A 72,089-nucleotide genomic window follows, 5' to 3' on the forward strand; every position below is an offset into this window, starting at 1 on the left:
CTGCTACTGAGCATGCATTCTGCGGGGGGCAGAGGCTGCGGGCTAGCACTGAGCTTGCACGCCACTGGGAGGGGTAGAAGAGGCTGCGGACTACCACTGAGCGTGCACACCGCTAGGGGAGGGGGGCAGAGGACTGTGGGCAGGACTGAGCGTGCACACCACTGGGGTAGAGGGGGCAGAGGGCTGCGGGCTGTCACGGCATTGCACGTGCACACCACTGGGGAAGGAGGGCTGCAGGCTGGCACTCAATGTGCAGTTTGCTGGGGGCAGAGGGTTGCGGTTAGCACTGAAAGTGCACTCCGCTGGGAGCAGTGGGCTGCAGGCTGGCACTGAACGTGCACACTGCTGGGTGTGGAGGGCGGAGAGGGTTGCAGGCTGCCAATGAGCTTCCAAGCTACTGTGGACCAGAGAACGTGCACACCACTGGGGAAGGAGGGCTGCAGGCTGGCACTGAACATGTACGCCAGTGGGGGCAGGGCGTTGTGGACTGGCACTGAACATGCACACTGCTGGGGGAGCGGGGAGGGTGGAGGGGCAGTGGGTTGCAGGCAGGATTCTACCTTTGAGAGCATACCACACTGGATTCCGAGGTGAAGAGGGGGATGGTAGTCGGAGGGAGTTGGGGGGTGTAAACGGTATAACATCAGAGGTGGCCGGGTCGACAAGTTCATAGAGGGAGCCAGAGCCGAGCATTGAAAAGCCGGGCTTGCCTCAGAGTCTGGGCACCAAATGAACATTGAAAATATTTGTTATGTAAATCACGCAAACGATGTCATGTAAATAAAAGCCAAAGTCTGTTCAGAATTCAAAAACAGTCTGTTTATTAACACGAGCAATTGTTTCACCTTAGTACTGCAGATTATACCAAGGCATTGAGAAGCACTTATAAAAACGTACGTTTTTTTTAATATCAATTTAGAAACACAGATGCCCTCCATCCACCATGACGACCTCACCAGTGATTTGAGTCAGTTATCATGGTACCCTATCTATGGCTTAGCTTTGTATTCTGTATAATGCAGCATTATAGTCTTTAACCAAATGCAAGAGGTGTTTGTACAACGGACACCTGAATTTGTGAATTTGACGGTGTCTTAAGAGATAATGAAGACAAGCTCCGTCCCAAAAGCGAAAGAGGATTGTGCCGAAATATGGGGATCTCTTGTCTTTATGGGGCCATGTGTTTAAACACATGGCCCCATAAAGATAAGAAAGTGCTTCACGACAGCTGTGAAGCAGTCGAGCCAGTCCGGCTTGCTGGGGAAAGGGCGGCAACCACAAACCCTCATTTCCAATGGCAGGCCACCGTTTAGCATAAACGGTGACGCCTGCCAATGGAAATAAGGGACGGGGCTTAAAACCCTCTTCTGAAAGTCCTTCTAAGCAATAAATCTCGCCGAGCGAGCTACACATGTGCGCAGCAAAGCTAGGGGAGACCTAAAAATGAGGATCATTTTGGATACATCAACATTTTGGACACTTGTGTGTATGTACTCAGAGCAAAGGTTTCGGTCACCGCAAAGTTGTCATTGGCTGGTTACTGACAGAGTCACACTGTAATTTGGCTGACCTGTGGCAGAGCCCGGCTGGGATTGGGTGTTGCTTGCTAGTTTATTCTGTGTGATTTTCAGATTGTTTTGAGAAAAAATATTGAGTGCTATATTGAAAAAGCCTGTTGCTCCTGGTGTACCTTCTACTGAAGGTTAAAATTTAACTGCCAAGGGAACGCCTACCTATGACATGATGGACATGGAGTTCTATATGTGTACCTGGATTTCTCAATAGCATGACTATACCACTTCTAACAAAAACGTGTAGTTTAATTTGAGTACTCTTAACATTAGAAAGTTAGATTTCCTGAGACAAACCATGAATGATAGAACGCTGTTAGATAGACCTTCAGAGTTTAAGGCATTGAACAAATGGGTTCGGACAGCTACAGAAAAAGGAGAGAAAGAAAATGGTAAAGCAGATGAAGGGTCCTTTTAAGCAATGGCTTGAAAGCAAGTGGGATCGACAGGAAAGGTGCCAGGTGGAGGATATGAAGGAGGGAATAAGAGTTCCTTCAGCAACAGACAAAGAAAACAGGAAAAAAATGATTAGTAAGAGTAACAGTCAGAAGATTCAGATGAGGAGGATACCATTTATATGATCTTTTGAATTTCAGTCCTCCTCCTTATACAGATAGAGCACAGACATAGATCTGGTCTTACTGTAGTATCAGATATTGGTGCAGTGGGAGATAGACTAGGTGTGCAAGCACAGGGACCAAATGCGCCTGTGAGTACGATAGCTAGTGCCCCATCTGAAATAGCAATGACAGCATTGCTGAGTGCTAGAAGTAATACAGCTGTTGCTCTACTTCAATTTGATCAACATGTGACTACCGCTGTTAGTGAAAAACTGGCTAAGGAGAGAGTTAACAACATTGGGCTTTTAAAGATTGAATTTGGGGAAATTTTACAAGCAACAATTGAACTGAATAGATTACTCAAATATAATATTGATAAATTGAGGCACATAATCAAATAAGGAGCAAGACGTGCAACTGAGACACAAATATAACTCGAAGAATTGGCTGATTAATGTGAGGTAGACATCAGTCAAATTAATCAGGTCAGGAGAAATTACAAGTTGATGACAAATACAATGATGTGATGACACATTTGAAAAAGAAGGTGTCAGAGAAAGACACTTATTGAGCAAAGATTTAGAGATCCTCACAAGAACTGAATGGGTCAGTTTGGGCCTACTATAAGAGACGTATGAAAGTTTCCAAGAAGCACAGTGGAGTCGAATATCCCAATAAATATTGTGCTAGTGGTTTGGTTTCGTCTATTGTTATGGGTTAACGTTCTGAGCTTAGTTCTCATATTCAGCGAAGTGTAATGTGCTGGCTGACAGAGTACAGATGACATTTCCCAAATACTGCATTGATTGGTTCGATGCAAAGCAGAAAAGAAAAAAGAAAGCAGATGGTTGCCCAGACAAAGTCATTTGAATGAAATGGCAGAATCAATTAATGGATTCTGATTTGCAATATGTGCAATCTGACGATGCTGAAATGAATGGAATATCCTCAATGCAACGTGTGAAAATGGAAAAATGGGTTGCTGCAAATGTATGATCATAGATTTGGTGATTGCGAACAATTCTGGAATAAATGCAAATGTTGACATGCTGAAGAGCACTGCTTGTCATTTCTTTAGAAAATTTAAGCACTGGAACGTCAACAAAATCCAGATCAAAGAATGTTTTTTTCTCCAGAAGCAGAGAAATCTAAATTAGACACAGATACAGTCATTAGTCCCAGCCCAAACAGCTCATGTACAGAACATGCATGATCAGAGACAGTTTCACAGGAATATGCCAACAGCTTCAGTGTTGCACCAATATATAAAAAACGAAACAACATATTTCAGGGTATCAACAGAATTCACTGATTTTGAGTAATAATTTTCATCAGTTTTTTCCAGAGTATAATTCACAAAACCGATGATTTTGGGGAGATGGGAGGGGCAAGCAGGTGGGGGCGATTGCTTACTTGGAGAAGTCTTGGAGCAAGTAAGGAATGGCCCATATGTTGATGGTGAAGTCAAAGGCCACCCTGTTTCTTTCTTGATCGATAAATAGCTACCTGCTTTAAAGTTTGTTCTGTGGAGGTTCCACCTACCTATCGTGGGAAAAGAAGTTCAAGTTATATTAATAAGTAATAAACAGGTTATTAATCAAGGCACAGCTGATCTCCGTGTTAAACTAGGGTCAATGAAGAATAATCATCAGTTCATTCTGTGTGATTCAAGGCTTGTAAACTTGTTGGGTAGAGACTTGCTTTGCAAAATGAACGGTGTGATTTATTGCACACCAGAAGGTGTTGCAATTGAAACCCAAGATGAAGATTCTGCATTTAAGATTATATCACGACTCAAGAGTCCAGTTATTCCCAGTCCTAACCAAAGATGTTTTACCGCACATTCAGGACATGCTGTTAAATAAGAGATCTGGGATTTCTGTAGTACAGTGTAATCAAGAGGGAGGGGCTGAGGGCTTGGAAGGTCCAGCATACGTGCCCAATTTAAAGTACAAAACAAAGAGAGTATGAAGTTCCTGAGGAGGAGAGAGAAGAGCAAGATAAAAAATGAGGAGTGTGTGATCCTTAAGTGCCAAACGAGAGGGAGGACGGGGAATCCCCCCTTTCGGAATGAGGGCCATCACACACGGAGCACTCTGGGTGTCATGCTTCATCATAGGGCATGCTCCTCATCGGGTCGGCGCTGTAATACCCGACTGGCACCCTATGCAGGGGCTCTTTGGCGGAGATCTTTTATTCCTTGCAGTTTGGTGCAGTGGGGGTATGGGGCCTGGAGAGTGTAGAAGTGCAGAAGTGTAGGTCAAGAAGACCTTGTGAGTTAAAACAGGGAATTGGAAGAGTCAGGAGGAGTAATTTTAATGACCCTGCCTTCCACCCCGATTAAAAGAGGTGAAGTGGCGACTTTCTGCAATAATGTTACAGATTGTTGCGCTCAATTATATACGGTCAACATGTTTCTTGCCTGTTAGTTGGTGGATCTGGCGGCAATTCTTCAGGACCTAGTGATTGTATGGGTCTACACTAAAAAGAAGGTGGTACTGTGGTGTATTAGCCTAGTTTTACCATCAAGATGCACCCGAGTGGTGTAGTATCAGTTGATGCAGTGGCCAATCTAGAAGACCAACAAGAGAATTATTGCATTTGTGCAAGTATCTAGGATCTCAACCTCATGCTCTCCTAAAAAACCATTGTGCATACACTCATCGCTGTGTGTAGGAACTGTGCAGCTATGGTGTTTGGTGCAGCCTTTATTTCTAGGTGCAGTGGGTAACTGACATTTTCAATCAATTAAAAATGTGGTAGCAGGGTGGTAAGAAACGACTCACATAAAATATTGATCGGCCCCATTGATTCACGGCATGAAATGGACAAGTGAAAGTAACTAGTTTCCTAGGGAGGGGGCCAAAGATCATAAAGACAGTCAAGATGGAAAATTAAAAGTGAAATCCAGAGTTTACAATGGAGAGGTAGAGCGAACGACCCAGTGCCTGGCTAAGCAATGGAGACCGAAGTGGCCTCTGTTCAGAACTCGACCGCATGGTCTGAGAGACACGGTCTGGGTGGCGTCAGGCCCACATCCCCCCAGGTACAGGTCCCATGGTGGCCCCATGAGGTCAAGAACAATGTCCCGTCTGCCAGAGGACATGCTGGCTTGACGCTAACCCAAGAGACAACTTATGGTAAACGTGCCCTGGGGTAGAGCGCTGCTGATACAGAGAGGTGGTATCAGGGCCAGGGACTTCGAAATGCTCAAAGTGGATAGTCAAGGCACCAGGGTCATCCTAGGAGTAAAGACAGTAGGCACTTATGGTTGTGTTGCGCTTAGCAAGCGGAAGGCCTGCCCCACCAAGCCTGATCCGGGAGGTGACTACTAGCCCGTTTCTGGTAGCAGGAATACTCCCGGAAATCGCGCGAAGCTTGATGCAATTCCGTGTGCGGCTCACAGCTAGAAAGTAACCTGTCTAGATGCGGGAGGGAAAAGACGGCGGCCATCTTGGAGGTGAAAACTAGAACGGGCAACCGGAGGAGGTGCCATTGTAGAGTGGTTTCAGTGGAAGAGGAAACCCAGATCAATCCCACAGATAAGCGCAGCGACACCACAATGGTCCAAAGATATTGGCCCCAATAAAGCACACATGGCCGCAGGGGTGCACGCATATACAAAAACTCCAGCAAAAAAAAAATCAGATGCCACATAAAGTTAGGAATGCACAGCTAATCAGGACCCCGCACACAGAGTACACGCAGTGATAATGTGCCCCTCATGTCGGACGTCTGGACACGCTACCCACTGGCCCCCAAAGTGGCTACGCAAGGTGGAGGTCCACCTGCATTTGTGATCAAGGGCCTTATGTCAAGGCCCGCTTTTTTTACCATAAAAGGATCGACGGAAACACTTTATGATATCCAAAAAAAATTATAAAACCGTACTCAGATTTATTGTACTTTGAGACAGTCCTCAGATCCACTTATGTAACTGTACTCCCAGCCAAAGTATTTAATTAAACTAACTGTTCCTGTTTTGCCAAACGCCTCTTGTCTTTTGTTTTTTCACAGTAAATTCATATTTGAACAACAAGACGAAAAAAGATTGTAAACTTGGCAAAATTATGCAATATTAGAACAAGGAGGTGGTTTATCAACCACCAAATATATTGCTGTAGGTAAGTGTGCGCCCCATGATGCTGGAAAAGATATGGTCACTCTTAGAAATAAATATGAAGACCTGCTGGCTAGATTTTATGCATTTCAGAATGAAACAGTACCTCAAGGATCTGAACAAGACGAAGCAACAGTGAATGAAAAATTTCCTAGCTATCGTTAAGGAAAGCTTCGAATCTCGGACTCAGAGGCGAGGGTTGTTCTTCCTTTCTTCATTTTTATTGCTCAGCAACCATTTCAGTGTAACATTAACACCAGAACAAACTCCATTTCCTATAACCCTTTGGGAAACAATGAAGTCACAACAGATAAACAGTCCACATCCAATCAGGTGTCAGCACGAAGTATAATCCTCCAAGTCTCCTGTCAGTTGTCCTTGTTCTTCCTGCGATCAAGCGGCCTATGGAAGTTGTTCACTCCTGTTTCGAAGAGTTTGATCCTACAATGTAAAAGAGAAGGTGCTGATCAATCAGGGAAACCATTTCCTATCATGACGGATGGAAATGACATGCAACATAAGTAGTGGTCATGCATGGATAGGACCTTTAATACAAACAAAAGAGGAAAGCGCTTTACTTACTCTCATGCAGCAGTTCCACAACCCGCTTGGGTTATCAGTCATGAGAGGGTGAGTTAATCTTGGCCTACGAGTCATTAATAGAATTCAAACTTTCCTTTACGATAGCTGGAAATTTTTTATTTTATGTCCGGACCCGGAGGCGAGGATTATGCTACTTCAAAGCTTGTCCACCACTAGGGCTGCAATGGAGCAGATTGCTTTGAAGTAACTTTTTAAAGGTCGAATCTTAAGACCAGTCTGCAGCATTTTGAATATCCTCCAAGCGGGCACCCAATGTAAAAGCTTTGGAGGCCATTGCTCACCGCATGGAGTGTGGGCCAAAGACTTTGGTGCCAATGCCTGCCTCCTGCATGATCCACCGCACCTATTTTGCGATTGTCGGCGAGGAGACTGCCCGGAATGGTTTCCTTAATGCAAAAAAAAAAATTGCCTCTCATTGTGAAGATGTAACTCCGCCGTCATCGCCTCATAGGCTTTGATGCACAGCTTGGGGACCCTCTGGGAAGGCCGGATAGATAATCACCCACGACTGAGTCTTAGTCCGTTTGGAAACATGGAAGGTAACCCTTTCCGGAGTAAACGGCTTCCCGGTAATATCCAGAGCTCTAACATCCGAGACCCTTCTGCATGAGATCAAGCACAACAGAGTGGCTAGTTTGTCTGCTAACTGTTTCCAGGAAAGGTATTGATTGCCTGGCCACGAAGATAAGAGGCTGAGAACTTTGTTTACGTCCCAGAGGGCTGAGTACCTGGATTCCGGGGGCAAGGATAACCTGACAGCCTGGAGCAATTTCCTGACCAGTGGAAGTTCCCCCAACGGGAAGTCCCAATCGCTCAACAGCCCGCAGAGATTTCAGATCTAAAAGTATTGATCTGTAGGCCATTCCCTCAGCCACTAAGGAGGCTAAGAAGTTCAGGATGTGCACACCGTCGATCCCCAAGGGATCTAGACTCCGTTGCAGACACCAACCCACCCATTGAGACCAGGCCGAGCGATAGCTCTTAACGGTGTTATCAGCCCAGGCTCCAGAGAGGAGGTTTGCAGCAGGTCTCGGTAGGCCAGGCACCTGCCATTGTGTCCTGTAATCCTCCAAGCCATTAACTGGAGGTTGCAGTTCGTCACCAGGTGATGAGGGTTCCCAGTCGTAACGCTCAGAAGATGAGGACACTGGGATAGGTGGGTTGGAGAAGCCCAAGAAAGTTCTGGCAGAACTGGAAACCATGCTTGCGACTTGCATATCAAGGTGATTACCACCACATCCACCTTCTGCTTGCGCACCCGAGCCATCAAATGCATGATCATCGCAAATGGGGAAAAGGCATATCCCTGCTCCAGGGACCAATCCTATAAAAACGCGTTGGTCGCAACTGCCCCCGGTTCCGGCCTCCAATTGTAATACCGGGAAAGCTGATGGTGCAGGCTAGATGCGAAATAGGTCGATTGTGAAGTTCCCAAGAGAGAGGATATTGACCAAAAGACCGTGAAGAATAACTTCCAGAGACTTGCATCTCAGGGGTGATGGAAGTGCCAATAAGCCACTTGATTGGCCGATCCGGGGAGGGGCTCCACCATCACCAAAACATGGTGTTCGAGTCAATACTCCCCAAAGTTCTTGGCCAGATCTGAGAGGGCTTTGGAACGTGTGCCCCCCAAGTGATTGATATAGCGGACCGACGCCACATTGTCCATATTCAGCAGCATGCCAGACTGAACATGGTACCTGGTCCAGCACTTGACCGCAAAGGAACCTGCCATCAATTCCAAGCCGCTGAAGTGTAGGGATGGCTCGCTGCAGACCACACGCAGCCTTTGGCGAATTGACCACAAAGAGCTCCACAGCCCGAGCCGCTGGCATCGGATTAGATTACCAAAACCAGAAAGGACACAAAGGTGGCACACCCTTTCCACGCTTCCATGTGAGAGAGCCACCGCTGGATTTCATCCCTGGCCTCATCCAGGAGGTGGACGCATTGGGAATATGTAAGGCCACAACTAAGGTGCTATGCCTAAAGACTAGGTTGAGCTCGGAAGTCGAGAGGACCAGGAAAGATGGCCTGAACTGAAGAGGACAGCAGACCCACTACTCTCGCATTCTAACAGAGAGATGTCCTTTCCATCGCCAATGTTTTCCGCACCTCGTGTCGGATCTGGGCTAGCTTTCTCGGTGTAAGGCTCAGTGTGGCTATCCTCGAGTCGATCACAAACCCCAGGAAGGTTTTTATGCGCGAAGCGCTTAAACTCTACTTTGCTTGGCTGATTACGAAGCCAAGGGACTGCAAGAGATGGACCGCCAGCTGAAGGTGGAGTGAATCGCCCCTGGGCACTAATCCATTAAGATCACGCCGTCTAGGTAGACCATCATCACTATACCCAACGCTCTCAGGTGCTCAATCACCGGCTTCAGAACCTTGGTGAAGCACCAAGGAGCCAACAACATGCCAAAGGGTAGAGAGGTGAACTTTAAAGACTGGCCACGCCATTGGAATTAGAGGAAACAGCGATGTGGGGAATAAATAGGTACTGCGAGAGAAGCTTCTTTGAGGTCCAGTCGTTACCATCTAATCATCGGGTCGGATAAGATCATGGAGGAGGTGTATGCCCTTCATCATGAAATGGCAGTAAACAAACCACTCGTTGAACTCCTGTAGATTGATCACTGGGTGCTGACCAACATCCTGTTTCTGGACCAGGAACAGATGGCTTAGACAACCTGTGGGGTGGTGGCTGGTAGGACAAATTGCCCCCTTTGCCAGAAGCTCCTGAATCTCCCGCTGAACGCCTCCTGCCCGAAGAAGGGGATGGTTTGGGGAGAATGGCGGTTGGGAGGAGGAGCCACAGAACTCTAAGTGGAACGCCTGAATGGTTTGGAGCCCCCTGGCGTCTGACGTGAGCGTGCGCAAATTGTCTACGAATAGTGCCAGGTGACCCCTCAATTGAGCACAAGAAGTGAAGGAAAGACTCACCATGAGAATTGGAGGCAGCCCCTCCACCTCGGTGTCCATTACGATGGCCTCTGGGGCGCGATCGCTTTTTGGTAGGGTAAAACCCACCCAAGCAGGAAGAGTCTTGCCACTGTCCACACTGTGAAGGCTATCCTCTTCTGGAGGAGAACTGGGAACGGGCAGCCGAGAGCCCTCTACCCCGGCCGGCCCCACAGAAAACATGTGCTTTGAAAATGCACTTAACCGTTGATTGTGCTTTATCCTACTAGTTAAGGCAGAGATAAATTCACTAAGTTGACCAAAGAGACCTCCTTGCACTACCTGGCCCGCTTCTGAGGTGGCTAACTCCCACATGCTTGGGATCTATCTTAATTAGCAGGGACCTGCGCCTTTCGGTCAAAATGGCCCAGTCAGCGTTACCAAGAAATAGGATGGTCCGCTGGGCCAAGCTAGAATGCACATCAGGAGGAATTAACGCTCCGGAGGCCTTGGTGTATTCCGGCTTATCAAAAATGTTTACCAACGGGCCAGTGACATCCAGGAGTTTATCCTGGCATGACCAACAAGAGTAGTCAATACCCTTTTTAGGGTCCTTATTATATTTTGCCAGGTATGTGGCCATCAGTGCATAATATCTGGCGTGAAGGCCACCTTCCCGTCTGTCTTGGCAGGGTTTTTGGCACTATTTAGCAGTGATATAGACTTTAATCTTGCTCAGATCTAGGATAGGTATTCTTAGCTTGTGTTGGCCCTTTTAAGCCCTTTCTTCCAGACCTAGAAGAGGCCATTTATTGCCTATTGGCTTTGGCCTGTTACTTTTGCTTATAGTAGAGGTTGGATCCTGTGGTCCTGACTTTATATTACACATTGGTATGGTTTATGTAGGTATTCTGACAGAGCTCAGGGGTATTTCATCCTTTTCAGGCCTACAGGCCTAGAACTAAAGGGACTCCATCTTGATGGAGCTGAGAGGCTTCAAGGGTAAAGGTAAAGTTTATAGTTAAAGCTGTTGTTCACTTGGAGAGAACCGGTCTGGGCCAGCCCTTATCGGTAGGCTGTATTATTCTCTGTGTGGAAGACACAACAAAAGGCCGGCCGGCTGGTTGTGTGTCCTTGACGCGGAGTGGTGCAGGGATCTGATGGGCGGCAGGCTGATGGCTGAAACTTTCCATGAGGAAACAGCATTCTATATCAGTGAAGTGCAGAGGCGGAGTCAGTGAGTCGAGTGGAGTTGGAGGAGCGGTGAGGAGTCAAGCTGGAGTGGTAGAAGAGTGAGGAGCTGTTGGAGTAGGAGAGAGAGAGAGGGTTCAAGCTAGAGAGAGCTGAGTTGAATTGGAGGAGCAGAGAGTGTTGGTAGAGTTGGAGGAGTGGAATTGCAAGAGGAGAAGAGACAGGACATGCTTGGAACAGAGAGAAGACAAACAGACAGTCAGTGAGCTGGAACTGAAGGAAGCAGTCAGAAGCAGTTACTTATCAGGAGGAGGTGTGAATAGCTGGAGTCTGAAGTAATGCCTTTTAGAAGAGACTGAGGAGAGATCGTGGATTAACCTGTGGGAGCAGCTGGAGTTAATTGGACATTGGCACAGAGACATTTAAAACAGAGTGAACAAGCTAGTGGAATGAAGAGTATCAGAGCGGCAGAAACCATTAGACTGAAGCTGGAAGGTGGAGACAGTTCGTGGGGGAGAGGAGTCCAGTGCAAAGTGATCAGCGCAGAGGTGTATCCAAGAGTGCAGGAGAGAGAGAGAGAGTCTGAGATGAGCCAAGGCACAGACGAGAGAGGAACCCAGATGACAGCTAGAACAAGACTTCACACTAATCAGGTGATATCGGTCCTGTCATATTAGTTTACTTTACACTTACATCTTAATCTTGTCTTTATTCCCTAGGCTATTGTATTGCTAATCCTTTTCTTTGCAGCGGTGTGTTCTATCTATAGTCTTTGTCAGTTACACGTGGATGTGTCCATTATAATACAGATCTGTGTGTGTTTATATTGTTAAAATAAAACAGCCCTAGTTCTTAGTGAACTGACATGTGCCTTGTATTCTTGTTCAATCATAGTAACCTGTGTTTCTAGTTGAGCATTGTTTGCATGAACGGATGTGAAATCCCGATCAGGTAAGTAGTGATCAAACAAATAGGGAGCGAGTGGACCTTTGATGCCAAGAACAGAAGGTACATCATACCATTTGGAAACCGTACTAAATTTTCATTATCATAGTTTTATCCCAAGTAGACAAATGAGAAATTGTTCCCATAGGTGTTCATAGGAAAGTGGTCGTCGTTGATATACGGCGTTAATGAGAACGCTGGGGAGGATACCAGCGTGGAGGTCTGCCAGATTGCGGGCCGTGTGTAAGTGAGAGCGCTGGGGGGGATTACCAGCGTGGAGGTCTGCCGGATTGTAGACCGTTTGGAAAATGAGAGCACTGGGGCTGCAGACCCACGTGTGTAGACACGCCAGATTGTGTGTCATATCTGCCCCAGGGTAGATTAGTCTGGGTCTGAGTGGCCGCGAGACTATAAGGTATGAGTGTGGTGTAGGGCATGGATATCCTTAGTAATCAGTGAGTATTCTTAGTATCCCTATAGATTTAGTGGTGTTTCTGATAATATGAGCTTGTATATTGCGAGTTCCCCATCCTCAGGTAGGTACCCAGGTGCCTGGATAGATGGTCCTGAGGAGGGATGTGGTTACGTTCTGGCTGGGTTAGAGGGGCCCCTAGGGGCTGATCCCATCTAAGCAGAAAATCCGGCCATTACACCGTCCAAAGCCAGGCGGGGGCATTCCACCCGAAGGCAGTTCCGTACCTCCTGGGTCAAGAGGTTTCCTCAGTCTACTGGCTACATACTTGGCCACCTTGTTACAGGGTGTCCACTCAGAGGATTGGGGTGCATTAGGCATTCAGGGTTCAAGAGGTCCGATGGAGGGTCTGATGTTACCCCAGTAGGAGACAACAGGTAAGGAGTGGGGTTAGAAGGTCTCAAGGATGGGCCATGGTCTGAATCGCCCTCTTAAGTTGTGGGGGACTCATCCAGATAACCTGGGCCCAACCCAATGTGTTACAAAGGTTTGAAGGGATTGGGCAACTCAAGGGGAGCAGGGGTGTTTGCGCCCAGAAAAGCTTTCTTCAATCTGGCAAAAGCATCAATGTCCAACCCTGCATCGTGGGGATGCTTGCGGGTAGTCTCATTGGAGAAGGGGTCATCTCTAGAGGTTCTGGTGGTGAAGGCCCGGGGCGGTCCTCCGTAGGAGTGAGGGGTTGAAGGCATCTCTGTGCCAGTTCCATAATTCTCTTCTCTTGAGGTGCCAATGCATCTGAGAGTGCTTTAATAATGGAGGTGTCAACCGCGTCACATAACTCATCTGTGACCGGGAAGTACTAGACACCTTCCTCCTCCTCGTATTATTCCCCATATTCCTCAATGGGGTAACAATCATAGAGGTAGGAAATGGGCTTTGTAGAAGTATCGGGGATAGCCAACGGTGGACACCCACCAGGTAAGAGGGAGGTCATTGTAATGGGGTGCACCAACTAATTCACACAAAGTCTGTAGCCACCAGGGCTACTCAGAAGGGGAGAAATCACTTAACATGTTGATGGGAAGCAGGCTTCCACATGTAAACATCTGCCTCACAGCGCATATGAATGGAGCTGAAAACAATTTCCCTAGGTCCTCCTCAGTGGGAGGGACATACCGGCAGACAAAATAAATAAATAAAATTGCCCTGGACCTAATAGTAAGGCTTCTGGAGTGCAGCTTGGGCGGTCTGCCAATTAACAGGAGGCTCCGCTCCCGAAGACCTCTTACCCCGAGGGGTGTTATGCTTCCAGGCTGGCAGAGCCAGAATTAGACTAACGCTGCGGGCAGAGGCACTCAGCAGGCCGCATTCCCACATCCATCGACGCGCGCTCTGCTCCTTGAGCATTGAGGCAGATAGAGCGTCTGTCTAGAGATGCGTAGAGAGCACGCACCCTCTCGTGGCTGGAGGACCGTCACACGATCAGGCCCCATAACCCTACGAAAAGGGGAAACAAACACTTGCACACAGAAGCGGTAGTGAAAGGAGCATCAGGGCGTTCCCGCGGCCGCTAAGGAAGAAGAGGTGTGCGCACCTCGCTACAAAGGAAAAACTAATTAGCACAATCGCATACGGTCACACACAATCAGGTAACGGGAAAAGGACTGAAGCCCCATACTTCAATTGCACGGCTGCGAGCAGGGAAGAACGAGGGCAACTGACCGGAGACTAGGAGGATTATACTCCGCGCTGACACCTGATTGGAAGTGGACTGTTTATCTGTTGTGACTTCATTGTTTTCCAAAGGGTTATGGGAAATGAAGTATGTTCTGGTGTTAATGTTAAACTGACATGGCTGTTGAGCAATAAAAATGAAGAAAGAAAGCATAATCCTCGCCTCCAGGTCCAGACATAGAATTCCGTAAAATGCACAAAAGATGTGAGTTGTTTCTTGTTAAACCCAGTTTAGACTTCTTTAAGTGAACTGAGAGAGCTCCAGAAAACGATAAAAGAAAATGGGAATTGCTGGGTTATAAGAAAAATTAGCAAGACCAATATGTCACTCCTGACAATAAATATGTTTTGCCTGACACAATGTTACCTCCTATGGTAAAGTATTTGCATAACCAATGACATTCAGAAATAGATTCCATTTTAAAAATTAGATTTTACAATTGATGTGTACAGCTCACTAAATTGATCATTTGCACTGTTGTAATTATAGTCCTCAATCTTCTGGAGTAGTTGAGAGAATAAATAGAACCATAAAGCTCTAACTGGCCAAAGTATGTGCTTCCACTCAATTGAAATGGCCGAACGCTCTTTCTCATGTTTTAATGAGTATCAAAGTACTCCTGACAAAGAGATTGGTCTCTGCCCACATAAAGGACTAATGGGCAGAGCAATTAAATTGACTTATACTCCTTCATCAACGCCTATTTCCCTCTAGATCACTGAAAAGGTCTAGCCTAGCTGATATGGCAAATATTGTTCCTCATTAGGTAAACTTGGCCACAGAACTGGCAAAAGAAATTCAATGTCACTTGTTAATCCCAGGCGATTGGGTAGATGTCAAAAGACATGTTCAGGAAAACTGCCTTGATGAACGGTGGAGTGTCCCTTATCAAGTTATATTCGTGACTAACACTGCTGTGAAAAGTGTTGGAATTCCGCAGTGGATTCATCCAGCTCGCACAAAAAGTGTGAGGGCAATGGATGAAGAAGTAGAGAAAACAACCACTGATTCAATAGTCAAGCTCAAGTTCACTGCGTGACCCTGGTTGGGGGGTATAAACTTTTAAAGTGAAACTTGTAAAGTGAATGAAGTTCTTGTTGATTTGAGTGAAGATCTTGGTGAAGGTACCAGTGGTGGTTTCCAGTTAATAAGTGATAGGTCAAGAGCTGTTACAAGGTCAAAAAGGCATGAGTGGCAGCAAGACGATGCAGTCTTAGATTCAAACAGTGAAAGACTCCAGTAAAAAAATATGAGCCACAAGAACCCCTAGAGGAAGAGAACAGTTCAAAATTTCAAAGTGAATTGTGCTACTAATGCTGATTAGAGTTCAAGTCTATCAGTAAGTGGAGAATAATCAGCAGTAGTTACAAGTCAAGATACAAGGGCTGAAGCAACTGAAAAGAACCTGTAAAATAAAGCAGTGGCAGAATGAGGGATTAAAGTCAATCAATAACGAATCCTAAATAACTGAAGTTGACTAAGAGAATTACGAATGTGAATCACAGCTGCTAAAAGAGCAGACAGAATAAGAACTCGAAACAGAAAGTATGTCTCATCTGAATGGGCATTGACATCTGAACAAAAAGAAGAATCGGAACCAGAGATATAAACTCCAATAAACAGATGCCAATACACTTTTGAATGTAAACCTGAATGTGAACTTGAAGTAGAACCACTGTGACAAATCTTGAGAATGTCAAAGACTAAATCAAACTGAAGGAGGATTAAAAACAAAATCTAGAAAAGAAGAATAATCTTTTGAGAGCATGAATTCAATGTACTAAACTTGAAAAACATTTTTTTGTTTTTATTTGAAAATGTTCAAAATATTTTTCTTAGTTTCAATTGAAAAGGCATGTAGCAAATGCTGCAAAATGATTAGCTTAATAATGATACTAGTGATCTGAGTTGGCCTGTTGTTGTGCCTACCGTCTCCGGGAGGGATACGAGGATAAATTAATTACAATACATAATGAGGTTAAACAAACTACACTGACAGGCAGGGATAGCTTTGTTAGTGGATTTAAGGATAATTTTTATAGCAAAATGTTGAATGAGTATGTTGAAATTATGGAATGTTAAAAACTGCTAAGTGTTTACCTTTTTTCCCTCTTCTGTAAGATAAGGCACTACCTACTTACAACTATCAATAGCAGATGGTGTATCCTGTAAGGAATTGGTTAGTATATTTAACAAAACTGAATGTTTGTCTCCTTATTTGTCGGATCTCAAAGTTTTACTGGATGGTCTACCAATCTCTGAAGATGCTAATAAGTATTTTAAATATGGTACACTTATAAAATACAATTGCACAAATTAAGCTTAAAACTAAAAGTACTAACTGGGAGTATGAATGTAGTATCTGTATTAGAAGTGTGAGTTTGTTAAAGAATATAATGAATATATAGTTTAAATTGTGAGAGATTGGAGAGATGAAAGGAAAATAAGAGAGCACATTAAAGCTGAAGAAGAACTTAGTTTTAGAGTTTTTATCCAAGTTTGGGAATGGATCATGATAGAAAGGATGAGATGTGTATGGTTCGTCGTGGTCCGTAAAAAATTAGGACAATTAAATAAGTGGGAGAAAGTGAGTGTGAAAAGAGTTAAGGTGATTGTCTGATTGCTGAAGAGACAATTCTAAAAGGAATTTATTATGTGTGTTTGTGTGTGTGTAAGACTACTTATTTCAATATGCCGAATAATTGGGTTGGCTGATGTTATCTTGCTTTAGTGTTTCCTAGAGTTGATCACAAGAGTGGACTGAATGATGCAGTTGGTTTGAAGAGAGTGAAACATGGATTCTGAAAAATAGAATTAGATATTGAGAGCCCTTATTCCATCTATAGTTGCGGCTATGAATGGAATGGATGCTTTATGCTTTTCTACGCTTTCGGGATTGCTTGCTTCTAATACAACGGGACCCTTAACCCAAATTAATTCAGAGTTGATGCGAGCAATGATTAGGCAAAACCAATTAGCGCTAGATATCCATCCCACAAAGGAAGGAAGTGTTGAAGGTACTAAAGGTCAGAGAGTACCTTTATACCAGATATTAACATGGTTATTAACGCATATGTCCAAACCTTATTAACATTTCTCATAAAGTCAAAGCTTTAGAAGAGTAAGCTGTATAGAAGAGAATAGGTTCCACCAACCTAATATGTTAGGTGAGATACGAAAGGGATATAGCAAGCTTGGTGAATGGTTTGATAGTTTGGTAAAGGGAACATTAAGACAAATACTAACGTTTGCTAGAACTAATGATTTGTGCAACTGTCCTGTTTCTCTTGTTTACTTTTTCTGGGTGTCTGATTCTAAATCGTGGGTGTAAGAATAAAAAATTTTTTAAAAAGAGCTAAAGCGAGAGAGACAACAAGAGCTTGGGATGAAAAATGTCAAACAGTGTTGACTACCAGCTAACGCTGATGGGGAAGTCTACCAGAATGAAGCAGAAAGTGATGAAGACTGTGTTCGAATTGCCTATTAAATTAACCACATTAATTGAGTGTTTTAGTGATTATATAATATTGGGGGGGGGGGGGGTTGTGAAAGATTTTTTATGTATTTATATTTTTGGGCAGAATTAACAATGTGAAGAATGCATTTTCACACTATTTTACATGTATTCACTGATATATTGCTACTGCTTTTAAAACACGCTTCCTATGATGTGCGGAAGGAATTTTTTTAAGTATTTGAGCTAGGCCACAAATTAAACATACATGCCATCTTGTCCAGGGTGGAAGCCTCCCCTTTCACTCTTGTTTTTTCTCCCCTGGCTACCTTTTCTCCTTGCAAAACTCAGCAGCACACAGTCAAGCTGAAATATACTAGTTTATTTCTACTGTTATTATTCTGCTCTTGATGACCTTTCAGTCACAACTTGGAACATTTACCATGGCCCTTCTGCTGGTTCAATGTGCCTATTCATTCACAGAACACATTGTTGTTCTTGTATATAGATTTGTTCCAGCATCTCTGGACGACATCAGCTTAGAGGGTGCTGAATAATTATTCATGTAGTCTGATATTGCTTAGGTGTTAAGGCAATATGAAATTAATTTTTCATGCGCTATGATTTGCTGAATGAAATGCTACAGAGTGTCTGCAGATTCTCTAATTTCATATGTGAAAATGTATAAAAACACTGGTTTGGGGGTGAGCCTTAGAAGACTTTCCAATCCCACCAGGGATGCTGTCCGTTACTCTCATGATTTTGATTCCCACTTGGGACTTAGAATCTTTTCTGATCTTTGCACTCTCTGCATAACCCTACATTGAAAGCCTTCATTGCATTGACTTTGTCCCACTTTATTTTTTAATTCTGTAATTAAACCTTTTAACTTTTTTTATTGATCTAGAACTCAATTACCGAGTGGGCCTATGTACTTAATGAATTATATTTTCTGATGTTTGATGCTTTGGAAGGTGTCTTAATGCAAGGACACATTGCCTCCTGAAATTGAGGTTTAACACCATCACCGATCCCTTAAATGTGAGAACTCTGAGGTTAATTTTGGGGTATCTAAAATTTTGGGGTACCCTTTCTTACAACCACAACATAGACAGACATGTGAAGTCTTGCAAGAGCCTTGGTTCTCTGGTTGGCAACGGTCTATAGCCAAGTATTCGAATCTCATAAAGACTATATGATATTTATTATGGTAAATTTCCAGTGTTTAAGTGAAAAAGTCACCCAGCAAACCAATTTAGAAACAGATTATTTCATTTATTTATTGTTGAAGTTATTTTCAAAAATATATATCTCTTTTTATAATGTTCTTGTTATTTATAAAATTCTTTTTTTCTTATTATTATATAACAGTTTTTATCATATCTTTGATAAATCACATACATTCATTCATAAAACAGTTATAGACAGACAGTGGATGAAAAGAGAACAAAAGGTGTTAGCAATACGGCAAGGTGGGTCACGACGCGCGTTTCGGCCAATATAGCCTCCCTCAGGTGGCCGTGTATTGCTTTGGAGGCTATTTTAGTGGTCTTCAAATAGCCACACTTTGCTAATAGTCGCGTTTTCTAAGTTTCTGTCATAAATTGAATACCTATGATATCATGAATCCGCCGGATTATATGAAAATAGCCGTCCCGAAAATTAGTGTCCAGATGAGGCTCTGTTTTATGTTGTATAAGCTTCCTAGGGTATCTTTTATTGTTGATAGCTTCTCTTTGTTGATAGTTTGTTCGTTGAAATAACTTTCTTTAACGACGGTACTCTAGGCGATCTATTATTCGGTCGGCCAAGAGGCTCGGTTCTGTCATTTAGGGTCCGTTTCTTAGGCATTTCGCAGTGTTGGTTATGGACGAGAGCCTCTCGGTTTAAGTGCCACATCTCGGCGGATCCGGCGTGGTGTGTGGCTGCTAGCTGGATGCATCCAACATAAAACAGAGCCTCATCTGGACACTAATTTTCGGGACGGCTATTTTCATATAATCCGGCGGATTCATGATATCATAGGTATTCAATTTATGACAGAAACTTAGAAAACGCGACTATTAGCAAAGTGTGGCTATTTGAAGACCACTAAAATAGCCTCCAAAGCAATACACGGCCACCTGAGGAAGGCTATATTGGCCGAAACGCGCGTCGTGACCCACCTTGCCGTATTGCTAACACCTTTTGTTCTCTTTTCATCCACTGTCTGTCTATAACTGTTTTATGAATGAATGTATGTGATTTATCAAAGATATGATAAAAACTGTTATATAATAATAAGAAAAAAAGAATTTTATAAATAACAAGAACATTATAAAAAGAGATATATATTTTTGAAAATAACTTCAACAATAAATAAATGAAATAATCTGTTTCTAAATTGGTTTGCTGGGTGACTTTTTCACTTAAACACTGGAAATTTACCATAATAAATATCATATAGTCTTTATGAGATTCGAATACTTGGCTATAGACCGTTGCCAACCAGAGTTACTTCCCTATGTATAGCAAGTACATTTTTATTAATATATAGGGGTCCCCTACTTTCAAAAATAAGAGCCTTGGTTCTCACCAGCATTCAAAGTCTACCTGCAAACCACCAAGGATCAGTATACAATGAGCTTCGGACTATGAGCCCAAAACCCTGTTAGCTATTGTTTTAGGCTCCCAAGTTGCAGTTTTGTGGGAAGAAGCTATACACTAGTACCTGACAAGGCACCTCTTGGCAGCTAAAACTTGATCTCACAGGCTACACAAGTGGTGCAAGGGGCAAGTCCAGTGGCTACTGGTCAGCTGGGAACTTTGCAGGTGCAGGCTTCTTTAGCTTTTGTATCACTGAAGCTTAACAAGACACTAGCCAAGTAGCTCAGAGTCCACTCACAGGTCCTTGGCACACGTGGGAGCAGGTCAAGTCCTTGGGATCGCGCGCCACAAAGTCGACTGTAGGAGCAGCCATTTTCTTTCATAAGTCTTGTCTTGGTTCAGCAAGTGCAGTCTTCCTTGCTGCATCTTTCCTTTCAGAGGTCTACAGGTTCAGCAGGAGCAGTCCCTTTTCTGTCCTTTCTGACTCCAGCAGTGTTCTGAGGCTGGAAGCCAGAGGTGTGCCACGTATGACGATTTGGAGTTCAGGGGTGGGGAGTATTCTCGCGATATAGCCAATGGGAGTACATTTCCCATGGGACAACCCTATCTCTTCTTACATCATTTCCTTGAGAGGTGTCACTAAAAAAACTCCACAGTGCATTTCTCTGCTCAAATCAAAAATGTTGGGATCTTCTTTCCTGGGTCAGAGCTGTGGGCACACACCTCAGGTGTGTCCAGTATAATTATTCCCTCCTCATGGAAAACCGGTTCTACGATGGGTTTTGCCCCTCTGAAGGAGATGCCAACCTACCAACACAAAGGAAGAAGCAAGCAGTGTGACCTACGTTTGCTTCTCAGAGGTGGTAGCTGCTTTGAGCCTGTGCCATCTTTGGCCGCGGTCGTCTGTCCATCCTGCAGGAGGTCACATCTCCTCCCACCAATAGTCCTTTTTGTTCCTTCCTGCGATTCCTTCACACATCTTTGCAGGATGGAAGCAGGCTGCCTCAGGTGAGGATATAGGATGTTCTTAACAGGCCAGTATATAGACCAATTTCACGCCTACCTTTCCCCACAATGATGGTGGAGAAAGCCATTAACACTGAGCTAACACTCTTTATTCAAAAAAACATGCTCTTAGATCCAACCCAATTTGGCTTCAGAAGCTATCACAGTACAAAACTAGCTCTGGTAACCGCCTCAGAAGAGATCAGCAAATCCTGGATGCCGGAGAAAATGCTGCCATTCTTTAAATAGATATTTCTACAGCATTTGATATGGTGAATCATAGTCTTCACAATGATCCTCTTCGCTCTTTGGGAATGGAGGGTCTGGCCCTCAAGCCCCTTCAGTCTTTTCTTGCTGACAGTGAACAGTTTGTAAAACTGAGCAGGAATAAATCTTTATTTCGCCTTCCCCTGCAGGGTTCCTCCGGGCTCTGCCCTGAGTCCTACCCTTTTTAGGTTTTGACTGGCGATGCGTACTTCAGTACGCATGCGCCAAAAAACCTTATGTGTAGTATGTGGCGTCGGGTCTCCGCCCCCTCTTCCCATTGGCTAGCTCCATAAATGGAGGCTAGCCATTGGGAGAGGTAACTGTCCGTCAATGCCGGACCAGATTCGGGGGCGTTCCCGAGATTTTTTGGCTTTTGGGGGCGTTCTCGGCTTTTGGCTGACGTAGCGTGACGTCGCCAAAAGCCAAAAAATCTCGGGAACGCCCCCGAATATGGTCCGCCATTGACAGCACTCTAAATGTTGCCATGAATTAATGACGATGTATTTATAAAGCTGCCATGAAATAATGACGATGTATCTATAAAGCTACCCTACGCAATGCAAACGTTCAGACGTGGGCTCTTCGGTCTCCTCCTAACCTCATGATAAACTGCTGTGACGACGCTATCGGAGAGGAAAAAGACTTCTGAGCATGCGCGCAGGTAAATGTATCGCAAATGAAGTAGACTCGGGGTTAAACGTGTCTCTCGTCCCAGTAACATCCTTGCGCCGCTTACCTTCAGGTAGATGGTAATATGTGCGCTTGTTCGGGGGCATTTAGCGAACTCCGCCACCGTTTTGTATAGGGAAGCAGCCGTGTGCCTCCAGCCAGGGCCGCGCTATGATTGGCCCAGCCGGCCGAGCCTCCGCCACGTCATCCGGAGGAGCTCCCGAGCGAAGGAGGAGCCCCGGGGAAAGCCCCAGTCCCGCCGCGGCCCCAGTTGAACACCATCCTTTTTTTCGGACAGTAAGTGTTGTTTTGCTCATTGCGGTGATGTATTGGTCAAATGCTTGTTTATTACTGTCACCGAGCGGGCCGGATTCGCCCGCGTTCAGAGAGTTATGTCAGCAATTGTGAGGCAGCTGAAAGGAGGCCGGGAGGCCCGTGGTGGGGAAGCATTACAGAAAAGCAGGTCACTAGAAACCGAGTGAAAGATTGTGAGGGGGCAAACTCCAGCCCTTGGCGGAGCTGTAACAAACCAGACATTGATATATTGTCCCCTCCCAGCATCCTGCGGGGCTATTATCCTCCCCCTAATGAGCTTGTCATGCATTTCTCTTTATGTAGCCATTAAAATCTTGTCTACATCTGCTGATATGTTTCTGCAAAGGGGGTGCTGGATATTGTTTCTGTCCTGCAATCTGCCCCTGTTTTCGAGCGAATGCCACTTCTGACCTTGTAACAGACAACTATTATTAGACGTGATTCTATGAGCCAATTCGCCACAGTCCAGAAGGCACGGGAAATATGTTTTCCACGACGACAAGTTCAGACTGATACTCCAGTAAATGAATGTGGAGGACAATGATGGTCGAACGGGGATGCCTCTCTTTTCAGAGTGCACTTATGCCCGTGCAACTCGTTGCACCTGGTTTGCTATGGCGATGCAGTGCTTCTCAGCCAGAGTCGTCACACCAAAAAGTGTATTATGTGTTCATCCAGTCCAAAGGCAACGAAAGAAGACAGAAACTGAAAAGGAACAATAAAGGATTAGACTTTTAATAAAACAAAATAACGCGAAAGATGCTGCAAAACCAAACTAAAGGGCAAAATATTGTGATATAAATCTTGAAAGTGCTGAATTGGTAGCATTGCACACAGTCTGCTCTCACTCGGCAGGTGAATGGTCTTAGATGCTTGAAGTCTCATGATGTCTGAATCCTGCCAGGGTGACCCCCTGACTTTAGGTCATTACAGCCGCTGTTTGTGGGGCTGACATTTTCATCTACAGATGTCTGATTTAAGGTGTTAGTCTAATTTGTTCAATGTAAGCAAAATAAGACTACAACACCCAGAATGCATTATGCTCCCACACAAAAGCTCAGGGCTGGAAGCAGTGTTCATAATGAGCTGGAGTCAGGTGGCCACCTTAAGCTTGCAGAGTGAGTGAGGGAGTCTAAAGTCTCTTAGCTGCAAGCTGCAATCTTCATAATCAGGGCCAGCTGTAAATCAGAGGCAGCGACAGGCCTCTAGATGCACCAGCACCATTGGAGCAACTGCTGTGGCTCTGCTTTCATATCAACAACAAGAGGTGGTGAGGGACAGAGTCTCTGAATTAAGCAGAAAGCTCTCACCCAGTCAAGAGATCAGGGCTGGATCCAACACCGTTTTTTAGCTCACTGCACCATCCCAGTTTCAGAACCTGGCTGTATGCAAATTAGTCTGTTCCTGTCCCAGTGCATGATGGGAACAGGGCAAACCAAACTACAAAAGCCAATTCTTACACTGGGAAGGAAACAAGCTCCCGGGGACCGGTTTCTGGCATTACAGCCGTCTTCGGCCCGGTTTGCTTGAATCCTGATGGTGCAATGAGCAAGGGTCTCACATCTGAGAATACCCTTCCACGCTTAGGGTGGACAAAAATATTTACAACAAGGGGTGGTGAGGGACAGAGTCTCTGAATTAAGCAGAAAGCTCTCACCCAGTCAAGAGATCAGGGCTAGATCCAACACCGTTTTTTAGCTCACTGCACCATCCCAGTTTCAGAACCTGGCTGTATGCAAATTAGTCTGTTCCTGTCCCAGTGCATGATGGGAACAGGGCAAACCAAACTACAAAAGCCAATTCTTACACTGGGAAGGAAACAAGCTCCCGGGGACCGGTTTCTGGCATTACAGCCGTCTTCGGCCCGGTTTGCTCGAATCCTGATGGTGCAATGAGCAAGGGTCTCACATCTGAGAATACCCTTCCACGCTTAGGGTGGTCCCCGGTAGCTTGTCTCCTTTCTGGTGAAGAATTGGCTTGGTAGTTTAGTCTGCCCTGTTCCCATGATGCACTGGGCCAGGGACAGACTGATTTGCATATAGCAAGGTTCTGAGCTGGGATGGGGCAGTGAGATAAATAACGGTGATGGATCAAGCCCTGATCTTTGGACTGGGTAAGAGTGGTCTGCTTAACTCAGACACTCTGTTCATCACCACCCCCTTTTCTAAATCGTTTTTGGCCACTATAGGTGTGGCAGGGTATACTCAGACATGAGTCCCTTTCTCACTGCTCCATCAGGATTCAAGCAAGCCGGGCCGAAGAAGGCTGAAATGCCAGAAACCGGTCCCCGGTAGCTTGTCTCCTTTCTGGTGAAGAATTGGCATGGTAGTTTAGTCTGCCCTGTTCCCATGATGCACTGGGCCAGGGACAGACTGATTTGCATATAGCCAGGTTCTGAGCTGGGATGGGGCAGTGAGATAAATAACGGTGATGGATCAAGCCCTGATCTTTGGACTGGGTAAGAGTGGTCTGCTTAACTCAGACACTCTGTTCATCACCACCCCCTTTTCTAAATCGTTTTTGGCCACTATAGGTGTGGCAGGGTATACTCAGACATGAGTCCCTTTCTCACTGCTCCATCAGGATTCAAGCAAGCCGGGCCGAAGAAGGCTGAAATGCCAGAAACCGGTCCCCGGTAGCTTGTCTCCTTTCTGGTGAAGAATTGGCTTGGTAGTTTAGTCTGCCCTGTTCCCATGATGCACTGGGCCAGGGACAGACTGATTTGCATATAGCCAGGTTCTGAGCTGGGATGGGGCAGTGAGATAAATAACGGTGATGGATCAAGCCCTGATCTTTGGACTGGGTAAGAGTGATCTGCTTAACTCAGACACTCTGTTCATTACCACCCCCTTTTGTAAACTGCTTTCATATCAGGCATAACCAAAGGGCCTTCCTTTATACAGCACAAATGCCGAGGATCAGGCACACATAAGTTGGCCAGCTCGTAATACTGTGGTTGTAGACTTTACTTCAATAGGAAATTGTATATATTATTCTGGTTCACAGACCTTGGGTACCACAGTTGGAGGGGTCACATGTTAGGCTCCAGGGCACTAGGCCACATATTGATGTCATTGCTGGGAGCAAGTTTCTCTAAGATCTGGTTATCTGCCTCCGTGCTACCCAAAGTTGCAATATATTTTGTTTACTGTAGAGGACTTTGGCATCCACTCGTTGGTGAACATGGGTGCTGTAGTTTCAACACCTTGCCGACCCCCCTCCACCACATCACCCTTTTGGAACAAAAACAAAGGATGTTATTTAGGGGTTAAAGGTAAAACTACGATTCAGCACTGCAATGTCATTTGCGGGTCAAAGGGCATGTAAGGTCACCTGTTATGACTTGAACTTGGTCAGTCAAAATAAATGCTAATCACTGGGTCTGTGCTTTCAAGGGGTGTTTAACACAGGTCCAGGAAGGCTAGGTCCTGCATATTTTTTTCCTGATAACCGCTGCCTTTGTAAATAGTTTTCATTTAGATTATTTCTATTTAATTACGTAAATATATCTAATGTGGACATCCTGAGAATCCTGCAGGAGTCTGGCTGCCTTGCACCTAGGTCGACCCTCACAGGTTTACTTCCAATAAACTACATACTGAATACGCGCTGCTGAAGGCTCAATGTCATTGCGCCCAACAACACTCCAATCATTCACATCACTGTAGGCACACTGATATACTGGGAGGAAGAGTGTCAGAACCGTACCGAAAACGTCATTCCAAACAGCACTACAAGGCCATAGGAAATTGTGGATGTGCACTACACAGATGGAGCTTACTCCAGCGCTTTAAACCGGTGTCTACTCACAGATACCGAGTACATGTATTTTTTTAATTTTAAGGGAAAAGTGCCTGTACTTCTCTGTGCAGGGGTGCACATACAGGTACTTAAGGATAGTGACTAGCGAGTACCTGCACTTTTGTATTCCAAGCACCTCATAATTCTTAACGATCGTCCACATACCAGGAAAAACATAATTGTATTCAGTTTCCAGTTGAGATCTGAAAAGTGCTGGTGAGAGATGTCGGTCACGGTGATCAGATGTGCCACCTTTTTCCCTTTTCAACCCCTCCCCAACCCTTCTCAATCCAAACAAGCATTTGCAATTCAATAGGTCTCACATTTAGGCGACTTTCAGCTATTGACATTGCAAATAACAATGCCTTTTATTTTTGTTTTCGTTTTTAAAACATAAATAAAAGGCATTGTCATTTACACTGCCAATAGCTTAAACTCGCGTAAATGTGAGACCTATTGCATTGCAAATGCTTGTTTTTTTTAGGTCACTGTGTTAGTCAGAGTGCATTTCACCCAATCATAGTCTTACAATACACACTGCTCTGGGTAATGTGAGCCACAGGAAAACCAATCGTGAGGCGAGGGACCGCGTGTGATCTTCGGCAGCCCGTCACTCACTCTTCCCTTTCACCACACTCTCCTTCTCTCACTGCCTCTCTCTTCTGCTCATACTCTCATCCCGTCACTCACTCTTCCCTTTCACCACACTCTCCTTCTCTCACTTCCTCTCTCTCTTCTGCTCATACTCTCATCTCGTCACTCCCTCTTCCCTTTCACCACACTCTCCTTCTCTCACTGCCTCTCTTTCTTCTGCTCATACTCTCATCCCGTCACTCACTTTCCCTTCAACACACTGTTAACTCTCTCCAATGCACCACTTTCTCTCACCCTAATTTGTTTTTCCTTCTTGGCTCTATCTCTATTCATTATCCCTCCCAGACTCCTCCTGATTCTATAGAGCACTTTTCAAAATTTTTTGTAACCATCGTCCATTTGCGTGAGATTACGCTATTGGCATTGTAAATGACAAGGCCATTAATTTATCTGTTTTTAAAACCAACACATAAATAAAACATTTGTCATTGACAATGCCAATAGCTCTAACTTTGTCAAAGACAAAACCATTGCATTGTAAATGCTTGTTAGCTTGTATGTCACCCCCCAAGCTAAATTGATCAAATCCTTTGGCTTCGCAGTGGTGTCATACGCGGCCGACAATGTGGGTGTCGATTGCAAGGAACTGCGACAGAGTTGCCTCCCACTTTCATGATTGCATGCTGGAAGTCGCACGATGGATGGCAAGTAATTGTCTAAAACTAAACTCAGACAAAACTGAGGTCTTGCTATTCAGGAATATTACCTCTTTTTGGACCCCTAAATGGTGGCCTCAGGAACTAGGGCTGCTTCCAACACCAGTTACCAAAGTCAAAAATGTAGGAATCTACTTTGATAAACTATCCTTTGAAAAGTAGGTGAAACTAAATCTCCTCCTTCTGTTTTTTTAAGTTAAAAATGCTTAGAATGTTTTTTCAGTTTATCCCCTTGGATCTAAGGTAATAGATTATCAAGGCTCTCATTTTATCCAAATTAGACTACTGCAGTGCACTATTTGTTAGCCTTCAGAAAAATCTTTACACAAACTGCAGAATATACAAAATGCGGCTGCCCGGCTTCTTCTAGGAATTCCTAAGTATCAACCGGTCTCCATTGTCCTTCCGTACTCCATTGGCTCAGGTAAAAAAAAAAAGAAAACGGATAGGGTTTAACTTCTTATGCATTGCTTTTAAAGGCAGTGCATAGTGACTGACTTGATTCTATGAAGCAGTACTTTCAATGGTACATCTCAAAAAGATCTACCTCCTCAGCTAACCTTGTAATCCCTAAGGTCAGAAAAGCCATATGGGGTGGCAGAAGTTTGTTTGCTAGTACAGCTATGCTTTGAAATAGTTTGCTATTAGCGTTACAGAAGGAACCAAATTTGCTCTGTTAGCTTTCTGGAAAGCGCTAAAAACCTGGTTGTTTCACAAATAGTCCCACAAACTAGGCGATTCCTTATGCCCTGCGTTTTAGTCTTGGTCTTCTTTTTCTCTCTCCTCTTCAAATATTAGCACCTAGACACCCTCCGGTAGTAGTGCGCTGTACAAATCTCAATTTCATTTTAAGTGCTTTAGGTAATCCAAAACTGCTACTAGAACTTTAGAGCAAGAAAGAGGTGGCTTTCTAAAGTTTCTTTGAATTAAAAAGTTAGTTTAAATCTAACTCCAGCATTAAATTAGGTTTAATGTATCTATCAATGTGATACCTTGGAGCACTATCTTTGGTGGTTCACAAATAGAGGTTAGCACCTAATGCGTGGATTAGTGTAACTTCATATTAGCCAATGGGACTACCAGCCTTGCTACACTGAAACGGCAATTTCAAGTTTCCACTATCAGAACGTGACAAGCATGAGAGGAACAGGTCATTCTTTTTAGTACTTAGCACCCTGCCTTGTGGGTAACTAAGGCCTTCGCTATGGATGACTTATAAATATTAAAAAGCGATGTTTTGATATGGCAAAAGGGTTTATTTGCCATGTCGGGCAAGCAGTTTAAAAGCTGCCCAGTGAGACTCCAGAGGCTGTCCTGGAGGCATGTTTTCACCTTGTCACTGTAGTGATGTCCTAATTAGTGCTGCAAACTACTAGTGACCTTTAACTAAGTAGCCCTAGGGGCATTCTCTACCATTTACTAGGGACTTATAGATAATTTAAATATGCCAATCAGGGATCACCCAATACCACATATACTATCGAGGGGTCAGACGACATGCACTTGGGACTTGTGCACTGGGCCCTGCTGACAGAATTGAACAAGCATTGAAAAGGCAATTGGTCTTGCCTTTTATTAAGTTAAAGCCTTTTGCTCTGCTAATGGTGTTGTATAGTATTGTATTGTATAGTATATTTGTAAATATATATATATATATATGCAAAGATGTAGGTACATGCAGCTGTATCTGTATGCACATATATATATATATATATACATACACACAGATATACATATATCTTGGTAGATATATATGGCGGATTGATGGCTGACTATTTGCACAAAAATAAAGCACTAAGGATTTTGCACCAGATTTTGGGTCCACTCCTCGTTGTTCTTTCCGAAGAAGGGAAATTTTGAATGGCGATTTTCGTAGTATGTGTATGTATATATATATATATATATATATATATATATATATATATATACACACATATATATATATATACATACACACACCTGCATATATGGGTTTAGATATAATTTATATACACTTATAGTTATATGCATATAATATATGTATTTATGCATTTATATGTAATTGCATTATTTGTGTGTGTATATATACACAACTCCGAGGCGCTGTGACTAAAACAGGAAAGCTGCAAGGCGATGTGCCGAGGAGGGCTGAGAGGCGCTGTGCCTAAGAGAGGAGGGCTGCGAGGCGCTGTGCGCGCAAGGGATGCTGCAGCTCCTGCACTCACACATTGCTTAACAGCGCTAGGCATAGCACAAGGCTCACAGCTGCACCCACCGGTATGCACAGCAGGGCTTTGTAGGTAAGAAGGGCACTCACTCTATTGTGAAATGCACTGCAGTTGTTAAGAAGCAGTGCACATCTGTGTGTGTACATTGTTTTCAAGTTAAGGGTAGCGCAGTATTGCGAGTGCAACACAGGGACTTTTTTGTTTGCAAGAAGCAGCACCTCTTGTTTGTGCCTCTGTGTGAGCTTTTTAGGATTAATGAGCAGCATATGTAGGAGGCGAAAAAAACGTAGCGTTGTTGCCGAGACTCGAACTCGGTCCTCCAGATATAAAGTCTACCACCCTAACCGTTAGGCTACATCCTCTTCCAGATTTATCACGAGATATGGTCTCTTTCCTTTAATGGTTTTTGAAGGCAGTGTTGCGTTTTTTTATGTTCAAAGGCGATGATACACGATGCATTGGCCTTGGTTTTAAACTAGAGAAAGGAGTAAATCTGATTTGTAACAGAATTAAAAAGACTTTGAGTACAAGAACTATAGGTGCAGGGAAAGTTGCGAGGTGCTGTACCTACAATTGGAGAGCTGCGAGGCTCTGTGCCGAAGAGAGGAAGGGTGTGGGGAAATGTGCGCGCAAGGCTGCGGCTCCTGCACTCACACATTGCTTCACAGCGCTAGGCACAGCACAAGGCTCACGGTTGCACTCACGGGGTGTGCACAGCAGGGCTTTGTAGGCAAGAAGAAGGGCACCCACTCGATTGTGAACAGCAATGCATTGCAGTTGTTAAGAAGCAGTGCACATCTATGTGTGTACATTGTTTTCTAGTTAAGGGCAGCGCAGTATTGTGAGTGCAACACAAGGCCTTTTTTGTTTGTAAGAAGCAGCACATAGTGTTTGTGCCTCTGTGTGTGCATGTGCATCAAAGCTTTTAGGGTAAATGAGCAGCATAAAGTATGTGGGTGTATGTGGGTCTGCAAGTGTGTCTATGCACGGCCATCACCTTGCGTGTGCAGGGTTTTATATTTGTTAGGGAGAAGCACTTAGTGGCGTTTGTACAATTCTTTCGAGTTGAAGGCGCAAACACTATTGTTCGTACAACTATATCTTTTCATTTGTTAAGAAGCGCCATATCCTGTGTGCGCATCTGTTCATTTGTGTGTACAACAGTGGGTAATGAGCAGCACAACCTATGTGTATGTGTGTCTGTGTATCTTTTTGGGGGCTCTGTCTCTGTGCGCATGCAAGACTAAGTTGTTAAGAGGCACCCAGTTGTGTGTGCACGGATTGAATACAACAAGGCATTGCAGTCCTTACAGAACATAATATCCTGGGTCTGTTGAAAACCCAGCCTTGCAGTTGTTGAGAAGCAGCACTCCAGGTGCCACGTACCCGGGGATACTACCGCTGTCCACTCCTCAGAGATGATGAAGCAAGGGGAGTTCTTTCTGGAGGCGCGTCGCGGATGTATTTTAGATGGTGCGGAAGGGCTGGCGAAAAGGAAGACCCGGTCACTTATATGCCTCGCAGAGCAAACCAACTACACTACCCAAAAGCAATGACACGGTTAACCTCCCGGCAGGCTATGTAAGCCGGAGAGGAAGTAGGAAATGCCGCAAATTATCCTGTTAGAACTTGACAGTGCCTGGACGAAGGAATCCAGAAGTTTGCAGTACCGGTGGGGTAAGAGTGTCATTGCTACCGCTGTTCCGATTTCCTTTTTGCCAAAACATTGGAGGCTATAAGCCGCTGTAGGAGTTTTTCTGTTCAACGCCTCCGTTGTGATCAATGGTGTAGAAACCTATCCTTGATTCAGGCTTGTGTAACGCTCAGAACTAAGAGCCATGGAGAAATGTGATACACAAGGCATTTTGCTCATCATATATACCAGGTGGTATATCATCCTCCATTACAAAACCTCAACTTATTTGATTTGTACTTTACTACACCAGTTGTTACGGTGTGTTGCATACTAACATTGCAAGGGGAAAACTACCCTGGTTAAACTGCTCGCAGTCATATGTATGTTGAATGTTGTGTGTTTTTTTGTTCGTCTGCTAGCAGGGGGACAATGAGAGGATGCTGACTTAAACCTACCCTTCCTCCCTTGCAAAGCTCAAACATGCATCATTATTGGTGGGTAATAGGACTGGCAAACAAGAGCGTCTCTGGGTTACAGGCTTTAGTTAAGACTTTGTATAACAGTAGGTTTCTATTCCACAGTTCTATGACTGAGCTATGAGTATAAGCCAATACTGAGCACTAGAGGTCTTTGATAATTATCCAATCGTCCTTCTAAAGAGCTATTGCAAATGCTTGTTTCTTATGTTAATATACCAGAAATGTTTAGTGCAGTGTTTCTATAACTAGTCTTTTTCTCCACAGGTCTCCCTCCCCGCTGTTCCCATCCTTTCCTTCCCCCAATTGCCCCCCTTAATCTTCTGTGCTATTATAGCAAGTCGAAATTGAGGATATCAATAGGTGGACCCATTTGAGCAACAAACCGATCCGGAGAGACCTTTGAGGGTCTCGTGACACCCGGGGTGTGTTGACAGCAGTTGTTGGCAGATGTTGTTAAGGAAAAGTACACCCGGGTGTACACAACGCTGTGCAGTTTTTCAGGGAACACCACCACACAGCGGAGTATGTAGAGCACTTTGCTGCTGCTCAGGAACAGCACACGCCGGGTGTGCAAGAGGCTTGTCACTGGTGTATGTGCCCTAAGACTTGGCAGTTGCAAGGAGCATCCTACACAGCGTGTGTACATGACTGTATATGTGAAGGATCTGGTCACACGTGAGCACAGCAACAAGTTTGACTTGTCAGCGCACAGGAATCCCTCTATGTGTTTATACACTGCTCTGGATTTGTGGAAAGGAGCAGCCTTGCACTTCTTCGAGTGCAACATACATACACTCATATGCACTCTGATACCCCAGCACAAGACACTTGTCATCAAGCGTTGAGAAAGACACAACCGGCCCGTTTCTAAAGCGATGCCATCACTGATAACAATTCCTGAGTGTGCATGAATACATGACAAAGCGATGCCATCACTGATAACAATTCCGGAGTGTGCGTGAATACATGAAACAAGCGCAGCCAAAGCGGACCGTGCTCAAAATGAAAATAAAAGAGTGCTTACGGCCTTTAAAAGGAGTGTGTGTGAAGCCGCAAGCAGCCGCAGTCGGCAGTAAGAGTGCAGGGCGGTGACGTGGGGAGGGGCAGGGTAGTAATGTATGGATTATGGAGTTTAACGGGTAAGTAAACATATAAATAAATAAAACGAATTTTGTTGCGTGCACTGCATCACCAAATGCGATGCAGTGCGCGCAACGAAATTCGTTTTATTTATTTATATGATTACTTACCTGTTAAACTCCATAATCCATACATTACTACCCCCCACCCTGCCCCTCCCCACGTCACCGCCCTGCAGGAACTCCTACTGCCGACGGCGGCTGGCCGCAAGTAAACAATCCAGTCCGGGTAGGTGTGGGATAAAGTGGAAAGGGTGGTAACCAGGAAGGGCAAAAAAGGCTCTGGGACAATCATAGCACCATGTTTACCATAATAGGCGACGCAAAATGACGCGCACCAATAGAAATTACGGGCAGTGCAAAAAGCTAATTTCTGGAACTGTATTGATTCCAAGAAGGCCTCGCATGGTGAGAGCAGCGCATGCGCTGCTAACGCCAGGCGAGGCGAGACCTAAAAAGGATACGCTTTCTTACATCTGAATATACCGAACAAAGTATTGATGCCTCCCCACAATAAAGAGTTAACCTAAAAAGGGTTTCTTGTTTAATTGCCTCTCGTCCTGATCTGAAATCCTGAGTGTTCAGGTGAATGCAGTTTATTTTCTAGGCAAAATGTACTACTGCCAAAAATGTTAAGACACCATTCACATCTACCGCAATCTTCAGCATAGTACTCAAACCCGAACTGCCCCAAGCGCTGTGTAAAGACTGACATTTCTACTGCTGGGCTAATTAGAGCAATTTGGTCCAGCGATCATCTCCAAGATACGATCAATTGCAGTTCTAGACCCTCAGTTGCCACTGACAGGCACACGCACACGAAAACACACACACTGAGAAAGAAAACCAAGTGATGTAAGCCCTTTTACAGAATTGCGATCAATTCCTGGAATTCTTCAGTCAGTGTGGGGTGGGGGCTGCTTCTGTTATTAGACGCAGGCAGCAAAGCAAGCACTGCAGCATGCAATTCAAAAGGCGACCTGCTGATGGCTGTGTAAACAAAGCATAATGCAACTCAAAATAAACCAGGTGAATACGGATGACTGCTTCCAGTTCATCACAAACTGTACGGCGTGCTGAACATTTAAAAATGTTTTAAGCATTCTGAACACGGCACAGTGTAAAGATGGTGAGCTATACATGCACTTAATACAGAATTCGACGACACATGCTTATTCAATGCAGATTCTGCACAACCTCTCTTTTTCCATTCATCTGCTCTCTCCTCCTCTGTCTCTTGTCCCTCTCTGATCGCTTTCTTCCTACATTCCCCATCCCTTTCTCTTGAGGCCACTGTGCCTGCTGCAATTACTTAGATCGAGCTGGGCAAAGTGACAGGGGCCAGAAAAATAACAACCCGCCCACCTTTCTAAATAATGCATCAAATACACAATTTGAAAATAACAGATGATTATAATGGAGAGCAGAGCTTTAAGTGGAATGGGAAAGGTGGGAGGGGCTCTCTAAAAGGGATGTGACCAATGTAATTTAGGGGTGGCTTGAACACAAACTAGATTTCGGTTGTTCCCATAGTGTGCCACCCAACCAGTGTTTGGTGCCTCTCTGGGTTTCTGTTATTGCATTCTGATGTTTAACATGCACAAAACAAATCTAAAATAACATCGTGGAAATAGTTACCAACCTGATGGAATGTAAGACTAAGCAAAATAAGTGAAATATAAACTGGAACCATACTGCTGCTGACATCGATTACCTTCACCTTTTTACATTCAGCGTTCAAAAATCGATCCCTGTTTTTGCCAGTAAGGCTAAGGACGTGAATATAGTATCCGAGAGGGACCCGTTTCAATGTACGTTTTTAATTACTGCTGGCCCACTTAAAGCCATGATGAAGAGTCAAGAATATTATTTTTATACAAGAATATAAATAGAATTTATAACAAATATTATTTTCCTCAATCAGCTAGGGTTAAAGACAGGGAAAACAGCATCATTACAGTCGTAGTTTAAAAAGGAAACCTGCTTCTCCTCCTTCATTTCTCTGAAACAGAAAAGGTGCTCAACAGAAAGACATATTTATGAGAACATGTTTTTTACATGCTATAGTTCTGTTAGGAAATAGAAAATAGCAGGATGTCTCTAGACAATCTGAGGCACTGCATCTTTTAAACTGACATATTAAACTGGCTCATCTTTTTTTCCCAAAAAAATCAAATTCTTTTTACTCTGCTTAATCTCTCATGCAGATTCCGCTTCATTGTTGTCGAGAGTGAACAGAAAAGAACAAAACACTATAAATGTAATCGGTTTATGGGAAGAGTAATGGTGTAATACATTACCCTCTGCCATACATTAAAAGGATATTGCAAGCCACCTTGATATATCATGGTCGTATAAAGGAACTCTGGCTACTGCCTCGTTCCTCTATTTAGGTCACAGAAGCCTTTGGTGACTTGCAAAATATCCTTTCAACTCAGGGCACTTTATCCTATATACTACTGTTCAACTTTTATATCGGACTACTGGCAAGATCTACTAAACAGCATCTAACACAAGTTTCTGAGGAATAACAGTGGGCTTTGGTGCTGGTATGGTAAATACCATGCACAAACTTTTCCCCAGTTAAATTCCAGCAGGTTTGACCTGCCGCAATTTAAGAAAGTTGAGATTTTTGAAGAACTAGTGTATTACCAGATGCGGTAAATACCACCAAATTCGTAATTCTAGCCACTGTGCAGAAAGTTTACGCAGGGGTCGGAAAACACCGCCCCACTAGTTAGCAGGGCAATTGAAGTGGCTTTGGCTCGACTCATGAGTAATTCTCTCAATTCATGCAACTGGCTGATGTATCATTTCACCTCCCATGAAATGTCTGCATTGCAATGCATGACGAACTGTATTACATCTCAAGAGTATACAAAATCAACACACATTAAATTATTTAACTCATTGATGCACTGTATAGGGGAAACGTTTTTGTTGTATTTGGCTTTTTCACTGTAGAAGTTGGTTTGTGTTTTGTGTGGACCCATAGTGTAACCCAGATTTACTGGTTTAGTCAGAGTTGGAAACTCTGCAGGTAATGCTCAATTTGAGTCGGGGTGTTTCAGTGGGGGTCACTGGCCCTCGTTTTTGGACACCGGCACTTATTTTTCCTAATTGGAAATTTCCAAAGAGCTTGAGGAGAAAAAGAAAGAGAAAAACTGTTCAAAGGCAGAAATCAGAACCCTGCACAAGTGAGATAAAGGGGCAGGGAGTGTCTGGTGGAAATTAAATAGGTATGAGGTAGATTACAGACTACCCAGCCTTAGTGTTCGTTAGACCTCCGCAGACTTCTGAGCAGATCTTTTGGCACTGACACTCATTATTTTACAAATTAAGCACTGTGCAGGCAACAAGACACGACGAAAAATTGCATAACTAATCTGAACCTTCCTTTTAAATCATATGCTTTAGTCAGATGTAGATTTGTGTCTTCCCGACCATAAAGTGTTTTTAAGGGAGCAGGGATGGTTTGAGCTTTAGGTATCCATTTCTTATTCTCAATGTCAACATCAATTTAGGGGAGTTTAACCGCTTCCATGCTCGTGATGGAACCGCTCCGTCACGAGCCTCGGTTGAGCTGTGCTCATGACGGAGCCGTTCCGTCATGGCCCGCTCGGCGCGTTTTATAGAGCGGGCGGGGCCATGACGGAACCGCTCAGTCATGAGCACAGCTCAACCGAGGCTCATGACGGAGCGGTTCCGTCACGAGCATGTGAGCGCCGATCGCCCCCCTCCCCCTAGCGTTGCGGCAGAATTGCTGCCGCAGCGAAGGGGTTAAGGGTAATATTCCACAGATCCCACACCTGGAGGGGGTTTTCAAGAAGAGAACAATAACTTTTACCGGTAAAAATTATCTGTCTGTGGAATCTGATCTTTTCTGGTTACTATTTCAGACCACTTTGAAAGTCCTCACTCCAAACTGCCCAAAGAACGGTGAACCGACAACATTTTAAGGCGGCCTAGCGCATCATCATCAAGTTATGAAGTTCCATAGGAAGCGAGTTATTCCAACAACAAAGGTCTTGCTGAGCAGTAGCTGAACCAAAAAGAGGCTTTAAAAAATAAAATAACATTTATTAGCCTATTTCTTGATCAAGATGTTTACCAATGGTTTATACAGGATTCAGATGTCTCAGTTGTGTGTTTTGGAAGGTGCAATACATATGAATAATGGAAAAACACAAGGACAACTCTACTGATTAAATAAATACCAACGAAACACAATTGACAGCCTTACGTACCAAAATGTAACTGGAATGAAGATGTTCTTAATATAAGTTAAGTTACTTGCTAGCAACCAATATTTGAAAGCATATGTATCTATTTAACTATAACATCAGCCAGGGAGATGATATGGCATGTGGAGTATCTAACGGATAATTACATTCATATTTAAACAGTATAGTCCAAACATATGTTTATGTTTGTTATTAATGTCTCCAGCCACAACCTGCCTTTATATACTATTTTTTCTAACCCTGGTGAGGTAAAAAAAGCGAATAGATATAAAAAATACTGTACCTCATCCCTTCAAATATGGACTTTTTTTTTTTTTTTAAACAGACTATTGACAGACTGCACATATTCGCAGGGCTCTGCACACCAGAGGCATCTGCAGGTTAGAAACATGACATCCACTGAAATGCAATCAACTTTTTCCCCGTTTTACAAGCAAGAACCAGCTAAAATAAACAAAGCAACGCTAAACAAGCCATCCCCCCTCCCAACCACCCCCCCTATCTAACTCACTCCACCCCTGTCACCCCCTCCCCCCCCCCCCCCCCCGAGTCACACCCGTTCCGCCGCAGGTCTCCTGCACACAACACACCTAGTTAGTTGCACTTGCACACCCGCCGTCAAGGCCCTCCATCACATCCCCGGGAGGTCCTCTGGTTCCACCGGGGGCTCAAGCCACAGGCCCCTATAGTCAGCCCAGCGTTTCCAAATTTTATAATGCTTTCGCGGGCATCCTCGGGCCACAATAATCGCCTGCTCCAGCCCCATACAAAAATCTAACCCCTTTTTCCACACAACCCCATGGGTCTTTCCACGCTCTGGCCACGTCTCTCTTGGCCAATGTGAGGCCTAGCTGCAGCAAATGCCTCTTGTAGACGTTGCCGCCCACCCCTTCCATCACATGTAGTAAAACAAATTGTGGCAAACGTGGGAGCTCCCACCCCAATACCTCAGACAAACAGACCAGTACCCCCCTCCAGAATCGATCTAGAGATCCACAACTCCACACTGTGTGTAGAAATGTCCCCTCCTCCCCCCACATCGAAGACATTCCGGCGAGGCAATCATTCCCGCCCGCCACAGCCGAACCCTGGTGAAATAAACTCTATGCAGGTATTTAAATTGGATTAGACGTAGGCGCATCGCTATGGCTGCACCCCTGGGGGCTGCCAATGCCTCTCTCTAATCTTCCTCTTACAATTCTCCCACGTCCTCCTCCCAAGTCTCCCGGAGCTTCTACAGTGTGGGGGAACAATGCGTGACTAGTGGCTGATATGTGCGTGATATCTTCTTCGTTTCCAAATCCCCCATGAACACCTTCACTTCCAGGGGGCTAAACTCAGGGAGGGACTCAAATATAGACTTGTTAATTCTGACCTATAAATCTAACAACGTTGAGAGACCCCAAGCAAGTGCCCTGAAATTATAAAGCAGGTTCTGGGAAGCATCACCACAATATAAACAGCTAACTACTGTGCCGACCCACACTAATAACACCACCAGGCTCTCGCCCATGGACGGAAAAGCGTCACTCATAGTGAAGGGCTGGAGCTTGGCGTCTTAAATCACCATTCCCATTCAAAACACTTTGCCACCTTGGCAATACTACTTTGGAAGAACTAGATTCATTCGGTGCCAAAGTCTAAGCATGTGCCAAAAAAAAAGACGAGTATGCAGAGTATAAGTGTAAAAGAAACAGTCCATGGGAAAAATCATTATAAAGCACATTCTCTAGGAAATCTTTTTCTTTAATGTGTAAGGGCTGCATGCTCATGGATTATATACTAGATAATCACATGGCGGCGGTAAATATTAACCATCATTCGAAAACGCGCCATGTGCTTTTGTTACACTCATGAACTATGCAACCAAACTGAATGGTTCAACTTAAAACTTAAGGGGCTGCGAGCCCAGAGCAAAGAAAAGGGTAGTAGTTGCTGAGAAGCGCCCAGAAAAGGGGGAAAAGCATAGAGCGAAAATAAGAAGGGGCTGTCACTCCTACTTTCTGTTCTGGCAAGGAGGGCTGAGTGAGGAAGAACGAGATCTCAGAATGGTCGGTTATTGAACTTGTCCGCTGCCAGTGTAAGGGACATAATAAAATGATAACGATTGGGCTCTGTGTAGACAGAGGTTGGCTCTTCAGTACAAAGCTTTTGGAGGCGAGTGGGTACAATTCTGGAGATTTCAGGTGGCTGGGGTACAGAGAAGGACAGAGTAGGAACGGTTTCATTGAGGGAAGAAATGAAAGGATGCTAACCTGGGAGAGGGCTCACTGTAGTGGGCGCTCTTAGGCGGATAACGCCTTGGTGAAAAAGGGGTGTATAAGGAGGAAGAGATCGATGCTAGATAAGTATCATCCGATGGGCAGTGGGTGAGTGATGGGTAGGTTATAGAGAGAAGAGTCTCTAGAGGGGTAACCGATTTCTGGTGGGGACTCGCAGAATGGGCAGGCGAGACTGGTGGCTCGATGCCCGAGAGTACAGAGGTACACATGAAGGTACTAAGTAGATAGGGCTACAAGGTCATGCTAGGCGATAGCAGGAGTGCACAGTGTAGAGGACGTATAGGAAGGTAGTTAGGGAGTGAATTAAGGTGTGCCATGCATTGATAATGCCCGGTGGGTGAACAGCAGCCGCGGCGGTGCGGTGCCCTCCTGTGGACCATGCTATCACTCACTCGTCATCCTTCATGGGGTTCTCCTCGGTGATGGGTCTGATGGGCGCGATGCTCTCGGTGGCCGTGCTGTAGTTGCGGAAGCAGACGGTCAGCTGCTCGTCAAAGCCGCTCACCAGGTCCTCCATGGACTGGAAGGTGCCCATCTCTCCCCCAGAGAAGCTGTTATCCAGCTCCGAGAAGTCCTCCAGCCCCAGCGAGGGCGCCGTGACCTGGGGGTCGGAGGGCTCCGGCGGCGGCTGCTGTGAACATGGGGGGCTCGCGGTGTTGGAGTTCACCTGGTCCAGGGCTGAGGCGGCGGGTTTGAACTCGTAGAAGTCCTGCCAGTCCTCGTCGAACTGGGCCAGCGGAGCGGCCATGGCTGCGGTGCCAGGCTCCCTGTCTGCAACCCTGCTGCCGCAGCGCCCAGGCCACCCTTCAGCACTACTGTCAGTGCCGAGCAGAGAGCAAAACAACCCGCAACAAGCCCTGCCCACAAACAGACGGCGATGGGCTAAAAAGGAATGTTTCACTGACCTGAATGCCCGGCGCAGTAAAACACGCAAAGAACCCGAATTTATGAGTGCAACGGACTTGGCCTTTATGGGCAATAGACAGTGTGTAGCGTGAGAACAATCTTTTTTATCAGTATCTTGTAGGTAAGTTGTTCTATAAAAAATGTAGTTTTACCACCCAACTCAACAGTACTCTGTAAATCTTAAAAACGTGACAAGCTGAGTTGGCTGCATCGAGATTTGAAGAAGCTTCCTCCAAGTTACCTATAGACTTCCTCAATTACAGCACGCACACACTATTCTGTTTTAAATATATTTGTAGGTCTGTGGTATCAGCAGTACTTGAAATGAAAAAAATAGAAGTGCAGGTGCCCTGTACCAGAGTGCGTGCTTGTTTCTGAGAAGTGCTGTAACTCTCCAATTAAAAGTATTACATCACTCTTAAAAAGTGCAGGTACTCTTCCTCGCTAAATAAAAAAGTTCTGGTACTCAGTACCGGGCAGAACTGACTATTTAAAACACTGGGTATTGTAAGGGTCAGGCCCTAGGCCCCATTGCAGTCAGAGTTAGCACACAGACACACTGGTATACTATCTGGAACTGTCCCAGGGCACGTGTGACCGGCCTCTTTTATTAGCAGGGTCACCTGACCTGTGACACCTGTGATGGATGGGTGTTGGGTGAGTTTGGAAGCCAGCCATATAGGAGTGGCTGGTGGGAACACATTACTTAGAAACACTAGAACATGACCAGCCGGTCAATACATCCCTCCCAAACTTTATTAAAAATGGGACAACAAGTTCAACCTGAGGGACAGATCAAAATGGCAAAAACAAAAACTCCATTGAGTACATTCATGTTGCTTGCAGGACAGGATAAGAGGACAGGTGCAGCTGGAGCCCCAGGCATCACAGCACTGTTTCAACCAGACTACTCTGGGCACGAATGGCAGTGTAAATAAAGCCCGGATTTCTCATTCGCCAGTTCAAGCTATCACAGTCTACTTGGACACTGTGGGTCCTGTCCCACCTGGTCTCACTGCGTTGAAGTCGATTTGCAATGTTCGCTGTGAGGGGCATTTGGAAAAATAATGAAATCTTTTGCTGATACATCTTCAAAGGCACCATGGATAGCAAGCCTACAAAGACAGAGGACGTCAAGGCGACTGTTGAAGAGTCTTCCTCGGATACTGCAGTGCTTCCAGCTACCCCAATGGTGGAGAAACTTCAGGCTTCCATCTCTCACAAGGACTCCCCTCTCTTACCAGGATTCCACTCTGACAGGAGTCCCCTGAAGTCCTCTTCACAGGGCTTCCACAGGACTGTGTGGACTGCACAGTTTACCTCCGATGCCATACCATAGGGCCATGGAGGAACCCAGTGCTTAATTTGAACTGGTGTTTTCTGGTGCTCAGCACCAGCACTTAATTATCAACACCAGTGCTTTTCATGAGCAACAGTTAAAGACATTTATGGGAGGCACAGGGAGATTAAGTGTTGAGAAAAGAGTGAACGGCCCAGAGATCCTGATACTGGAGGAACTTTTGCTCAAGGCTTTGGACCTTTTCAGCCTTGAACAAACAGTTGAGGAAAGGGTTGTGAACAGGTGTTCCTCTTTTAAAAAAATATTATTGTTAAAGGGTAATTCCTTGCTTAAGTAACACTTGTTGATTCAGGTTGATTTAAGTGAAAGTAGTTCTTTTTTATTCACCACATTATTGTATTCATTTCACTCATTTTGGTTTTTCGCAAAGCAAATTTTTAGGGAAAGGGAACAGCCGACATGTGTTTCGCCCTATATGGCTTGTAGAGCCAGGGCCTTCTCAAGGTTGCATTGAAGAGGAGAGAAAGAGGGTGTCAATAGTCAGGCATAAAGTTTACCCAGGGAAATAGGGGTACACCATCCGAATGTGCAAAGTGCTGGAAAGAGAGAGAGAGGGGAAGTGTTGTGTTGGGAGTGTAGGAGTTAAATTCAAGAAGTATTTAAAGGCAAGGGATTTTTTAAATTTAATTTTACCTAACATCGTGAGGGAAAGGGGAGTGAGCCTAACGTGAACTATAATTTGTATGACTATGCATAGGGAAATAGTGAAAGTTAAAAAGAACCTGGCTCGTGGGGTACTAAAAATTATTTAATAAGCCCCCGGGCTGGTGCTGTTAAAAATGAGGATGGGAGGTCTCTACGCTGACAATGTCCGTTACCTCCTTGCTGTCTGCGTCGACATGTTTCGGTGCCAGAAGCACCTTCTTCAGGACGGGGTGCGCAAATCCCCACCTTGCTCACGTTTCTCGAACTAATACTAGAAATTTCGAATAAAAGTGAGGAAAAAATCATTATCACCGGAGCCACGAAGGGATCGATCGGGAGGTATTTCCTCGTAGAAATCGTGCTAGCTAGACCACCAGATCCTGACTGTTAGAACTGGCTATTTCTGGTAGGCTAAGGCTGACGCCAAAGCCAGGCAGAAACCACCATTCTAGTCAGGGCAAGGAAGTCACACGCCAAGATAACCCCTGCTCACCCCCTTGGTAGCTTGGCACAAGCAGTAAGGCTAAACTCGGAGGCAATGTGTAAAGCATTTGCGCCAGCGCACAACAGCAACAACATCCTAGGCACACCACAAAAGGAACTCCACACAAGGTTATTATAAAATAACTTTTGTATTGTCAAAACATATCAGATAAAAATCACACATGTACATTGTGCCAACTGGCACAGGCAACATTCATAAGGGATTATTTACAAGACAGGGCCACATGGGCCACTGTCAGAATCAGATATAGTACTTCTAGAATAAGAAATAATAAACAAAAAATGGTAATCACAAAGATCACAACCAGTATCCACTGGTAACAGGAACCAGGACCTTACTAGGAGCACCTGTACTAAAAAGGACAACAACCTAAGAATAAAATACATTTAGGGGTATACCAGAACACATTACCCATGATGCATGAAACACATTCAGAGGAGTAATAAAGAGAAACACATGATGCCTAAAACATTCAGAAGTGTTAAGAATAAAGCACATGATGCAATAAAATACATTCAGGGGTGCAGCGCAAGAAGACACATGATGCCTAAAACATTCAGAGGTGCAGCGCATGGAGAGAAAGACACATGATGCCTAAAAACATTCAGAGGTGCCAGAACAACACAATAGGGCAAAAACACACAGTAGGCAATTACTATTAAAAACATAGAAATCACATTGCGCATAACTTACATAAGCCACCACTTGTGGCAGTCCCTAGGTCAACTGGCCTTGTTGGGGCTCAGACGCCCTGAGTCTCAATGTCAGGGGGCGCTGCCATGCAGCGCCAGTCCAAGCACAAGCCTAAAAGTAGCAGGTGCCCACTACTTGCTGGGCACCTGGAATCATCCCAAAACCTAAACGGTGCAGCTGCCCACTAATTGCTGGGCAGCTGGGAATTCATGAAGGAAACTGCAACAGGGTCCTCTCTGACCCTTGGGCGCAAACTGCACCCACTGTGGGAGCCACGCAGGCTCTACATCGCACATGTCCCCAAACATTGGAGCTCTCAGGCTCTAAAAATAATGGTGCCCCCATGAGCCTCACCGGACTCTAATCCTAACACTCGGAGGCAGGAGGGCGCGGGCACCGGCAATGTGCCCCGACGCCCCCTCTATCTAATATGGCCCTCTCTGGAGCCAAACAGGCTCTTAAACAAAATAGGGCCCCTCTGAGCCTCTCTGGGCTCACACACGTTGGGGTGACCCACTGCCAACCGGGGCCGCCCTTGAAGCCTTCATGGCTTCATACTGCCAAAGAGCGCGGGCTCGCGCTACGGGGGGGGACGGACACCGACAATGTGTCCCGGCGCCCCTCCCCTTTGTCTGCCCCACTCACTGGGCTGCTCCCTTTGCTCTCGCCGGTCTTCGGTGCGGCGGGGGCGGGCTCGGCAGCATCTGAGGAGCTCCTGCTCCTCGCAGACTCTCTTTGCTTTGCCCGGTCCCCCGTCTCGGGACCGGGACTCAGGGTGGAGCCAGCAAGGCTCCCGGCGGCAGTCTCTTCTCTCCGCGGCGGGGGCAGGCACCGGCAATGTGCCTCACACCCCCTCCACGACCGCTCCGCTCCTCCAGGGCTCCCTCAGCAATGGGAGCCCTGCACTGGCGACACCAGCCGCCATCTCCCGGGCGCCTTCTTCCTGCGGCGTCCTCCTCACCCAGCAGCTTCTCTCCTTCTCTCTGCTGCGGGGGCGGGACTTCCGGCCGGCCGCGCTGGGATTGGCCGGCCGGCCAACCACTTCCGGGTCGCTGCGGGCCGCGCAGCGGCCCTTCTCCTTAGGCAGGCAGGCGGGGGCTGAGTTAACCGAGGAGTGGGCTCCCTCGAGTTAAAATATAAAGTAAAGACGCGAGGTGGGCACTCGCAAAAATAAGTAAATAACTGGGCATAAAGCAGGGTGGCACCTGCAAAACCTCACGCAAAATGCGTGATAGCGACACGCTCGCTACGGGTGCAAAATAAAGCGCTCTCAAGCGCTAAGGGTCAAGAATAAAGCGCTTCCATAGCGCTGGGGGCACTGGCAGCAGCCACAGGCCCCTAGAAAGGACCCCTATAACAAGAAGGGTCCACAGAAGATCCTTAGGGGATGCAGCAAGTCCTGGGGGGACAGGAAGAAGGTCCAAAGGGATCCCAGGGCAAAGCAAAGTCCCCCCATCAGCCCAGCAAGGCAGAGGGGTCCCCCAGAAGTCCAGGAAAGTCCATCAGAGGTCCAGGGGCTGGGCAGGGCCCAGGGATTCCCCTGAGCCCCAGCAGCAGCATGCCCCTGGCAGATTCAAGTTAGAAACAAGAACATTTTGGAAGGGGACACAGCCCCTTCTTATACAGTGAAAAGTCTTTGAAGTCCTTTGAAGCAGGCAGTGTGAGAACCAGCTAGAACTGGTTATAGGGAAGTCCCTTCAGTATCAGGGACAGAGGTGACAGTCGCCCAGCGGGAGGTGGAGCCAGCTTTGTAGTCAGGCAGGCACAGCCCTTCACTATCAGGTGCCATCTCCTCCCACTTCCCTGGCAGCAGATGCTGCCTTTCATCCACGGGCTGACTCAGACAACCTCCTGGGCTCTCCAGCCCCTGTCACCCTCAAACCAGACAGTCAATCCACAAGCAGGCCCAGGCACTCCTGACCCAGGCTCACCAGCCAATCACACGCTAGACCCAAATTACACAAATATGCCAACTTCTAAAAGAGGCACTTCTAGACCAGACACACTCATGCCGCATATACCATTTTGCAGCATTCAGTCTCACAAGTTCGTACATATCAAACTCGACCCTGCACTCCCCACACATCAGGAACTACCATGGGCATACATATTCCCCATTCATTCCTATGGGGGGGCAGGTCACTCACCACGCATACACAGAGAGCTCAAGCACTTTACACTGTACCACAGTGAAAAAGTGCGCAGAGGCCTAAAATCACCACCACCAGGTTCCAGAAACAGGCTAGGAAAAAGCAAAAAGTCTGGGGGTGAACCTGCCCAAAGGGCCGGGTCCAACACAACCCCCTTCCAGCCAAAACGCAGGGTAGACCAATCACTCCACTGATGGGCTTCCTTGCTTTGGGCGACAAAACACGGACACGGACCCGCACAGCAGGGACACCTTCCGGTTCTACGCCACTCTGAACCCACCTGGTTACCTCCAAACAATAACTCTCTGACACAACTAGGATACCCCACTGGTACTCACTAGTCATCCACAGCCAAGACAAGGCCATAGGCCATCCACATCACAGGTCCTAACCAATCCACAGAGTGGGGGGCAGTAACCCCTGGCACACAATAGCCATTCTCCACTCTCTCTCTCAGTGTAGCTACAACTACCATTGATCCTTCAACCTAGGGACCACACCCCCAGGCTGACCAGAGGTCACGGGCAAGAAAGCCCCACCCTACCTCTACTTCTGGGTTTCCGCACCTTCACAGAAAAGCACTTCACCAGAACACAATTCTCCTACCAGCTCAGGACCTCACTCCATCACTGGTCTACCACCTGGAAACTATTTCACTTCTGAGGTACAAAGCACACAGCACAGTTCCTCTTCAAGCAGGTGGGGGGACACAGCACACAGCAAAGTCCCCTTTCCTCTACCTTAGTGGAAACAACAAACTGCAGGTGAGCCCCAGAACACACAGCAAGGGCAGCCCCCTCAGTCTCTTCAGCTGATCCACTTTGGCAGAGATTCCTCTTGACCTAGAAGTTTCCTAATCTCCCAACCTAAGATCTAAACCCTCAGGTTGCACCGGGGTCAGAAGTAAGGACACCGTCCCTCTGCACCCTCTTCCAGTTCCATGACTACAGGCCCAGTATGTCTCAGGCTAGACAGAGCACACGCCAGCGGCGTATCAGCGACACACTCTCCTCCAGTACTCCATATCACAGGGTAATTCTCAGTATGTCCCAGGGTAGACAGAGCATACGCCAGCGGCGTATCAGTGACACACTTTCCTTCAGTACTCCTTCCAGGTCAGGCCACAACCCCAACCCGGCTTTCCCCCCTCCTCGGGGAACGACCTCCAGAGGTCCCACAAATGGTCAAGCACTCTAGACGGTCAAATGCTCAGCGAGGCAGGACTTCTGCACCCTACACTTAGGAGCGGCACTGCCCATCACTAGGACCGCCGGAGTTCTGGTTACAGACACTCCCCGTCCTCTAGACACAGGAAGATCCTCCTCAAATGACCTATGTACAGCTTAGGCCCCTGACCTGGCGCTCCCGTAGGGAACCCTCCAGGCCCTGAGATAGGGTTTCGGGCCAACGTGGGACACACCATCCCACACTCACTCCGCCTCCACTGAGACAGGGCATGAGCCCCTACACCCCTACAATACTACTGGGACCTAGCTGGGTTACACATGAACCTCTTCCCCTTCACAGGATCATCAGATACACAAGCCACTCCTTTTAGAATCACTCCCTAATGCCTCTGCAAGACATCTAGCACACCGCCAGACATCCACCTTCTTGTCCAGTGCCTCTGCAGGACCTCCTGCACACCACCAGAGGTACACCTCCCGTGCAAGTTCCTTAAAAAAAACTCACACCGACTCCTCCAGTTCAAGACACCACTCATCCACACACTCCCCCTCCAGACTGGTGAGACAGTTCCTCACTGCCTCTGACTCACAACCTGTACCCCTCTTACTGAGCACCAGGCACCATACTCTGGGAACTAGGAATGGGACTTCACACGCACTGGACACATTTGGGCTGCCACCACTGGATCCTACCACACTGGGGAATCCAGACACACACACACTACACTCAGGCGATAACCACCCTCCTGAGCTAGTTATTTCTCCTCACACTCCCTCCCTTCCATCTACCCACACAGGGACAGGATTTGGGATTGGACACTGGACCCAGCAAGGGATTCCTAATCTATGGGAACATCCCCCTCTACTGGCGTCCCGCCCTGTCACTTTCTCTCATCTGCCACTAAACATAAAGCGCAGGAACACATTTGAAAATGACACTCTAGAGGAAAAACAAAAATCAAAAACAATAATCCCAAACATGTGACTATCTGAAAAAAAATTGCAGAGTTTTGTAATGTAGCCAGCTGTCACTGTGGCACTGCGCAAACACAAGTCCAAATCCGCACCGCTGACCAACAATGTTAGAACTGGCTATTTCTGGTAGGCTAAGGCTGACGCCAAAGCTAGGCAGAAACCACCATTCTAGTCAGGGCAAGGAAGTCACACGCCAAGATAACCCCTGCTCACCCCCTTGGTAGCTTGGCACAAGCAGTAAGGCTAAACTCGGAGGCAATGTGTAAAGCATTTGCGCCAGCGCACAACAGCAACAACATACCAGGCACACCACAAAAGGAACTCCACACAAGGTTATTATAAAATAACTTTTGTATTGTCAAAACATATCAGATAAAAATCACACATGTACATTGTGCCAACTGGCACGGGCAACATTCATAAGGGATTATTTACAAGACAGGGCCACATGGGCCACTGTCAGAATCAGATATAGTACTTCTAGAATAAGAAATAATAAACAAAAAATGGTAATCACAAAGATCACAACCAGTATCCACTGGTAACAGGAACCAGGACCTTACTAGGACCACCGGTACTAAAAAGGATAACCACCTAAGAATAAAATACATTTAGGGGTATACCAGAACACATTACCCATGATGCATGAAACACATTCAGAGGAGTAATAAAGAGAAACACATGATGCCTAAAACATTCAGAGGTGTTAAGAATAAAGCACATGATGCAATAAAATACATTCAGGGGTGCAGCGCAAGAAGACACATGATGCCTAAAACATTCAGAGGTGCAGCGCATGGAGAGAAAGACACATGATGCCTAAAAACATTCAGAGGTGCCAGAACAACACAATAGCGCAAAAACACACAGTAGGCAATTACTATTAAAAACATAGAAATCACATTGCGCATAACTTACATAAGCCACCACTTGTGGCAGTCCCTAGGCCAACTGGCCTTGTTGGGGCTCAGACGCCCTGAGTCTCAATGTCAGGGGGCGCTGCCATGCAGCGCCAGTCCAAGCACAAGCCTAAACGTAGCAGGTGCCCACTACTTGCTGGGCACCTGGAATCATCCCAAAACCTAAACGGTGCAGCTGCCCACTAATTGCTGGGCAGCTGGGGATTCATGAAGGAAACTGCGACAAGGTCCTCACTGACCCTTGGGCGCAAACTGCACCCACTGTGGGAGCCACGCAGGCTCTACATCGCACATGTCCCCAAACGTTGGAGCTCTCAGGCTCTAAAAATAATGGTGCCCCCATGAGCCTCACCGGACTCTAACCCTAACACTCGGAGGCAGGAGGGGGCGGGCACCGGCAATGTGCTCCGACGCCCCCTCTATCTAATATGGCCCTCTCTGGAGCCAAACAGGCTCTTAAAGAAAATAGGGCCCCTCTGAGCCTCTCTGGGCTCACACACGTTGGGGCGACTCACTGCCAACCAGGGCCGCCCTTGAAGCCTTCATGGCTTCATACTGCCAAAGAGCGCGGGCTTGCGCTACTGGGGGGGGGGCGGACACCGACAATGTGCCCCGGCGCCCCTCCCCTTTGTCCGCCCCACTCACCGGGCTGCTCCCTTTGCTCTCGCCGGTCTTCGGTGCGGCGGGGGCGGGCTCGGCAGCATCTGAGGAGCTCCTGCTCCTCGCAGACTCTCTTTGCTTTGCCCGGTCCCCCATCTCGGGACCGGGACTCAGGGTGGAGCCAGCAAGGCTCCCGGCGGCAGTCTCTTCTCTCTGCGGCGGGGGCAGGCACCGGCAATGTGCCTCACACCCCCTCCGCGACCTCTCCGCTCCTCCAGGGCTCCCTCAGCAATGGGAGCCCTGCACCAGCGACACCAGCCACCATCTCCCGGGCGCCTTCTTCCCGCGGCGTCCTCCTCACCCGGCAGCTTCTCTCCTCCTCTCTGCTGCGGGGGCGGGACTTCCGGCCGGCCGCGCTGGGATTGGCCGGCCGGCCGGCCAACCACTTCCGGGTCGCTGTGGGCCGCGCAGCGGCCCTTCTCCTTAGGCAGGCAGGCGGGGGCTGAGTTAACCGAGGAGTGGGCTCCCTCGAGTTAAAATATAAAATAAAGACGTGAGGTGGGCACTCGCAAAAATAAGTAAATAACCGGGCATAAAGCAGGGTGGCACCTGCAAAACCTCACGCAAAATGCGTGATAGCGACACGCTCGCTACGGGTGCAAAATAAAGCGCTCTCAAGCGCTAAGGGTCAAGAATAAAGCGCTTCCATCACGCTGGGGGCACTGGCAGCAGCCACAGGCCCCTAGAAAGTACCCCTATAACAAGAAGGGTCCACAGAAGATCCTTTGGGGATGCAGCAAGTCCTGGGGGGGACAGGAAGAAGGTCCAAAGGGATCCCAGGGCAAAGCAAAGTTCCCCCATCAGCCCAGCAAGGCAGAGGGGTCCCCCAGAAGTCCAGGAAAGTCCATCAGAGGTCCAGGGGCTGGGCAGGGCCCAGGGATTCCCCTGAGCCCCAGCAGCAGCACGCCCCTGGCAGATTCAAGTTAGAAACAAGAACATTTTGGAAGGGGACACAGCCCCTTCTTATACAGTGAAAAGTCTTTGAAGTCCTTTGAAGTCCTTTGAAGCAGGCAGTGTGAGAACCAGCTAGAACTGGTTATAGGGAAGTCCCTTCAGTATCAGGGACAGAGGTGACAGTCGCCCAGCGGGAATTGGAGCCAGCTTTGTAGTCAGGCAGGCACAGCCCTTCACTATCAGGTGCCATCTCCTCCCACTTCCCTGGCAGCAGATGCTGCCTTTCATCCACGGGCTGACTCAGACAACCTCCTGGGCTCTCCAGCCCCTGTCACCCTCAAACCAGACAGTCAATCCACAAGCAGGCCCAGGCACTCCTGACCCAGGCTCACCAGCCAATCACACGCTAGACACAAATTACACAAATATGCCAACTTCTAAAAGAGGCACTTCTAGACTAGACACACTCATGCCGCATATACCATTTTGCAGCATTCAGTCTCACGAGTTCGTGCATATCAAACTCGACCCTGCACTCCCCACACATCAGGAACTACCATGGGCATACATATTCCCCATTCATTCCTATGGGAGGGCAGGTCACTCACCACGCACACACAGAGAGCTCAAGCACTTTACACTGTACCACAGTGAAAAAGTGCGCAGAGGCCTAAAATCACCACCACTAGGTTCCAGAAACAGGCTAGGAAAAAGCAAAAAGTCTGGGGGTGAACCTGCCCAAAGGGCCGGGTCCAACACTGACGTACTGGCTCATGAGGTTTATTTGAAACTCCAAAACATTTGATCAATAGACAACGTTCTTTTTTTGCTAGCTACATAACCTGCAATTAATGACACCAAGCGGCCTGTTGGTGTGTGAGGGGACCTAAAAAACATAAAGGTGTTCCCCACTGCGGAGGAGACACCCTCAATTCCAAGGAGTGGATTCTAACTGTTTATTTATGTATGCCCAGGGAGAATGAATCCATTCTGATCTCTCTCTCTCCCCCCTTTGTTTGTTAATTACAACTCCCCCCACCAGGAACTGTGAGGCGACTGCTACCTCACACACGGGGCAGGTCCCGCTCATCGCCAATGTATGGGTTGGTCCCTAGGCACCCCCGCAGTCAGAATAAGCACACATACATAGTGGTATACTATCTGGAACTGGCCCAAGGCACGTGCACCTTGCCCCTTTTATTAGAAGGGTCACCTGACCGGGGACACCTGGGATTGATGGGTATGGGGTGAGTGTGGAAACCAGCCCTCTAGGAGTGGCAGGAGGAAACACATTACTTAGAAACACTAGAATGTGACCAGCAGGTCACTACAGGTATCCGCCAGTAGGAGCGCAATTGTTTAAGGCAACCATAGCTGAGATGGGGAATTCAGGGAGGCAGCCGACCACAGGGAGGTCTGCCCCCTGGGCTGATTGGGAGGGTGGTGCAGCCCATGAGCTGCCATTTTGTGTTGGGCTACTTTCATAGCTCGAAGTATAAGTAGTGTCACATTGGGCTCTCTGTCACTATTTTAGGTTGAGGTGATCTGTTGGCTGGTGACAAGGAGCAGTTAGGCGTTTTTATTGCTTGTTTAAATTGATATAGGCAATTGTTTAAATTGATATAGGTAGTGCTTACTCCAAAAGAAAATGTCTAGCATCAAGGGCAAAGTGGAGCAAGCAATGCAGCTTTTGAAAGAAGCTGGGATCCTCGACCTTGTGGTTGGAGGCGGCAGTGTCAGTGGCCCACCGAGAACAGCAGGCGTTGGTCATGTGGCTGCAGTGGTGGCGGCATGAGGCAGCATCCCCAGTGAGGGTAAGTTTGAGGGGCCACTCTGTGCCCAGGAGAGTGGCCCCTCATGGGGGGGCGTGGAATCAGACCTGTACTGCTGACAGGGCAGCTGCTGGCCTGGCTGTAGTGCCTGACAATGCAGTGGCAGGGGCGGGGGAGAAGTGCGACACAGAGGCCGTAATCTCAGGGAGATGCAGGAAAGGAGTAAAATGACGCAGCGGCTCCTCCGCCCATTGTACATGTGTATGGGGCCGTGAGAAAAAGGTGACTGGTGAAGCGAGCAGCATCTTCAGAGCCATCTGTGATTGACAACATAAGTGGCATATGGGGGCAAGCCAGAAAGAGCGCATCATCTCTAGCATCGCTCCTGAAAGCTGAATGAAATGTGGAGGCATCAGCAGGACAGCAGAGGGGTTGCATTAATGCTGATGATGATTGCTGAGGCCTGTGGAAGGTGGGATGCAAATGGTGATTTAGATGCAGAAGGCATGGGGGGATGACATGCTGTCGATGAGAAGCCCGGGGAGTGGTGCTGAGCACAGAGGGAATGTAAGGGAGAGGGCAAATGGTGAAACCTCCAGCAAAGAGGGGCTCTCATGGGCTGAGCTAGGTACTAAAGGTAGAGACATGGTGTCACAGCGGGATAAGTACCTGAGATGGGGGTGGAGAGGGCCTCACATAGGGTTCAGATAGGTGGGGAGCTGGGGGGTTCTTGGGGGGTGGGTGGACAGAGAGAAAACATGGGCCCTGGTTTGGGGCATGGCTTTGAGCAGGGTAGGCAGTACGGTGTGGCAGGGGAGTTGGGGGCCAGTGAAGGGCCCCGCTTCTGCTTTACCTGTGGCCATGTTAGAAAGGAGTGGGGAAGAGACCCGAAGGTGATGGAATGGAGGACCTGGGGAGGCACTGTTTAAATGTGTGTGCTTTTGTGCTTTGGTAGCCTTCGCCCCAGCCCACTTCCATCACAGCTGTGCACCATAAGCTCTTTAAGTGGGATGAAAAATGTAGGGGATCTCAAAAAGGCATGTGGCCAACGTAGTAAAGGGGGTAGCTTAAACATGTAAGCTACATTTCTGTGATTCCCATAGTGTGTCACCCAACCAGTATATTGGTTCCTCGCAGTGCTTTCTGTTAGTGCATTCATATATATAACGCAACAATTGAGATACACTTTAAACCAGCCAGGACTATTGTTTTTTGCCAATGGTTGTTAGCTGTTTAAGATAAATGAGTAACATTAAATAATTAAAATTGAAAATGTTTCAATTCTGAAATTGTGAGACTGTAAATTAAACATTACTAAGGCATGTAGAAGGTGTAGTGGTCTACAGAGAGCATCAATCGCTCCTGTTATGTTCACCTTATGTTAGACATGCACTCCCTTTTTCTCTCCACATTCCCACCATCTGCATACCACACACCTCATCTTTCTACTCCCTCTTTTCACTTTCTCCTGCACACTCTTCCTTGCATCTTCTCACTTCACCAACCTCAAACACACAACATACTCTTTCACCTGCAAGCATCACACTTTCTTACTTTTGCTGAGTAAATATTTTGACAACTGTGTACCTCCTGCCCACATTTGTTCAGAATCACAATTTCATCCGTAATATGTAACCATTCCACTGTGTACCTTGCAGAGAGGCCTAACATTGGATGAGCATGTATTCGGAACACCTTTTAGACCCACTGACAGGCCCAATGAGAAGCTCGCATTGTATTCAGCCTCAACTTCACAGCGCTCAGTCATAGCCTGTTACAAATACATGAGGCCTCTCAGTTGAAAGTATGCACTCACTATACAAGTGTAATATGCTAAACAAAAAATCAAGAAACACAACCTTATCGAAATAGCGAACAGTATTAGGGAATGCAATAGTAAGTAAAACATAAACTATAAACAGAAAACCAAATCTCTGACATTGATTACGTAAACTTTTTTTACATTCATTGTTCAAAAATCGATTAATGTTTTTGCCATTGAGGTTAAGTAGATGAATACAAGGTCTGATAGGAACCCCTTCCAAAATCTGTTCATAATTACTACTGGGTTTGAGACCCAGCCCACTTAAAGCCCTGAGCTCTCTACTTTCTAAGTCCTTTCATTTCAGTTATTTTCCCTCTGACGTGTGTGCTCTAGCTTCCTGTGCTCTTAGCCCACCTTGCACTCTCCATGTTCCTTCTACCTCTGAACCTTCTGTCTAGTTTACTCTGTGACATCTTTTCTCTGTCTAGCCCATGTGCTCATTGCCCTGTCTTTTCTTCAATGTGCTGTAACCCTGTCATACAGTGCTTAATGTGTGCAGGTGGAAGGCCCGAGCACTTAATGTTTGGCGACCAGGGCGTATGGTTTTTTGTTTAACACACTTTAATCCAGAGCAAGGTAGAAAAAAGGCAAAAATGGGAGAAAGAAAGAGGGAGAAAAAAAACGATAAACTGCATCAAAGAGAGAAAGAAGGAATGAAAACCCCAGCTAGAGTAAGAAAGATAGTCAGGAATAGTAGAGTGCAGGGCTTTAAGTGGGCCGGATCTCACCTGTCTTGAGCACCAGCAGTTTTTAGGTCTCGCCTATCCCATTCCGCAAGGAATGGATAGTCGAGAATTATAGGGGGCAAAAAAGTTCTCAAACCATCGGGCAGATTTCAAACAGTTCACGTGAGCACAAGCACGCTCATTTCCCCACATCAAAGCCATCAGCCTCCCTCTCACAGGCTTCCCCAGCGTGCGCAGTGCGCGCTGGCCTCAATTCTCCTCCCCCCTAATTGCTTTCACTTTCACGGCCACTTCAAAGGGATACTTTCCAGGCCGCTTTTATTTCATTTTTTGGTAGAATGGTCACCTCACTGTATGTCATCATAGACAGAGCATTTCAAGTCCTGGCCTTGCTTCTCTTTTTATATTTTGCAGTTTTATATAGCGCGAACTCGAGCCGAAGTTATCAGAGCGCTTTACATGAGTCCCAGTTGCATTATAGCCTGATACATTCAAGGCAAGGGGAAATTAAGTGATATGTCCAGAATCACAGTATGGTTAAGAGTCTCTGCTGAGACTCGAACCTGCTTCCGCTGCTTCAGATTCGGCTCTTGCCTTTAAGCCACATCCTCTCCTGACAAACTATTTTGACCAGGGGTTTTCAATGTGGTATGTGAGGGCTGATTCCACACCACATTCCAGGATGATCGCAGATTATGCTAAAGACTTCCATTTAGGGTATTTATATTAAATTGAGACTTCAAAGAAAAGCTGAAAGGAGAAAGTTGTGATAAAATCAGTTCGAGCGGATGTTTTCATCTTTCACAATGGCGCTTTTATAGCATTACTCGTGCTTCATGCTCTTGTGAAACAGTATTTCTTAAGATTATTTATCACTCGACAGAACGTTGGTTTTACTCAAATGTGCATTATCGCTTAAAAGCATCTACATTTTCCCAAGGGAACCGTGTGCTCTCAAAATACAATAATGCTCCTCTTTTTTTGGTAGAATGGTCACCTCACTGTATGTCATCATAGACAGAGCATTTCGAGTCCTGGCCTTGCTTCTCTTTTTATATTTTCCAGTTTTATATAGCGCGAACTCGAGCCGAAGTTATCAGAGCGCTTTACATGAGTACCAGTTGCATTATAGCCTGATACATTCAAGGCAAGGGGAAATTAAGTGATTTGCCCAGAATCACAGTATGTTTAAGCGTCTCTGCTGAGACTCGAACCTGCTTCCCCTGCTTCAGAGTCGGCTCTTGCCGTTAAGCCACATCCTCTCCTGACAAACTATTTTGACATGGGGTGTTCAATGTGGTATGTGAGGACTGATTCCACACCACATTCCAGGATGACCGCAGATTATGCTAAAGACTTCCATTTATAAATTGAGACTTCAAAGAAAAGCTGAAGGGAAAAAGTAGTGATAAAATCAGTTCGAGCAGATGTTTTCATCTTTCACATTGGCGCTTTTATAGCATTAATCTATATTAAGTGTATCACTGGGACTTTCCGCCTGCGCCTGCAGCCGCCGCTGCCCCAGGGCTGCCTGCCCGTCTTGACGCGGTACAGTGGCTTCATGATCACACAGGTCTGGTGCATGTCGGACAGCCTGTGGGCCACTTCCGTATTCTGCATGAGCAGTCCCTGTCACTTCTGCAGGCCAGCTGCTGCTGAGACGTTGACACACTCCCCCTTTCTGCTTGGCGCCACCAGCCCTTCCTCCCCTTCTCCTCCCTCCTTCCAGGGACGACCACCGTCTCACACCCCATCCCCATATGCTCCATCACTTCCTCCCACTCGCTGGCTCCCCCGCTCCCCCACCAGGCTCTCAATGCTTGTTTTAAACCAAGGCAGCGGGGGCTCTTTAGCTTCTCCTTTGCCTAAAACTCACACATTCTAACAGTTAAATCAACTGAAGTGAGTGAGGGCTGAAATTCCGCAAATACACTGGATTGTTAAAAAGAACGGAAGTACCGTGTAGTCACTACGTGGAGTAATCTGGTCACCTTACTTCATAGCCTAAAACAGAGGTGTCCAGCATTAGATGGGTCACGTCAGGATTTCTGAATGACAGCAGGATATGTAAATGATTTTCATGTAAATGTAGGTAAATGTATCTTATGCAGATATTTTTAAACTCGTGCTTCATGCTCTTGGGAAACATTATTTCTTAAGATTATTTATCACTCGACAGAACGTTGGTTTTACTCAAATGTGCATTATCGCTTAAACGCATCTACATTTTCCCAAGGGAACCGTGTGCTCTCAAAATACAATAATGCTCCTCTTTTTTTGGTAGAATGGTCACCTCACTGTATGTCATCATAGACAGAGCATTTCAAGTCCTGGCCTTGCTTTTTTAAAAATATTTTGCAGTTTTATATAGCGCGAACTTGAGCCGAAGTTATCAGAGCGCTTTACATGAGTACCAGTTGAATTATAGCCTGATACATTCAAGGCAAGGGGAAATTAAGTGATTTGCCCAGAATCACAGTATGTTTGAGCGTCTCTGCTGAGACTCGAACCTGCTTCCGCTACTTCAGAGTCGGCTCTTGCCGTTAAGCCACACCCTCTCCTGACAAACTATTCTGGCCAGGGGTGTTCAATGTGGTATGTGAGGACTGATTCCATACCACATTCCAGGATGACCGCAGATTATGCTAAAGACTTCCATTTAGGGTATTTATATTAAATGAGACTTCAAAGAAAAGCTGAAGGGAGAAAGTAGTGATAAAATCAGTTTGAGCGGATGTTTTCATCTTTCACATTGGCGCTTTTACAGCATTACTCGTGCTTCATGCTCTTGTGAAACAGTATTTCTAAAGATTATTTATCACTCAACAGAACGTTGGTTTTACTCAAATGTGCATTATCGCTTAAAAGCATCTACATTTTCCCAAGGGAACCGCCCTCACTCTCTCTATCGCCCTCTATCTATCTATCTATCTATCTATCTATCTATCTATCTATCTATCTATCTATCTATCTATATATCTATCTATCTATCTATCACCCTCACTCTATCTATCTATCTATCTATCACCCTCACTCTATCTATCTATCTATCTATCTATCTATCTATCTATCTATCTATCTATCTATCTATCTATCTATCTATCTATCTATCGCCCTCACTCTATGTATCTATCTATCGCCCTCACTCTATCTATCGCCCTCACTCTATCTATCTATCTATCTATCTATCTATCTATCTATCTATCTATCTATCTATCTATCTATCTATCTATCTATCTATCTATCTATCTATCTATCTATCTATCTATCTATCTATCTATCTATCTCTGTATCGCCCTCACTCTATCGATCGCCATCAATCTATCTATCTGTCTATATATCTATCGCCCCCACTCTATCTATCTATCGCCCTCACTCTATCTATCTATCGCCCTCCCTCTTCTATCTATTGCCCTCCCTCTATCTATCGCACTCACTCTATCTATCGCATCACCACAGCATCACTCAGCACCACCACAGCATCACTCAGCACCACCACAGCATCACTATGCGTTACCACAACATCACTATGCGCTACCACTGCATCACTGAACACCACAGCATCACTCGTCGCCACCACATCACTCAGCGCCACCGCAGCAATCAATCTGCGCAACCATTCAACAACAACTGGTTCAAATATGTTCTCTCAATATTTCAAGCTTTATTACAAATTTCACAAAAGATGTTAATATTTCACTTCTGTTCTTGGATTTTCGTAACAATAAAATACACTGAACATAATCTTCACAAAAGTTATTTACAAAAGTTTAAGCTATTGCCATTATGAATTACAATAACTTTTATTTAAGTATTAATTATTGAAAAAAATCAAAAGCCATTGTTATTTGTAATATCAATACATCTAAGTCATGTAAATAAAACACATATTGCATTACAAATGCTATAGGTGTCACATTTGTGAAAGTTATAACTATTGGCATTGTAAATGATAAAGCTATTAATTTCGCTATTTTCAAAACCAACACATACATAAAAAATGTGTTATTTACAATACCAATAACTCAATCTTGCCTAATGCGAGACCTATTGCATTGCAAATGCTTGTTTTTAAAGGAATCCTCGAAATGTGTCTCTATTTGAAACTGTTTCAGAAAAGGGGGTATGTGGCATCCCTTGCTGTCCCAGGTGGTTATGGTCTTTCATTGCGCTCATTTATAACCCTCATTGAGTTATATACCCTGAGATATCCGCTAAAGGGCGCCCAAGCAACACTACACCTCTCCACAAAACTCAGGACTTCTAAAGTCTTTGTAGATGACGGGGTTTTAGAAAGCGGTTCCAATCTCCTGCATTTGTAAATGTGTGTTTGAGATAAATGGGTGAGACAGGGTCATTTAGTTGTAGTTATCAAGGCGATGTTAGATTTTTAAATGTTTTTGTATACATGTGCAGAATTGGTTATGTGTTATTTCAATTAAAATGTTGACATGGTTTGTATAATCTTTAAATAAGCTATTGAGTAAAGAAGCAATAAGGGTCTAAAGGGCAGATGAAGGGAGCAAGTGTGTACAGTTCCTCAAATCAACTGTACAAACCGAATCCCCATTGTTATTTAAACGCTTATAAACACACTGGAAAACACTACCACCTAGTGGCGGCCTTGTTGCAAACTGGATTTGTGCATCCTATAAATTAACAATGGTGCCGCAATAGATTCAAGGTCGATAGCAGATCGCTTTATGTTACAATAGAGATATAGGTTTGTATCCGACAACAGCATCTATAACATTTTGACCGATATGTGGCAATTCCTGTTGAAAGGTGGATGCTTAAATGCACATAAACACTCACAGACAGAAACAGAAATAATGTATTATGGGACCATTGCTGAATTTGGAAAAAATTTATTCCGGGAACCAATAAATAAATCAAGATGTGGCAGAAGAAAGGGGGTGAAGTTACGAGGCGCAGAGCGTGAAAAGCAGTCAATTTATGCACTTATTAAAAAAAATTATCTGCTCAACACTCAATGTATGCACTTATTTAAACAAAATTATATTTAAACAAAATTGTCTGCTGCAAAGAAAATTGCAAGAAGGACAAATGTGACATTAAATCTGTTCTAGCTTATTTAATTGGCAACAAAGAGACAGCATTTTAGAATATCTTTGTGCGTCCAGCAATTTTGAGGGGGTTATAATAGCATTAGGATAACTCTGTTGGTTAATGCAGTTGTGGGTGAGTTCTGTGTTTTTTCCAGTCACAGTTTTGACTCACAAAGTAGCATAAACGGTTCATCTTCCCATTTCCAATAAGCAAAAGTATTTAACAAAAAAAAAATAGTAGAAAGTAGCATAAAGGGTTAATGTACCTGCTGCAAAGCAAATTTTGTAAAATGCAGATCACAGATTTATAATTTATGTAGATAGGTAAGCGGTCTATGCTTTTGTTACTTCCAGTTCAGTCAGTCACATATCTTTATATGGCTGACTTGCAGCTATAAAAGAATACATCATAAAAATATATTTAAAAAAAAATGATTTAAAAAAAAATGATACAGACAAAGTATGGAACTCTTCATGACAGTGGTAATTCATAATCAGAGTGTAATAGAGGTGATTCATAAAGTTAATATTTCTACAAGTGTAATGAACTTTGTGATAAGCCCCTGTCCCATGGACCTTAGAATCCAAAAGTAATTCATTAAGAACCAAGTAAAAGGAATCATTTCCCAACAGCATTACATAAGCGGACAGCTGTAGAGATATATATGAGATATATCTCTAGACCATTAGACAAATAAATTCATCATTTCGAAGTTTCAGGAGATATAGACCATGCTGACACTTCCTGATATTTAACACTTTTAAAAGGGGAATATTAAAATCAGGCCTTGGCTTGGAATAAAGTTGACAAAAAACAGGAAGAGGAGCGTGCTCTGTGTAGATTTAGAATCACAAGGGCTTTACAAGGATAAGAAACCAGAAAGTGCGAAATGCCAAACCTGAATCTAATGAGACAAAACAATTTAGTGTGACAGAAGTAAAAAGAGAGATACGGGTCAAGACCTGGAGAATGTACTAGAACCAAGTATTCAGAGACTCTCTTTTTCACCATCTCTCAGCGCTCACTAGACATCTTTAAACAGGTCAAGAAGTCCTTTTTCAATTTGGTTTTTAAGATCTTTGCAATATGCAGTGGGTTGTGAAAACAGTTTGCCAGCCCCATTGTCTCCAACTGTTTTTTATGTAGCTAAACCAGGGTACCTTCAACATGTGATCAAGTTTAAAACAGTCTAAGATAATTGCACAATTAAGGGCTAGCTCCTCCTTTGCCCAAATTGAATGCCACAAAGATTGGTGCAGTTTGAATGCGAAAGGACAAATGGGTTAAAACAAGTTCACTGTGACAGATGTCACGGGGAGACTACTGGAGACGGTCAACAAGCATCTCATAAAGTTGTTCTTAGCTGCTTGGAGATGAGCCAGATTGCAGAAGCCCTATTCTCCATCCCCATACAAGATAACAGAACACGAGCGAGCCTTATAAATATTAAATATTGAATTAATCGGCCTTGAGCCCAGCTTCTAATCTTAGTGAACCTGAATACCGCCTCCAGGGTTTGACTAAAACTACTGACCCTTGTTTCAACTAGATGGTGCCAAGTGCTTTTCTGATCAAACGGGATACCAAAGTACGAAAAAGGTGGGACATAGGACAGCCTTTCGTTATTAATAAAACATGACTTTAAATTGGAGGAAGATTTACCTGCCACCATAGTGTATGACTTTGCTGTGTTAGTCTTTAGGCCCAGTTCGGTCATAAAATCATTACATCTAGTTACAAGCTTCTGTAGACCCACACTGGTTCTGGACATTAGAACACAGTCATCTGCATAAAGTAATGCCAAAAGATTTCTAGTACCTATTTTAGGAACATCCACATTCCCTTGATTAATGTAACTTTCTAGGTCATTAATATAGAGACAAAATAAAAAGGCGTCAAGGACACTCCCTTGACAAACCCCATGGTACATTTTGATGAGAGCTGTAAGTTCCCCACAAGGCCGTTACCTGACCCTCCCATTCACCTCCTGGTGCATCTGAGCTAAAAAATGGACTAAAGATGGATCAATGCCCAGATCCAGCATTTTCCCCATATTCTCCCTCTCTGCACCCAGTCAAAAGCTGATGTAAGCGGGGCGTGGCTTGCAGCCGTGCAAGATGGCCGCAGCCTAGGTGAGCTCCGAGACCGAGGGAGCTTCCATATTAAATACGCACACTAATCCTGCAGACAGACAGCTCAAATGAGGAGCGCTGAGAGCGGAAAGCTGAAAGTGCAGATTCCAATGCTCAGAAACTATCTGGGATGAGTGGCCGCCGAGATATCTGCAGAGGAGTAGGAGGGCCTTCCAGCCGAGCTAAAGCCGGTGCCTCGAGTGAGCCTGCTCCCTGCAACCTCGGTGTGAGTGGTGGCGCCTGGCGAGAAGACACACTGCCGGCGGGTAAAACAGGAGTCCGAGGGCCGCCAAGTTTCTCAGACTCGTGAATAGACCGGGACCCCACCAGCTGACACATCAGATTACAGGGTGAGCCTTGCGGCGTTCACGCTAATCCTTTGGTGGGGGCCAACTTGCGGAGGAGAGCTTTCCGGCGAGTCTACATGGGGCACAGGGGCACGGCAGCATCACCAAATAGTGACAGACCATTGGGACCCCTGGGGTCTCCAGGCAGCAAACACAACTCCCCCAGCCCTATAAGGACGGCACCACGTGGCCCACAACAGCACCAGATGGGGAGTGCAGAGGGCGCTCACCGCAGCCGTTGGACGTGGGCGGCTGGGGCCCGACTCCCCCTCAGAACTTTCCCACTTCAAATAAGGATGGCTTCACGTTGGAGATCCATGGCCTGTGTCGCCCACACTGATCTTTGATGACGGCGAGAACTCCAGGTACAGCCCTGATGACCAACAAGCCCCAGGCGCAGCACTATCATTGGACTCCGTCTAGAGAGACCCGACCCCCATTAACGTGGACCTCTGGCTGGGACATCGGACACTGCTCACTGGACAGAGTAACCTGCCTGCATACCGGGGGCTTCATAGCACCAACAATTACGGGGACATATTGCATGCCATCTCCATCGCCCAGCAATACCAGTGGAGTCAGAGGGCATGAAACATGAAAGGCCGCACGTGGCGACAAATAACGCGGCAGGCAGCGGCGAATACTGCCCTCCCTCCTTGCAGATAGTGGAACAACTGAAACTCGGGCCAGGATGGCGGGCCATGGTCCGTGAGGAATGCCTGCTGGAAAGTTGGAGAAATTTGGTTACAATAAAGACCAGGTAGAAAAGCAGCAAGTCTTTATTGAGGACCTCATCAAAAGCCAGCGGCAACCACAAGGATTGTCGAGTTTCTTTTCAGTGGAAAGAGCGCATTGTGTACCTGGCGGAAGGCCCAAGCCAGGTGCTCCCCCCAGACTAAGTCTGGCACAGCAGGAATATAAAACATTTGCTTGGGAGGAGGCAAAAGCAACGCTTACAGTTACAAAGAACACTATTTACGATGTGAGTGATAAGGCAGGCACGGTTCTCGCCTGGCTGGACAAAAAAGACAGCGCCAGCAGGTGGATAGCCCAACTTTGTTTGGAAAGCGGATAGGTAACCACGGACCCACAACGAATAGTAGACGCGCTTGCCTCATACTATATGGGGGTATACACGCCAAAGGCCACCAATACAATTGACGATAACCTTGCCTTCCTCAAAGATATTCACATGCCCACCCTGCCACGTGACGCAGCCTCAGCGCTTGACGCCAATCTAACACAGTCAAACTCACCTTAGCAGTTGGGGAGCTCACAACCGGGAAAGCACTAGGGCCCAATGGCATCCCGGTAGATCTCTACAAAAAATGGCGACCCAACTTACGCCACACCTCCTCAATATGTATAAGGCTAGTCTAGAATTGGGAGAACTCCTCAGGGACCAGCGCCTAGCGACCATAGTCGCTATTCAGAAGGCGGGCAAGCCACCACAAGAATGCGCGTCCTACAGACCAATCTCCCTCATAAACATTGAAGCAAAAATATTGGTCAAGGCACTGGCAACGAGACTTCAACCCTACCTAACTGCGCTGATCCATCTGGATCAATCGGGCTTCATGGCCCACCGTAATACGGCCCTGAATCTCGGCAGGCTCCAGGGTGTCATAGCTTGAAAGTCCACTATTGCAGAAGATGCAGTAATTCTCTCGTTAGACGCCCGCATGGCTTTTGACATGGTAGAATGGCCCTTCCTCTTTGCAGTACTCCAGCATGTGGGATTTGGGCCCAAATTCTGTGAATGAATACACCAACTTTACAACAAGCCCATAGGACATGTTGTAGCGAACGGTCGAACTTTGAAGGACTTCCCTCTTGGTAAGGGAACGAGACAGGGTTGCCCTCTCTCCCCACTCTTGTTCACGATAGTGCTGGAACCACTGGCGGCTCGGATACGTCAGGATCCGGTTATCAGGGGGCTTAAATGGACTATGGGGTGGGAAGATCGCATATCATTATATGCAGATGATATATGACTATATATGTTTATGGAAGCAGGACGCACACCTAAAGCTTCAATATTATTCAATCTTAATTCGATTCGTATCGTTGCGTGCGTGCGACTTCACTGAAGTGCCGTGCCCAGTAGCACTAAGGTACTAACTTCAACAGAGGTGGGACTGCATCCAGTCCCCAGTGAATGCACAGCAAATATGCCACTTTTCGGCTAATCTTAATCCATTCTTTTAATTCTTGTCCTTTTTATCCATTTTATCAAAAATCCTTTTAACCATACTTTGTCCACATTTTCACGGGGCCACACGCTGCGTGTACACGTTATTTCCAAGTTTCTACTGCTCATGGTGTCACACCTGACTTTTTCCAAGAACATGACAAATACGTGAATTCATGTAAGGCAGTGTTTATTTCAATAAAATCACCCAATGCATTTCGGGCTGCACGCCCTTCTTCGGGGGTCACTGTGGGATAATCATAAAATCATACAATTAATATGCTGTTCATTTTAACTTCTCAACTACTACATCAACATGAATACTGTGTATAGTTAATCACTCGGTCCAGAAAGAATTCGTAGTGGAATAAATGAACCAGCGCTGTGTTTCTCCCATCAAACCTTAATAATCTATTTGACAATCCAACCACTTATTAATGTCATTATACCCCTTCTAACCTCCCATCGCTTTACTCTATTAAAAATCTACTTCAACAAACGGTACTAAAGAAATTTGACTCGTGTTGTACTCTCAACATTCCTTCCTTGTAAACCATCCTCGAGAAACTAATTATTGTTACGCTCTGATGTATTCACAATGATACTGGCAGTGCTAACACCTTTCTATCTAATTCCACGGTCAGTGCTCTTGTAGAATTCTTGACTTCTTGGGATTAGATAGAAAGGTGTTAGCACTGCCCGAAGAAGGGCGTGCAGCCCGAAATGCATTGGGTGATTTTATTGAAATAAACACTGCCTTACATGAATTCGCGTATTTGTCATGTTCTTGGAAAAAGTCAGATGTGACACCGTGAGCAGTAGAAACTTGGAAACAACGTGTACACGCAGCGTGTGGCCCCGTGAAAATGTGGACCAAGTATGGTTAAAAGGATATTTGATAAAATGGATAAAAAGGACAAGAATTAAAAGAATGGATTAAGATTAGCCGAAAAGTGGCATATTTGCTGTGCATTCACTGGGGACTGGATGCAGTCCCACCTCTGTTGAAATATGACTATATACGACATCCCCATCTCGATTAATTAACTGTCTCTTAGACATCTGTGCGGCGTATGGCAAAGCTTCAGGCTATACTATTAATTGGTCAAAATCATTGCTCTACATTCTTTATGGCCCCTCCCCAAAATTGCAGTGAAACTGTGAAATCCAGATTGCGGATCAGGGTTTCAAGTACCTCGGCATATATATCACTCCTCAAGTCATGCACTTCACAGAACAAAACCTTATGAAGCCCCTGGCTCGCTTCCGCCGTGATGTGAAACACTGGCGTTCTCTACCTCTTACTCTACTGTGAAGAGCGGCCCTCATCAAAATGATGGCATACCCAGATTTTTATATGTCCTACAAAATACCCGATTTCAGATCCCCCTCCTTTTTTACACTGATAAATACTGAAGTAACTAAACTCCTGTGTGATGGTGGGTCAGCCCGTATCGCCATGAAAAAACTGGATAAGGGGTGGGACGATGGACGAATTGCCCTCCCACATGTACAAACGTATTATTGGGCATTGCAACTTACTGTAATAAACCAGTGGCTTCATGCATCGCAGGAAGATCTGGCATTCCATATGGACCGCCATCGCCTTGACACCGAGGGGGTAATGGGGGCGCTCTATAATAACTTTAAGAAACTACATTATACGGGCCCCACGACCCATACACTACAAATTTGGCATGCGGCGCAGCGGGCTCTGGGCTGGGATGGGACTCCTACGCAAGCTACTCCACTGTGGGACACCTGAAAACTAGGGAAACTAAGAAACACCAAGGGATTCCTACAATGGCATCTAATAGGTATCTCCAGGGTGGAGGACCTGAGAAAAAAGGAGAGGCCGTGCTCTTCAATCAACTGCAAGACACATACAAACTAGCGCAGACAGAAGCTTACAGGTACGCCCAGATCCGACATGCACTACGAGCAGTGATTCCGACCAACACACAATTACCAGAGGCCTCCTCACTAGAGGACAGACTACTCACAGAACACCTCAGGAAAAAAGCCATCTCCCTAACTTATCGTAAAATAATAAATAATCAACAAGATCCCACGGCGGCCCTGAAGCTAAGCAGGACAAATACTCCTTTCTGCCTTCGACAATGCGGTGCTGAAGGCACTTTCTGGCACACAATCTGGGACTGCCCAATAATAATTTGCTTCTGGGACCCTGTCCTACGCATATTGCCACAAGTTACCAGAGTAGTGGTCCCACTTCACCCAAAACGATGCTTACTTAACATCTGGGAGCCCACGGATTTGAATCACACAGACAAAGACTGGGTAACACTAGGAACAACATTAGCCAAACGTAATATAGCACAGCACTGGGGTTCTGGGCAGTCCCCATCACATCAATAGTGGTGCAGCAATATGGACCACACGATGGTGACAGAGAAATCAGTGTACGTTCACCGTGGCTGTCCCAAAAAATGGACACGGATATGGGGAACATGTAATCATTTTCGGGGGGCGACATCTGTGAACCTCCCCCAGCAGAGCAGGTATCAGACAATAGCGACTAATCAAGGATGAATGACGAGACAAGACTAATACCACAACACATTTCACATAAGGGCCTCTGAGGGGTATATGACACTCATATATTGATGCACAAGATGTGCCACTGTTGAAGGAATTTGGATTACAGTTGATGTACACCAATGAATACTTCACAGCTGTATTGTTCGAATGTTGATGTATACTTAAATGACAATAAAACATTTTCAACAAAAAAAAGCTGATATAAGATCCATGAACCCGAGATAAAGGGATCCGGTCTTGGCTATTTTGTACCTGCATATGACCAGGTGCAGATTAAGGCACTGTTCAACAGTTCCCAGGCCCCGCCTGAAGCCATATTGTACGTCCGAAAACTTCCTACTTTCGGATACCCAGGTCTTCAGACGATCTAGTATGACCCTGCCCATCAGTTTACAAGTACAATCAATTAATACAATTTGGAGGTCGCATTTTGGGTCCGACCTGTCCCCTTTTTTAAAAATGGGAACTCAAATTACGGTGCCCCATGATTTGGGTGGGCCCTGGGAAGCTATCCAGCTTAAAATGTTGGTCAACAGTGGAAGCCATAGGGTGGGATTGGCCAAAAATAAATCGGCAGTCACGCTATCAGGGCCAGATGCCTTGTTCTTTACAGTTTGATTTAATGCCCTTTCAACTTCATCGAGCGTTGGGTATGCCAGCTCTGAGGTCCCATAATTCAAGGTGGGACAGTACTCACCATTAGCACTATATAGGCTGGAAAAGTGTTGTACCCAAGCATCTGGCATCATTGTGGCATCAACCCTACAGTTGTGGAAACTTTGGAAATTTTTTTAATTAACTCTTTTCCAGACGAGTCTAGGGTCTTTATTTTGACATGCTTCATGCAATTGTTCCCGAGCCTCTTTTCTTATATCCAGTTTACGTTTTTCCAGAGCCCATTTATATTTATTTCAGAGATGTTTTACCACTAATTTATCCTGTGCTTTCTGTTTTCAATGCCTTCATAAGATTATTATGAGATTGTGAGCAGTCAATGCTGAACCATTTACATAGCTTCTATGGTCTTGGTCTATTGTCACTTCGTAGAGCAGCCTCAATGATCTCAATTATTGCAGCAAAAGCCTTTAACATGGATGGGGGATTTATACTACATTCCAGGCACTCCAATATTTGTCTCATGTTGGTGGCTAGAATCCGTTGAAGAACGGAATCTGGATCTACAGTAGACCACTTGCGCAACAGACCTTTATTTATGTTATAAGATATGGGATGGACATTTGTTTTCTCAGAGAGATAGCCAGTTTGGGTCTCTAAATGGATGGCCAGAGGAAAGTCGTTAATTCCAGTTCAAAAGTTGCAGTCCTTGTAATATAGAGCAGTGATCTATTTCCTGCAACCAAGGAGCTGCGTGCAAATTGTAAGTCATTTGTTAAGATTCTTATTGGTTTTTTCTCAATCTGTTGTTATTCTAAGATTGCGAAGAAGGGTTCCTTTGAGAAGTAATAATGTCTTCTTAGTAGAAACAACCCCAATCACAGAGTTATGTTTTATATCCAGACTTTGTGTTTCTCTGACCATTCATTCTTAACATATAATCTCTACAGGTATGGACAATATGTGATTCCTATATCTTATTGTGTCAGTTTGTGAAGTAAAGTGCTCTGACATCTTACAATGGGATGAATAGCACTATAAAAGAATTAAAAACAAATAAGGGCCATTTAAATCATTATTTGTGTAAATGCACAGAGATACAACTGATATTATTAGAGTGAATGCAAATCTTTACACGGGGGGATGAACAAAAGTAAAAACCTGCCTCCAGTAGTTTCTCTTAAGAACATGTAAAGTGATAACAAGCTGGGTACCTTTGTTTCTTTCTATTGCATTGGTGTCTAGATGTTAGGCTTGAGTAGGATCCCAGCCAGGATGATACTTTAACAAAAGAAAGGCTGATAGCCCTTTAAATTGGGCCTTTGTTTTGGGACTAGCAGAGAGAAAAAAACAGAAAATACCCACACCACCTGCACAGGCGCGGTGCGTCCATTGGGGCGAGTGGGCGGAGCCCCAGTAAGCCACATGGACGCACGGTCACAAGCGCAATCTCGCTGTCCCTGAATAAGTTATTATACACGTGTCCCGGAACTAGTAGTATCGGACATGCCCGACAGAAAAAAATGCGCTGCTGAAGCAAGGGGGTGGGGCAGGGGCTGGGCTGCAGCAGCTGAGTGACAGTCCAGACTTAGCTGCCTGCAGCAGTAGAGACAGTGCGCAAGTGCATTTTGGGCTAGGACCAGCCCGAACATGCACACAAAAACCTTCCCATTATGAGGGAGTCAGGGACCCAAGGGGGTGCTGCTTTATATAGCAGCGCCAGGGCCGCAACCCCCGGTTTCGTTATGGGTGAAGAGTAACTGGGCCCCCCTAGCCAATCCTGGTGCTGCATGCAGCACCAGAATTGGCTGGTCCACCGCGCAGAAGGTCAGGCAAAATGAGGCAATCTATTTATTGGGTGCCGCACGCGGGGTGGTGGCACTGCTGCAGCTGCACTTATGTATGGCCAATCACTGTGTGACTTCATGTGAAGCCATGCAGTGACAGGCCATTTTCGGGTGGTGACGTCTAGGCTGAGGCTCGCAGCGCAGCAGGCCGACTCAACATCGACGACTCCCCCACCGTCTCGTGTTAATTGTGACTGGCGATCGGATTGTGTCTCTCTCCTCCGCTCAAGGTATCTATGGCTGTGTTTTTGTTTAAGTAATTGAGATTTGCATTTGTTTTAAGCTATTGAGATCGGACTGACACAAGTACAAGTTAAAACTTTTAACTTGTACTTGTGTCAGTCCGATCTCAATAGAGCAAGAAAAGTCTTAAGATAAGAGAAAGGACACACACTGCGTCGTAGTTCCTCAGAAGACGAGTTCTGAAGGCTTTCTGGCGCGCCACGCGAAGCATCAAATAAACAGCTTTCTGCCTTTCTTTCAATGTGACAGAACCAAAGCCAGCGGCCTGCAGAAACATGGCAAGACAGTACAGTAGACAGATATATTGTATTCGCTCGCTCCCCAAAATACACCCTGTGTCAGGGTGTATTTTGGGGAGAGAATATAAAATATCTGTCAGTACATTTTACTGCCGAGGGCAGGTCATTAAGGCAATCTGGCAGTGTCATAGGGACTGGTCTTAAGTCAGTGTGTGGGTTGTGCTTTTGGCTGTTAGTGGGCCTGATTTATCGATCGGGGGGGGAGGGGGTTACTGTTGAATTGCCAGATAATATCCCACATACATCAGCAGACTTCAAGTAGTCCAAAACACAGAGGCAAGGCTAGTCCAGAACGCGCCTTCCAGGTCACCATCGCGCCTTCTGTTGGAGAAGCTCCATTGGCTGCCTATCCGCCAACGGATTAGGTTTAAAACATGTTGTGTTATCCACAAATTTCCTCAGAACATGGACCCCTCCTATCTTGCAGAAAAATTCACTCCTTACAACCCCGTACGTGCCCTTCGCTCCAGCAGTAAATCTCTTCTTGAAGTCCCGACCATTAGGAGGGCAAGACTGGGAGGGAAGGCCTTATCCTACCTTGGCCCTCGCCTTTGGAACTAAATTCCTGTTTCCCTCAGGTTATGTCCAGAACATCCCAAGTTCAGGAAACTGTTAAAAACCTTCCTTTTCCGCACTTACTAAGTATTCCAGAATCATCAGCTTCCTCAAGGGTCCGTTTTAAGCGCAGAGATACTCATTCGGGAGTCGATTCAAGCGCTATATAAACACATAAATAAATAAATACCTTGCAGAACATCTATACGGCGTTTTTTACATGTTCAAAGCTGCTCCGATTTGAAAACAAGGACCACTTTTCAAGCTATTCCATTCTCTAATGGAAGCTTTGACAGGGTGTATTTTGGGGAGCGAATATAATATATCTGCCAGTACATTTTACTGCCGAGGGCAAGTCGTTAAGGCTATCTGGCAGTTTCATAGGGGCTGGTCTGAGGTCAGTGTGTGGGTTGTGCTTTTGGCTGTTAGTGGGCCTGATTTATCGTTCGGGGCGGGGGGGGGGGGTTATTGTTCAATTGCCAGATAATATCCCACATACCCTGCCTGCAACAAGCACAAATGCTCAGTCTCCCATATACCTTACAGCAAATCAATACAGCGTTTTTTACATGTTCAAAGCTGCTCCGATTTGAAAACGAGGACTGCTTAGGCGGTTAAGACTTTGGCAGAGCTGAATGGTGGGTGTTGTGCGAGCATCATATTTTATTTCACCCACTGACAATTTAAACAGGTATTACCTTCTCTTTCCTCCTTTCGTTTATTTGCTCCCTTGTGAAATGGATCCAAAAAATAAAAACACTTGCTGGAAACTTACTGTTTTTCTGACATTTTTCTATTTCTAAGTGCAGCCTCAGGGTAGAGAGAAATAATACATTCAAAATATGAAAAATAACTAACTAACTAAAGCAAGGTGGCTGGATTGATTTATTCACACCTAAACACATTAGCGCCACATTACAGTGTTTGCCAGTGAAGCCCTACTTTTGTTGCCTCCTTGCTCTTTGAACAACCATGTTTTCCCTGGGTGGAAAAGCACACTATTCCTGGAGGTACTGAAATACCTGCTTGTTGGGTGCATTGGAAAACAAAATGCATACTCTGTATTCACAAACGTGGGCTTTTTAACCCCTTCGACACTCATGACGAGCTGGGCTCGTCATGGTGTAGCCTCCTCGTACACTGATGACGAGCCCAGCTCGTCATGAAATAAAGTAAAGCAGCAATTCCCAGCACAGGAGGGGAAAACGCCTAGCAGCCATGGAGTTAAACAATTCTGCTTTTGTTTTGTAATGATATAAGCAATGGGCATTAGGCCCGCTCCGTTACTCTCACACGTTCCTTTCCGCACCCTCGTTCCTTTTTAGGTTGATATTTTTTAAAGACTTTTGGAGAGACTAAGGAGAAAGTACGACTTCCTCCACCTCTGGCTTTCCATGTGCAAGTAGGAGGCTGGCTGAGCAGACATTTCTGGTGTATGTGTGGAATTTGATGTAGCTCCTAAGGTAGGAAGTGCACCTAGGCTGTCCAAGGCCTTGTGTGTGTGAGGAGTTTGAGTTCGTGTTTATGAACATTGAGCTAATGGAGGTCTCTGAGTTGTGAGGGGATATTTGTGTGTGGGAGGAGGAGGAAGGAGGATGAGTGTGCATCTGGCTATCAT

At 45.7% G+C, this 72,089-nt stretch overlaps 1 protein-coding gene across 1 annotated transcript; it reads right to left on the reverse strand.

Annotated features, from left to right (window-relative positions):
• Window positions 1-3,588: 3,588 nt before the first annotated feature.
• On the reverse strand, window positions 3,589-40,255 carry LOC147708850 (fasciculation and elongation protein zeta-1-like). The gene is made up of 2 exons (XM_086927471.1): window positions 39,825-40,255; window positions 3,589-6,692 (listed from the first exon to the last, which is right to left on the reverse strand). Exons 1-2 carry the CDS (start codon window positions 40,178-40,180, stop codon window positions 6,620-6,622), a joined length of 429 nt encoding a protein of 142 aa, XP_086783597.1. The 5' UTR covers window positions 40,181-40,255; the 3' UTR covers window positions 3,589-6,619.
• Between the last annotated feature and the right edge of the window lie 31,834 nt (window positions 40,256-72,089).

This window comes from Lissotriton vulgaris, chromosome 6 (genome assembly GCF_964263255.1).
Source record: "Lissotriton vulgaris chromosome 6, aLisVul1.2, whole genome shotgun sequence".
NCBI classification, from domain to species: domain Eukaryota; kingdom Metazoa; phylum Chordata; class Amphibia; order Caudata; family Salamandridae; genus Lissotriton; species Lissotriton vulgaris.

Coding starts and splice junctions, on each gene's coding strand:
- LOC147708850 (XM_086927471.1), bottom strand. CDS start 40,180: ATGGCCGCTCCGCTGGCCCAGTTCGACGAGGACTGGCAGGACTTCTAC. Junction 6,693..39,824: donor AACCCCATGAAGGATGACGA/GTGAGTGATAGC, acceptor TTTACATTGTAG/GATCAAACTCTTCGAAACAG.